The sequence below is a fragment of the Phoca vitulina genome, unplaced genomic scaffold, assembly GCF_004348235.1.
Source record: "Phoca vitulina isolate PV1807 unplaced genomic scaffold, GSC_HSeal_1.0 scaffold26, whole genome shotgun sequence".
Taxonomy (NCBI): domain Eukaryota; kingdom Metazoa; phylum Chordata; class Mammalia; order Carnivora; family Phocidae; genus Phoca; species Phoca vitulina.
In genome coordinates this window covers 13,110,365-13,182,453 of record NW_022589729.1, presented here as the reverse complement: position 1 = coordinate 13,182,453, position 72,089 = coordinate 13,110,365, and the positions used below count along the sequence as shown (strand labels likewise).

General features: G+C 35.1%; 1 pseudogene; it reads left to right on the top strand.

The window, feature by feature from the left end:
• Nucleotides 1–38,437: 38,437 nt before the first annotated feature.
• Nucleotides 38,438–40,685, top strand: LOC116643494 (annotated as a pseudogene).
• The last annotated feature ends 31,404 nt before the right edge of the window (nt 40,686–72,089 follow it).

Below are 72,089 nucleotides of genomic sequence, written 5' to 3'. Positions count from 1 at the left end.
TCTCAGATTGTTGTTGAAAATGGTTGTACCAGCTTACAGCAGTATAAATTCCTTTTGTTTTTTTTGTCTTCTTGTTATTATCAGATTTTAATTTTGCTTATATAACAGATGTTAATTGGCAATTTGTTGTTTTTTAAATTTACATTTCTCTGATTTCTGGTGAGGTAGACCGTTATGTTATTGTTTTATTTACATTACACTTTTTCTTCCCAGAAATACCTCTAAATCAGCTGTATGTTTTAGTCCATTTTTTTTCTAATTTTTAAGAGATCTTCCATATTCTGAGTAATACTTTTTTGTGGTAAACATTTCAAAGAGCTGCTCTGAAATTATGTCTTGCTTTGTAATTTTGTTTATGGTATTTTTGTTATGCAGAATAATTTTTATTACAAATATTTTAATATATATTATTTGTTTTTTGGATTCTGTATGATGTGCCTAAGAAATCCTTGCCTATTTTATAGTCAAAAGATATTCTCATACATTTTTTTCTAATTTAGTTTTCCTTTTTAGTTCTTCATCACACCTGCAATTTATAGTCAGGTTTGATGTGAAGTATGAAGCTAATTTATTTGTTTATTTGTATATGGACGACTAGTTGTTTCAGCACAACTTAATGATTTAATGACTAGTCCAAACTCACCTGCTGATTCGTAATGCTGCTTTGGAAAAGAATCAAGTGTCCATATGTGTTAAGTCTGTTTCAGGGTATTTACTTTATTTCCAATGATCGAATTATGGATTTCTGTGGTAGTATTACTAGACTTAAATGCTATAACTTTGTAGTATTCTTCGATGATCCACCATCTTTTCCTCTATCTCATAAGGTATCTGGGCTATTTTTTTCTTTTATTCTTTCATGTGGCTTTTAAAAGTTGTGTGAGGTCCCATTAAGTTTGAATTTGTATTAAACATTTAACTAAAATCCTTAAAAGACAAAGGATGACATTCCATAATATTGATCTCTTTTTATTAATTAAAAAATATATTTGTATAAAATGCTATAATTTTTTCACAAACTTTTTGTCCACTTTTAAATTTTAGCTTTATATTGAAATGGTAAAATTAAAAGTAAAGACTCTATTGATCTATGGATCTATTTTAGAAAGTTTCTGTCCAAATCCTAAATTCACCCCTTTATGTTTCATCTTGAAAAATTTAACATCGTTGAATAATAGGCTGCTCATTTATAAAATAGAAAGAGTAAATGTATCTACCAATAATGTTGTTGTAATGATTAAATGAATTGATAAATATAAATTGCTTAGAATATCACTTACCACATAGCAAGCACTCAATAATTAACACTTTTGGTCCATTCAGATGGTGGGAACCGGTATATGTGCTAGCTTTAAAAAAATTTGGACTACTTCTAGAGTGGTTGAACTCAAATATACCACCACCACTCCAACCTCGTAATGCCTGTTTTTCTCATGTGCAACAACCAAAATGATTGAGGACTCTACTCCTGTGATAAAATTGGTGTGAATTGTGATTAGTGCCCAATCAGAATATTAGGGATTTCGTGATTATTTCTTTTGGTATTGTGAATAATCTTTGCTGTTAAAAATGTGTAACACCATTAATTATTTTAGGTTGATCTTTAACCAAGTAACAATAAAATTTTATCTTATTAATTACTAAACTCTATGTATTCACTTAGATTTTTATGTTAAAAAACATATTTTCAAAAAGGACAGTTTTTACTCCATTGATTCATATATCACTTATTCAACTATGCACTCATTTTGCCTAAATGGATTAGCTACAGTCTCTTGGTATAACATTTAATCAGAACAATTCTAGGGAGCATTTTTGGTTTTCTTCCTGACTTCAGTGGGGATATTAATGTGTTTTAGGTAGACTTTGATAGATTCACTATACTGCTAAGTGGCATTTATTTTTATGATTGAAAATTCAATTTAATTAAATATTGTTATTGGCATATATTGAATCAGTCATATTATTCTCTTCTATTTTCTCTTCTATGATATAGCATATTAATATCAAGCCATCCTTGAATTACTTGATTCCCTTTCTGTATATGTACATACACACACTGCTAAATTCAACTTTCACATAGATTACTTGAGATTTTTGTATCTATTAAGTGAGCATTATTTTAACTTTTTTTCTGGTTTGTAAAAAAAAAAAAATCAGTCAGCTTTTCCAATTTTTCTGCCTCTTAACCTGCATAGTATTGAGATATTTTGATTGGTTTAGTAACACTTAACAATAAAACACTCTGGGTTTGGATTATTTGGAGCAGGGATAGTGAAAGTTGATTCTGACTTGAAATTCAATTTATTAAGTAATTATTGCTTTATACATGTTATTGTTCTTGAGTATTTTGACAAACATTGTATAGAAAGTTATATTATTTAAGCTTTTAAATTTATTGTTTAAAGTTTTTTTAGCATTATGATTTTTAAGATATCTGATTCATGAGTAGTGATAAGCCATTAATGTCTGTTTTACCATTATATTACATTCATTATCTATCTATCCATCTATCATGTTCTTTTAATGTATACATCCCATTATATCTATTTCTATGTCTATCATATATATGTATATTTATTTAAAGTGATATAATTATATTATATTATATATTATAATTATAATATTATAATTGTGTTATTAATTATAATAGTTGTGTCATTAATTTTATTTCATTACTTTTATTTTCATAGATAATATATTTTAGTCATGTTGCAAATAAAGCCTTTCTTCATTTTTAAAATTCTTTGTTTTAAATTTTGGTTTCCCCAACCAAAAAAAAGATATACCAGAAATTATACATTTATAAAGTTTTTAAATAAATAAAAATTTAGAATACAGTTAAAGTGTTTTTTTCTTAACCTTATTTTTGGAATTGAGAATTTATCAGCAAAACAACAAGGCTGCTGTGAACTTTCTGATGTTTATTAACATTGGTTTATGTGAATTGTTCCCAATTCAAGCTGTAAAAACTCAGGAAAATGTCCAAATAGACCTCACTAGCTATAAGAAATTCTGTAAAAGCTAGTAAAAATGTCTATATCACATAGTACATATATTTTGTATTAAAGATGTCATGGCTCCTTCTTAGTGTTACCTTGTGCTGGTTCAGGATTTATTTCCTTTAACAAAGTTAAGTATTTATTTCCTTTTGTGAATGTACGTTTTTACATCTAATATACCAAATTCTTATAAAATAATAGTTTATTCCTATATTCTGTTTTTATTTTTCTATTTTGAAAGGATGATTTGGCAATTTTTAAGCAAAATTTTAAAAACATTATGATCTGTGTACACACACACACAGAGTCTTAGGTATATATGATTTAATTTCTTTCATGTTTGCCCTCAAAATTTTGTAAGAGATTAGGGTGTAATCTTAGTAAAAAGACCAAAATTATTTCCTCTAGAATTTCTCCTCGCCTTGTTATGTATCTTTACCACAGGATATTCACTTTACAGATATATCAAGGAATTGCAAATTGCTAGTTTAGTCCTTAATGCTTTGTCATAAAATCCTCTTGACAGCTAAATATTCTGCACAATCTAACTTCCTGAATGTTATTTACTATTCCTGCATTCTTCATGTAGATGTTTTAAGAAAATATTCATTAATTCAACAAATACCTATTGAGTATTTACTTTGTGCTGGGCTCTTTTTTTAGGTGCTTGGGGTACATTTATAAGCATAATGAAGATCTCTGCCTCATGGAATTTACATACAAACTTGAATAAGGGGAGTTAGAAATAAAAATTAATAGAATAATTAATTGTATAGACTGTTAGAGGTTTAAATTAATGCTATGAAGGAAAAAGAGAAAAATGTAGAGGACATGGTTTTCCTGGGACAGTCAAGGAAAAATAATATATTTGGATCATTTTGGGCAGTGCTACTCAAAGTGTAATCCACAACCCAGAGCTAGTCCATGGATTATTTGTCTCTAATTGTATAAGTTATCTCTCACACCATTAATGCTAGTTATTCAAAAAGCAAATGGTTTAAGACAACAACTACAGTTCTGATGATCTAAGGCAGGTTTCATTAATCTTATCTGGGTTTGCTTATGCATCTGTGATAAACTAGAAGGTTGGCTAGAGTTTGGCTGCAATTGATGCAATTGTAAATGGGATCGACTCCTTAATTTCTCTTTCTTCTGTCTCATTATTAGTGTATAGAAATGCGACTGATTTCTGTGCATTGATTTTATATCCTGGTAGCTTGCTGAATTTCTGTGAGTTCTAACAATTTTGGGGTAGAGTCTTTTAGGTTTTCCACATAGAGTATCATATCATCCGCACAGAGTAAGAGTTTGACTTCTTTGCTGATTCGGATGCATTTTATTTCTTTTTGTTGTCTGGTTGCTGAGGCTAGGACTTATAGTACTATGTTGAGTAACAGTGGTGATAGTGGACATCCCTGCTATGCTCCTGACCTTAGAGGAAAAGCTCTCAGTTTTCCCCACTGAGAATGATATTCGCTGTGGGCTTTTCATATATGGCTTTTATGATATTGAGGTATGTTCCCTCTATCCCTACACTGTGAAGAGTTTTAATCAAGTTTGGCCTCAACTGGGGAAATTAGATCTGCTAATGTTTCTCTCTCATATTTCCCCAGTAGGCTAAACTGGGAATGTTCTCACAGCAAAGGAAGAGGAACAAGAGAAGAAATGAAAGTGTGAAGTGTTTTCTTTTCTTTTCTTTCTTTCTTTTTTTAAGTAAATAAATTATTTACTTGAGCCATATGATCAAAATAATTATAATGTAAAGGTACTAATGTTAACAGATGTAATACATGAATTCAATTTATGTCTATAAATATTTATTAGATGATAAACAACTATATAGTAGATATTGCTTGAATTAAAATATTTATTACAATAAGATGCCTTTCTTTTAAAGAGAACTAGTAAAGCATTTCTGCAAAAAATTATAATGTTGTGGGATGCCTGGGTGGTTCAGTTGCCTAAGCGTCTAATTCTTGATTTCTGCTCAGGTCATGATCTCAGGGTTGTTAGGCACACAGACCCGATGGCCCTTGATAGGAGAGGAAGAGTGGCCATACAGTGGTACCGGAGCCAGAAAGGGATGATCTGAGGTCCCCGGTGCCGAGATGGGAGGTGACATGGTAGATTGGTTGAGGATGACACCTCGGTATTGGACGGGACCAGGCTTTATACACATCCAGCAGTTGGACGCTAGGGGTGGATTTGAGTGGTTAAGCACTTGGTGGGAGGCGTTAATCATACCTAACAGTTGTGCTATAGATGCTTGCTGCGTGTGGATGGGGGACCCACAAGGTTGCGCCAGGGTGAGTTATTTTCTGTCTGACTCTGGGGGTTGACTGTAAGCCTTGGAGTGAACATGGACTTAATCATAAATTTGGCCATGGGTCGGTTCCCATAGGGTAATAATATTGGCCCAGCAGGAGAATGATTCCTGTAGCCCATGATGTGGCATTGGGTTCTAAGGCCGAGAGGGTGAGCAGTATACAGTGATTGTTAGAGCAAGAGGATGGGGTGGCATTGTGTGACAAGGAAATCCAGATGTTACTGTGCTGTTTGAGGTGCCACCACCTTGTGGACCACCGTTCCATTCCCGGCCAAGTCGCCACCCATGACTCACATCCCCAGGTTGTGAGCAGAACTGAGGGCAGGTGTTTGGCTATTGAGGCGTAGGTCCCCCACAGATGTAGGTATCTACCAGCCAATAACCTGAGTGAGGGCCATGGTAGGAACACCATCTATGAGGTTCCCAGGAGGTATCAAGAAGTTGGCATCCATCAGAATGGAGGTTAACCTTTGGTGTGTGCCCATCCCAGGTGGAAGAAGTCAGTGGGGACACTGGTGCGGGATTGAGGGGGATAAGCTGGAAAGTCCACTTGCCAGTAATGGTGATATGAGAGTTTGTCCCCCTTGCCTGGCCGGGCAAGCTAGAGGCAGTGAGGAGTAACAGCACACCAGGTAGCAGAAGACCGGGACTGACCGGGGCCAGGAAAACCATGGTGAAATGTGCTCAGGAGTAGACAGCAGAGGGTCAGTAAAAGTGGGATCTTTGACCTTAGGTAGAGGGAGCCATCGTGGCTAACCCGTCAGCAGATGAAACCCGTGGACAAGTAAGTGCAGTAATACACCCTAGGGACACCCAGTAAGCAATGACAATAGTAAGCCTCTGGGGGAAAGTCCAGTCAGGAGGGGCAACAGTGTAGAGTCCGACTCCCAAGATGAGGGAAATCACACCGATGAGAGCCAGGGACCACGGGTGAGCAGGTGTCCATCAGTCAGTGGGGTCTTGTCAAAGTTGAAGCCAGAGTGGTTTCATGAATTCTGTCTGGACTCTTCACTGGCCCAGCTCCTCATCTGAATGATGAGCTTTCTTCACTCTGGAGTGGCGGACCCATGGGGTGACACCTGAGACCTTGAGGGCAATAAGGGCAGTTAGAGCAACAGTGTGGGGCCCTGTCCACTGTGGTTTGAGGGGGTCTTTCTTCCAGTCTTCCAAACTAACTCCCCTGTCTGGAAGGAGTATACCTGAGACCCTAAGGAGATTGGGGCCCTCTCAATGGTGTACTTTTGTAATTTATTTAGGGTGGCCCCCAGGGCTTGAAGCTGCTCCTTTATCCCTTTATCTCCAACCTGTTGCAAGTTTCCTGGAAGTCTTCCCAAGCACATGGGAGGCTGTCCATATATTAATTCGAATGGGGAGAAACCTGATGTCCCGGGCGTGCAGCGGGCACGCAGGAGAGCTAGGGGTAGCAGATCCGGCCATGGGAGGTTAGTCTCCTGACAAAACTTTGCTAAGGTTCCCTCAAAAGTGCGATTCATTCGCTCTACTTTCCCTGAACTTTGGGGCTGGTAAGCGGTGTGGAGTCTCCAGGTGATGTTGAGAGATTTGGTCAAGACCTATACAATGTCTGCCACAAAAGCAAGTCCATTGTCACTATGGATTGTTAATGGCAGGCCAAACCAGGGCATGATCTCCTGCAGAGGACTTTAGCTACTTCCCGGCTTTGCTCTGTCCTAGTCGGGAAGGCTTCGCCTCCCCCAGAGTATGTGCATACTATTACTAGGATAGTAATATCCTGAATATCAGATATCTGAACCCCCTGATCATACTAGTACTAGGAGATATCTGAACCCCCTGATATCTCACCTGTTTTTGGCAGATTTGTGCCTTCTTCCATGAGGCTCATATCCCGAGTCTGACAGGAGCTTTGTGCCTTTTGTGCAGTCTTTTTGTGTGTCACTGGTAAGGAGGAGGTCATCCACATACTGGAAGAGGGTGCATCGTGTGGCCTCTCTTGGGAAGCTGGTGAGGTCCACGGCCAGCGCTTCCCCAAAGAGGGTTGATGAGTTTTTAAAGCCCTGCAGGAGGTGCATCCAAGTCAGTTGCATCTGACTTGGTTCCCGCATCTCTCATACTGGCATTTGGAGGGCACTTGAGCCCGGCCTGGGGTGCAGCCTGGCTGCTGGTCCTGGAGAAAGACGATCTTTTGGGCCTGGGGGCGCCGGTGGATCCTCTGGCCCTGGGAGCACCAGTGAAACCGATGTCGGCAGAGTGTCTGGACCTGAAGGGCCAGGGTGTAGACGGCTTTGGGGTACATACAGTGGGGGCAGGGTCGGTTCGTCCTCAGGATCTCTGGCTAGGATTTGTGGAGACTGGGGCTTTTGCTGATTTTCTTTAGGTCGCTTGGATGAGGTGATTAAGACCCTGGCCTGTCCCTGCCTATTGCAAGCCAATCGCACCCAGGGGGGAAGGGTCTGAGCAATTCCTAGCCAGGAGTCAATGTACGGAAAGGTGTGTCAGGGTGTCCTGGTTCTCCTGTTATGACTCCCCATACTCGACGAATCGTTGGGACATCCAATGTCCCTTCTGAAGGCCACCCGACATCAAAGGTGGGCCATTCCTATTCACATAGAGTTCTCAACTTGCCGGGGTTCATCCTGACTCCATAGTCTCCCAAAAACCCCTTCTTGAAATTTTGGATCATGGTCTCTAGAACTGTAGGTTTACTCTGCCCTGACCCCATGGTGATGTCTCTGTGTGTGGTGGTGCAGAGACAGAAAAGGGGGGGTGCCTCCTGAGATGAGACCAATCAGATGCCTGTCTGGCCATGTCCCAAAGGAGCTTAGTTGAGGCTTAGCTGTAGCGGTCTCAGCGTTGTGACTTACAATCGGGAACTATTCCGATGCCACCATAGACTATGCCATTCACTATGGAATCGCAGACGGGCCCACTCAGACTCCATAGGCTTCTGGGGACCTTAAGGGTGCCCGCCCATGGAGTCACAGAATCAGTTCCTTGAGAAAGCCAGGTCAGACTGCACATTCACTCACACATGCACACTCCAGAAGTTATTACATTCTGGGAATTCCTACCTGTGAGACCTCTAAGAGGTCTCTGGGAGGTGATCAGGCTCCCCTTCCACCCCAAAGGGAGTGGTCCTGTCTGGGTCCTGGGGCCCCAGGCCTTACCGGAATCTGATGTCGGGACCAGGTCCTCACCTGGCAAGTCTTCTTGAGTCCGGCAGAGTGGCGCCAGCCCCAGGCGACCAGGGCAGGAGACTGCCAAAAATTAGGCAGGGTGTGCCTTCTCCATTATAATCCCTCATTCCATCACTGCCCCACCATTGCCCCCAAACCGGTGGCAACAATGAGCCAGCGTGGTTGGGTTTCCCGATCAGGGAACCAAATGTTACGGAACCTGGACTGGATCACCTGACAGAAGAACCAAGCAGCACCCAGAGATCTTGGAGGATAGGAGGTTTATTTAATGCCAGCAGGCTCAGAGGAGAATGTTCTCCAAAGGTCTGAGTCCCGAGCACAAACAAAGGGGGCAGTTTATACATTTCTACTTCTGCATACTTGGCACTTTTGGCACGTGCGCAAAGCAGGGCAGGGAGAAGAACCTGGATTGGTGCACGTGGGAAGCAGAGCAGGGAGAAGAACCTGGAAGATCCTCGGGGCAAGGGCTGGGATTCTCTTGCTGGCTCGGTCAGCCATCTTAGGACACAGATTTTCCTTATCACTTTCATGAGTATTCTCTAGTTTTCTGAGTACAGATTCTTTGCCTCTCTGGTTAGGTTTATTCCTAAGTATCTTATGATTTTTGATGCAGTTGTAAATGGGATTGACTCCTTAATTTCTCTTTCTTCTGTCTCATTATTAGTGTATAGAAATGCGACTGATTTCTGTGCATTGATTTTATATCCTGGTACCTTGCTGAATTTCTGTGAGTTCTAATAATTTTGGGGTGGACTCTTTTGGGTTTTCCACATAGAGTATCATATCATCCGCACAGAGTAAGAGTTTGACTTCTTTGCTGATTCAGATGCATTTTATTTCTTTTCGTTGTCTGATTGCTGAGGCTAGGACTTCTAGTATTATGTTGAGTAACAGTGGTGAGAGTGGACATCCCTGCCATGTTCCTGACCTTAGAGGAAAAGCTCTTAGTTTTTCCCCATTGAGAATGATATTCGCTGTGGGCTTTTCATATATGGCTTTTATGAAACTGAGGTATTTTCCCTCTATCCCTACACTGTGAAGAGTTTTAATCAAGAATGGATGCTGTACTTTATCCAATGATTTTTCTGCATCTATTCAGAGGATCATATGGTTCTTGTCCTTTCTTTTATTTATGTAGTGTATCACATTGATTGATTTGTGGATGTTGAACCACCCTGCAGTCCAAGAATAAATCTCACCTGGTCATGGTGAATAATCTTTTCAATGTACTCTTGGATCCTATTGGCTAATATTTTGGTGAGAATTTTTGCATCCATGTTCATCAAGAATATTGGTCTGTAATTCTACTTTGTGGTGGAATGTATGCTTTTAGGATCAAGATAATGCTGGCCTCATAGAAAGAGTTTGGAAGTTTTCCTTCCATTTCTATTTTTTGAATCAATTTCAGAAGAATAGGTATTAATTCTTCTTTAAATGTTTGGTAGAATTCCTCTTGGAAGCCATCTGGCCCTGGGCTCTTCTTTGTTGGGAAATTTTTGATTACTGCTTCCTTGCTGGTTATGGCTCTGTTCACTGCAATGGACAGATCATCTAAGTAGATGATCAACAAAGAAACAAGGGCTTTGAAGGACACACTGGACCAGATGGACTTCACACATATATTAAGAGCATTCCATCCTAAAGCAACAGAATACACATTCTTTTCAAGTGCAAATGGAAAATTCTTCAGAATAGATCACATCCTGGGTCACAAATCGGGTCTGAACCAGTACATAGGATCATTCCCTGCATATTTTCGGACCACAGTGCTTTGAAACTGGAACTCAATCACAAGAGGAAATTTGGAAGGAACTCAAATATATGGAGGCTAAAGAACATCCAACTAAAGAATGAATGGGTCAACCAGGAAATCAAAGAAGAATTTAAAAAATTCAGGGAAACAAATGAAAATGAAAACACAACCGTTCAAAATCTTTGGGATTCAGCAAAGGTAGTCCTAAGAGGGAAGTATATAGCAATACAAGTCTTTCTCAAGAAACAAGAAAGTTCTCAAATACACAACCTAACTTTACACATAAAGGAGCTGGCGAAAGAAAAGCAGATAAAGCCTAAATCCAGCAGCAGAAGAGAAATAATAAAGATTAGAGCAGAAATCAATGAAATAGAAACCAAAATAACAGTAGAACAGATCAATGAAACTAGGAGCTGGTTCTTTGAAAGAATTAATAAGATTGATAAACCCCTGGCCAGACTTATCAAAAAGAAAAGAGAAAGGACCCAAATAAATAAAATCATGAATGAAAGAGGAGAGATCACAACCAACACTGAAGAAATACAAACAATTATAAGAACATATTACGAGCAACTATATGCCAACAAATTAGGGAATCTGAAAGAAATGGATGCATTCATAAAGACGTGGAAACTACCAAAACTGAAACAAGAAGAAACTCTCACATATTTCTAATTGGACTTAAGGAAAAGTAAGAAATTAGTAAATATGCCAGGAAGATAAATGACTTCATAGTGGTCTTTATGGGAAAATTTTAGAGAACTAGAAATCTAGTTACTGATGTTGTGCACTTTCAAAACATAAGTCATAAAATGAATCTATGACTTGCCCAATAATCAAAATAAGTCTAGGTCCTGACCGTGACCCACACTGTCTCAGGCATTCGAATCCTTACTTGAGTACTCTCATTTTCTATCATTCTTCCTATTCACTATTCACTGTATTCTAGCCATACTGATCTGCATTTCCTTACACACTTCTTTCCCCCTTGATTCAAGGCCTTTAGATATCTTATATTCTCTATTTAATATTCTTTTCCCAAATCTCCATATGGATCTCTGATTTCATTCATGTCTCTCCTTAAATTTCATCTTTACAGAAATAAGCTTCCTGGCATCTGTTCTTTATCATTTGATAGACTATTCTACATATACATTATCACCACTCTTATCTGTTGTATAATTCGTTTATATTGTCTGTCTTATCTCACTAGAATATGAGCTCCATGAGAGATTTTAACTCTTTCGTTTACTGTTGTATTTCTAATGACTAGAGTAATGCTTGGTACATGGTTGTCATTCATTAAGTGATTTTTGAACAAAGGGATGGGTTGTAATTCAGAGTTTGGCATCTGGGAAAGTTTCTCTTCTAAGACATATGGTTAAAACTTTATAACCATCAATACCTGTAATTTTTTTTATTATTTTGCACATTTAATTTAAACACAAGATTTGTCTTCCTACATAATCTAATCTACAATATGGTCAAAGTAAATTATTCTGAGGTAGCATCTGGACAAATTGTATTGATATTTTTAAAAATCATGAATATTCACATATTTTACCAAGGTTCTTAATTATCCTTAGCAGATGTTTTCAATACACAAAGCCTTCCCCATCACATATTTGGAACTTTATGGCTACCTACACACTACTGAACATTTGGAGAAAATTGAGTACTACAAGGCATGCATGGTTGTACCTCTTAGAGCTTTATTTGAGATCTAATTTTATTTAGAACTGCCAAAAAAAAATAAATTGCTGATGATTAAGTTTAAGCCAATATTTCAGAGACATATTACCTCTTAATTAGAGAAAGAAAAGTAATTCACTCATAAGAAATTATGTTCTATTTAGGCAATGGAATTTGCAACATTGCTATCAATAGAACACCTTAGAATATTATGAACATGGCAATTGATATAGATATATTTGATATAGATATCTTAGTTTTATGGAATAGAAGGTAACTTATGCTAATTAATACAAAAAATTAATTAAAGGGATATCAAGGAGCTGCAGATATTTGAGAGGAAGTGAACAAACAAGCCCAAGAATGGAATCCTGTATGTTGAAATAGTAATGTGTGAGAAAACCATAGTAAAACTGAGACACTGAGCCTCTAAATTCTGCTGAGTCTTCTTTTTAGTGGAAGAGTTCTCCCAATCCCCAGTGAAAGCAGCTTTCCCAATTACAGCAAAATTTGCCTCCCTATCTCAAGAAGTAGCCTTCTTACCCCTGGTAGTATTGTCCTCTCCAACATAATAGTGTCTTCTTTTCCATTTCTGAGGGGATTAATATTGTATTGCCTAAAAAAAACTGTAATGATTTTTACTGAGGCAGTTGCCATGCAAAACAATGCTGATTCTCCTAAGAACCCAGACCCACCATTCCTCCTTGCTTCTAGAACTATAATTAGAACCAAATCCCTGCTGGCCCCTAAATCAGGGGTACAGTACATGACCCATTAGTAGGTGTGCTACATTTCAAAAGAACCACTTGAGGTTTTTTTTCTTTTTTCTTTTTTTTTTTTTTTAATATATATAAAGACAAAAATCAGGGGAACATGTGAAGGAATGGATAATAATGCTGTGGGATAATGGTGTAAGGAATATAAAATTAGACAGGCCAAATTTGATAATACAGGCTCACTAAACAGAGATTCAGCATTTGTCTATTTTTGGTTGACTAAAACATGGATTAAAAGGTGGCCCACAGTGAATGAGTTAGAAATGTCATACCTATCTCGGTTTAATGTAGAGGAGGAGATCAAAAGGCTTAGGGAGATTGAAATGTTAGAGTATATTTGTCATTTCAGACATACTCATGTATACCATGAGGATTCAGAATTCATACTTTTCACCAATACTAGCAGAATTAAATTTATGAGAGGAGCCCTGGCATCATTGAATAGCTCTGTGATTATTCTTCTTTTTAGGCCAGAACACACAGTGGGAACTGTAGTCATTGAATTAGGAAACCTAAACGCAGTGGCAATAATTAGATGCCTGGGTGGTAGGGTCAGGTGCTGGCACTCAAATGCCAAAGCTAAAGTGGGTGTGGTTTTGGTGATAGCAGAGTCAAAACAGCAACAGAATAGTCTGACTTATGCAGACCTATGACATTGGCTAGTTGATTTTGGTGTGCCTAGAAGTTGTTCCATCTGGCTCATCTTACAACCAGAAATGAGGCACAATGCCTAGCAGGCCTCTTTGGTCTTTGGAGGTACATATTTCTCATCTAGGTATTACTCCAACCCATTTATCAAGTGAAAAGACAAGCTGCTAGTTTTGAGCAAGTTTCAGAATAAAAGAAGGCTCTGCAATAGGTCCACACTGCTGTGTAAGCTCCTCCACAACTTGGGCCGTATGATCCAGCAGACTCAATGGTGCCTGAAATGTAAATGGCAGATAGGGATGCTGTTTGGAGCCTTTGATAAGCCCCTATAGGTGAATAATGGTGCAGACCTGTAGGATTTGAGTTCAAAGATCTGCTAACCTCCACATATTACTACCATCTTTTTGAGAAATAGTTCTTGGCCTGCTATTGGGCCTCAGTAGAGATCAAATGCTTGGCCATGGGCCACCATGTGATCTGGGCTGCCCATCATGAACTGGGTGTCATCTGACCCACCAAACCACAAAGTTGACTGTGCATAGCAACATTCCACCATCAAATGGAAGTGGTATATATGTGATAGAGCCTAGACAGGCCCTGAAGGCACAAGTACATCACATGAAGTAGCCCGAGTGCCCATTGTTCTCCACTCCCACCATACTGTTTTCTCTCTCCCAACCAGCACCTATGGTCTCATGGAGAGTTCCTTAGGATCAGTTGATAGGGGAAGAGTTAGAAGGGCCTCAGGCCTGGCTTAGAGATGGTTCTACATGATATGCAGGCATTGCGTGAGAATGGACAGCTGTAGAACTACAGCCCTTTTCTGGGACATCCCTGAAGGACAGTGGTGAACGGATATTCTCCCAAAGGGTGGAACTTCAATAGTGCACTTGGTTTTTCACTTTATAACATGTGATTATAGACTGATATATATACGAGCTCCCGTAGCTCTTCTCCAGTGCTTCCCTGGTGCCTAATGAGTAAGTCTTCCGGATGGATGTGGTTAGGTCTCAGTGCTGAAGCATTTCATTAGCCTACCTCAAGTCAGCCCAGCAGTCTACATGCTTCCATTAGGGTGATACTCAGGGCTTACAGCCAGACCTTGTCCCAATGTGGCTGTCCTGCGAGGAACTCAGGATAAGGCTGGTAATGCCACCTCCCTTGGGATGGTCTTCCCTGTAGCATTGATGAAGAGGTGTACTTAACACAACAATAAAGCTTTCTGGTTGCTAAGATTCCCTAGCATAATCTCACACTAGGCCTTCGCCTTCATTTCAAATTATAAAATGCCATGCTGTGCCTTTTCAGCTTTACTTTTAAAAGAGAAAAATAAATGAAATAGCTCATTTAAAGATAATGTTGTATTTAATAGGAGCTGTGTCAAGCAAATCAATTATAGGAGCCAAAGGATATTTCTCCTCAAAAAACATTGGTAGTTTCATAGGACTCAGATACAAGTTCATTAAAAGTCATTTAGTGACAAATTAGAAACTCACCAATATTTTCAGTCAATTTTATTATCATTAAATTTAGGTCTTATTATTTTTTTACTTTGGAATATCTGCTTAATGTACCACAATTGATGTCCGTGAAATAATGAGTAAGTATTTAGAGAAAGATTTGTTAGGGGAAAGAAGGCTGGGGATTATCAAGATGTACAAAATGTAGCTGAAGAGTTTTAGCCCCATAACACAACTTACTGAAGCACGTGGGGAGTGATTACCTAAGGGAAACACCAATTCAGTAACCTATTCACTTCGTCTGATTTCACCATGGTCCAAAATCTTACTGGGAAAAGCAAACTTGAAGCTAGTATTTAATCCAAATAAAAAGTAGCTTTATTTCTTGTTGTTCAGAGGACTTTAAGATTCTCCGAGATTTAGATGACAAGATCTACAAGCAGAAGAGACTTCAGATAAAGCATATGCTTCTAAAAGCTGGAGCCATCAAGCAAAACATTTACATAAAGAGAATAATATTGAAAGCTTTATAAATGCAAATAAATCCCTTTAGTCCATACATATTTTCCTTTTATTTAAAGTCCTAAGAGTGATGTTGTCATGTAGGATTTTTAAAAATAAACGTGAGTCACATACATGTTAGAAACACATCCGGTAAGGTAAAATCCAGTAGCAAAAGACAGACATTATTTTCAATAACATTGAGTATACTTAATGCAATTATTTATTGAAATTTATGTTTTTTAATAAAATGATCATTTTAAATCATTTAACTTTTTAAAAATAATGTGCTGTGATCTTCATAATCTGTGTTTTTGCTTGCTCTTATCAGGATGCAACTAAATTAAACTACTAATCAAAGGAAAGATGTTTCAGCCATGACCTAATGTCTAGTTCTAACATTAGAAATCAGCTATATTGGCAATAACACAAAATTATTCAGTCAACTAAAATGTTTCCATTTGCCTGTAAACACAACCATTTTGTCTAAGAACTTATGCTTACACTTTTTAATTTTTTAAAAAGATTTTATTTATCTAACAAAGAGAGAGCACAAGCCGGGGGAGTGGCAGGCAGAGGGACAGGGAAGAAGCAGGCTCCTGGCTGAGCAGGGAGCTCCGCCCCACCCCAGGGGTTCTATCCCAGGACCCTGGGATCATGACCTGAGCCCAAGGCAGATGCTTAACCTACTGAACCACCAAGGTGCTCCTTATGTTTACATTTTATATGTCAAAACATTTGCTGTTCTTGTTGATATAGGCTGCAATATGAGATAAATTAACATTTTCAAATAACTAACATTTAGGAATTAGTAAAAATTGAATTGATAGATTCTTTTACTCATTCTCTACTATTCATTTTTTTAACTTTTATTTTTATTCTACTGTTTTATAAGAATAAAAACTTTTGTGTCCAAAAATACAATAAATACTTGCATTTCTGTATAAGCAGATATAAAATATATGTATATAATCCATAGGTACGTATGCTTGTATCACATAATACATCAAAGTGCTATCTGATTTACTGAAAATTTGTGCTTCATAGTTTGTGTGCTTTAATGACACAGTCTTATGTGGAAAAATGATGGCAATGCAGTGATGTTTACAATGATAGATCATCCTTTTTTTTTTAAATTTTTTTAAAAGATTTTATTTATTTATTTGACACAGAGAGAGAGTGAGCACAAGCAGGGAGAGTGGCAGGCAGAGGGAGAGGGAGAAGCAGACTCCCCACTGAGCAGGGAGTCCGATGTGGGGGTCGATTCCAGGACCTGAGATCATGACCTGAGCTGAAGGCAGACGCTTAACCGACTGAGCCACCCAGGTGCCCCAACAATGATAGATCATCTTGAATGTGTCAAAACCTATACATATTACAAAGATCTAATTTGATAGTCCTTATAATATTATTCTAAATAAAATTTAGATTTATTTTGTATGTTTAGAATTTTCCTTGGTGATTTTATTGTAGATTCTAAGAAATATTTTAAAGCATAGATATTTGCATAGTATTTCCTTCCTAATCATGAATGTGCTACATTTAAAGATTTAGATAGTCACATATATCTATTCAGATATTGTATGTTGAATTAATCTTAATTTTCTTATTAGGTCTTTTGGCTTTTCTAGTTCCTATAGTGATTATAATATTGTGATTTATTTTAATGAGCATTCCTCCTGGTTTCAGCTAGACATGCTTTTTCACAATAAAGCATAAACCTTTGATTTATTAACACCTTTTATTAAAAGATATTAGTGGACTAGACTTCTGTGACGTAAGTACTACGTATGTAAAATAGTTAAATTAACTATATTTAAGGTGGTCCACACAGTCGATAGTTACCTAAGTGTCAGGTATAGCCTTTCAAAAATATTTTTAGGAGAATTTGGAAGGCATAGTTTAAATTATACCACTGATCTAGCATAGGTATCTGTATGTTCAGAAATACTTGGTGTAGTGAGTGCCTAGGTGCTTTATTTTTAACATCCAGTTAGAAATAGCATCTTGAATATAATGAGTGGCACAGAGCAATGCAGACAACTTCTGAATAGTTTTACAGCAGTAATGTCCCCCAAGGCATTATTTTGTTGAGGGTTTAAAAGCACCAGGAAAACAGCTCCAACCTTGAGTGACCAGGTCGGCTTCCTCGCTTAAATCAATTGTGTTGGACTTCTGAATTCACAACTTCACTATCAACTACCCGCTCAAGTCATTAATAGGAGACCCCAGATCTTTAGTTTTGTTTACCCTCTTATGTGACTTTCATACTTAGAACCAAGTGACAGGCACAAAATCAATCTGCATTTGTCATCATTCTTCTTAAAATCCTCTTAGGAGATGGCACAAGCCCATTTTCAAGATACACCAAGCCCTCTTCTATTTCTCTACCATTATCTCTCACCTCTCTGTCACATTTTTACTTCAATGTTACCAAACTACAGAAGTTTTCAAAACACACATCCTTTTCCTTGCCTCAGTGTGTTTCCGTTCCTGTTTTTGGAGAGCTTTTAATCTCTTTACTGGGCTCTTTCATCTTTATCTCTCAACACTCAACTCAGCTCCAGTTCTAAGACCCTTCTGTGGCAACTCTGATCTTAGACCTCTCAGCCTACAATAAGTGTCTCTTCTACACTATCACAATGTACTGCCTTGTCTCCTTTATTATACATAACCTACATATGTCTGTGTTCTCTTTCTTTGCCTGTTCCATGTTATCCTATAAGCTGACTTGGGAATGCCAATGCTGTTTATACACAAAATTGCCTGAAGCAAAGTCAGATGTCAGTTTCACAGTTAGGTTGAAAGGAGCTTTTTCCCCTCATACCTGTTTGCTCCCCTCATCATTTCCTTTCCCTTCATTTTTACCACATGTTAACGTTCCTAGGTCTTTCTCACTCTATCATATCTGACCTGAAATATGTTTATTTATTTTGAAAGATGTATCAACATGCCCAACTAAATTGTGTGCAGAAAAACAAAGACCATATATATATTTTTGCTCTTTTAGAAGAAAATGCTAAAAATTAAACTTGCAATTCCATATCATGTATAAATTTTTGTCTAGGATAAAAGTAGATAATACAATAAAACATGAAAATTGTGTCTAAAATGACATTTAACTGATAGTCCTTAGAGTTAAAATCTATCAATTGCTAGTTATATTGAGAAATGATGTGGCACCGAACCAAGTTTCTGGTGTTAAGTACAATATTATTTCATCAAATGAAGAAAATTATCTCAGTTAAATTCAGATATAATAGTAAACTATATTCTTTTTTTTATTTTTTGTAACAATCAAACAGATGCTTTATTCTGTTAAATCATGAGTGACAAATCTTTGAAATATATTAAACATAGGTAAAAGGATGGGTAATACCAGTGACAACAAAGTTGGCTTCCTTTTTCTCGAGAACAATAATGTAAAAGTATACCTAGTAGGATTTTATATATATATGTTTTTTTCCTCTTTAAAAATTGCAATTACAGTCCTGGACTTTTGTCCCAGAGGTATTAAAAATTATGTTCACACAAAAACTTGTGTGCAGATGTTTAAAGCAGCTTTGTTTGTAATAGTCAAAAACTAGAAACACTGAGATGTTCTTCAATGGATGAATGATTTTGCGGACTGTGGTGGCCCATCCCTGCCATGTAGTACTACCCAGCAATAAAAAGGAACAGGCTGTTGACACATGCAGCAACCTAGAGGACTCTCCAGAGAATTATGCTCAGTGAAAAAGTCTATCCTCAAAAGTTACATATTGGATAATTCCATTTATATAACTTCCTTGAAATGACGAAATTACAGAAATGGAGAACAGATTAGTGGTTGTCAGAGGAAAATGGAATAATGGGAAAATAGGCATCGTTATAAAAGAGCAACATGAAGGATCCTTTGATGATGGAAATGTCCTATATCTTCAAGGTCAATATCTTTATTGTGATATTGATATTGTACTATAATTCTGAACAATATTAAAGGATACATGGGATTTCTCTGTATTATTTCTTACAATTGCAGGTGAACCTATAATTATATCAAGAGAAAGTTTAATTTCAGAAAGGTAGTTTTGTTGATAATTAAAGAGTGATAAGAAGAACTTCCATTCCTCTTTAATTGTATGTTTTTTAAGACGTATAGTAAAGAATTTGATTATAATACATGCTTTGAACCTAAAAGCACAGACAGATATGAATTAAATCTTCTTTCTCCCCCATAACAATGCAAGCATTTGTTACTTTACCCTATCTTGGAAGCAAAAAACACAGAAGGACATGAAATCAAGTAGGTTAGTGTTGTTAATATAAAATTCTAACTAAATGGGGTATAAACTCTTTATCAATGTTTCATAAAATGCAAAAAAAAAGATTTATTAAAAACTGACCATTTGTGAGACACTTTGCTTGTTGGAAACAACATAACAATAAATTATATGTTTTCTGTATTGAAGATTAATATCTGAGTAATAAGTTCCTAACCAACAAAGATAATAAAGTGTAAAGTGACCTGCTATGAAGTACATGCTATGGGAAATGGCAGGGAGCTGGGCGGGGCGGGGGGGAGGTGCAAAATCATCCAAACCAAATACCAAGGTGAAATTGTTTCCTTTAAATCTCTGATGTAGGGGCGCCCGGGTGGCTCAGTCATTAAGCATCTGCCTTTGGCTCAGGTCATGATCCCAGAGTCCTGGGATCGAGCCCTGCATCCAGCTCCCTGCTCGGTGGGAAGCCTGCTTCTCCCTCTCCCCCTGCTTGTATTCCCTCTCTCGCTGTCTCTCTCTCTGTCAAGTAAATAAATAAAATCTTAAATAAATAAATAAATAATAAATAAATAAATAACTTAGGTAGTATAACAATTAAATGAGTAGAGATATAGCTCCAATTCAATCATATTAGTTAACTTACCACATTGATTATTCATATTTGAAATCAGATTTAAAATTAGGTGTCTTAGTGACTTTCTGATCTGTTAACTGAAATATATTAAAATATTTGAGAAGGAATTGTTCATGTTAAAACAGTGTGATTACATCAGAAATTTCAAATTTCCTCCTCTATTTTATGTTGTTTTTATTTGAATGTATACTTGAGCTGTTTATACTTTCATTTATTCATTCTCATATATATTCATCCAATAATACCATATATGCAACAATAATCACTAATAAAAATATATAATATATAATACATAATGTAATGTAACTTACCAAATATTTGCCAAATGTTAAACACTGATGTAGAGAGCTAAATTATATAAATTATCTATTTTTCAACTTAGCAAAACTTATTTTTACTTTACAAATGAGAAACTGGTGATTTTGGTGTCAGAGTTGTGCCTGTAATATTATTCTAAATTATTTTCTTTTTCCACTCTAATATTATGTATATTTGAGAATATGAACTGTGTGATTTATATATATTAAATAAACTTTCTTGAGGACTTTTTTAGTCAGTAAGAGTTTGTAATATTTAATGGAGAAAATAAACAAAATCAAAAGGTATTAAGAAAATACATTATTGACAGGATTAATGTTATAGTTACTAAAGTCTTTTATTTAATGATTTCATCAACAGTGATAGTAGGAATAAAAACCAAGGAATCTTATTCCTGTGGTTTCCTAGTTGGCAGTTAAACATTGACTCTTAGGTTGATGGGACCATAAGCTGCATGATTAGGGAAGCACTAGTTCTTACCCTTGGATGCCAGTTTATCTACTACAGTCGCTGATTAAATAGGCCTTGCCCAGATATAACAGCTGGGTGAAGGCTCAAGCCTTGCCAATTGCAGCTTTGTGGTATGGATAACTACTGGTAGAATTATCCACTCTGGCATTCCTAGATGGATACATCAGCTTGATCTTTTGGTGTGATCAAATGTTGGAAAGGTGATGTGACTCAAGACTTAAAGTTGTTCAATCCTTGCATTAGAACAGGAGTAATCATTTTAATCATTGAACTATAGCTGATTTCCATTGAGTTTTAGAGAATGCCAGTTTCTTTTCTAGGATGATGCTTTTCTAGGCATTACTAGGTCTTAGGCAGTTCAACATTTACCTTTCATTGGGAAGGTTGTTTATGATTTTGGAAAACATTCTCTCAGCAGCTTTTGATGATTAAATATAAAAATACACATTAAAAGCTCAGAAAATATGTTCTAAAATATGGTAATTACTAGTATACATATAAATATGTTATTAGAATGTGTATAAAATAATATACATAGATAATCTTAAATTAACAAATGAGGAAACTGAGGTTCAAAAAGTATAAGTGAATTGTCCACACAGAAGTTAATGACCTGAGTATTAAATCTCCAATTTTCTAAATCTAAAATAGTTTTTATTTTAGCCTACATAAAAAATGTGTTTTGGGCTATATGTATGAAAAGTAACAATTTTTAATATAAAGTGAACATATATATTTTTTACTTAATTGATAACAATTAAATTTCTCTGACATAAGATGTTTTTATAATATACTTCAAAAATATTTTATAAAATACATAAAAGTTATCCTCACAATTGGATTACACTCAAATTTAGAGATTAATTCTTCCAAAATACAAGCTCAAGAAGAATCTAAGTAGAGCAATGATGCTGAAAATATCATGTTTAATGTGATTATAAACATAAAGAAAAAGAACATTACCTGCCTAAAGCAATGCTTATTATTGTTCAGTTTTATTTGATAATGAGCTAAATGTCATGGGACCATAAATCATTACTTCTTATTATGAGAAAAAGGATATTGTAGTAGATGACATTTCTTAATGTGGGAATTTTTTTAAAGTAGCAGTTATGATTTTTCCTCTGATTTAATGAGAGGAAATATGGAATATAACAAATTTCAGGGGTGGGAGGGAAAGCAGCAGTGTGTAACAATTAAATGCACAGATTCTGAAATTAGACTGCTCAGGTAGAAATCCAGTCTCCACTATGGACTCTGAGAAACAAACTGAGGGTTCTAGAGGGGAGGGGGTGGGGGGGATGGGTTAGCCTGGTGATGGGTATTAAAGAGGGCACGTACTGCATGGAGCACTGGGTATTATATGCAAACAAAGAATCATGGAACACTACATCAAAAACTAATGATGTAATGTATGGTGATTAACATAATAATAATAAAAAAACTATATAAAAAAAAAAAGAAATCCAGTCTCCAAAATTAGAGTCAGATTTAGTAAAATGTCTTTGTCATTATTCTACAAGCTTCATGTTTTTCATCTGTAATGAAATCCAATCCATTATCGGATTGATGGTTTAGTTGAATAAAGTGAGCAACATGAAAATTCTCAGAGAAAAAGTTTGATACTGAATATGTTCCTCCAGAAAATGTTGACTGGTATAAAAGCTTTGTTTGTTTGCTTTTAAATGAGAAAGGGAGAAAGACATCTAGATTATTTTTTGTCTTGTAAAATATGAAAATGAATTCCTTTTAATTTTACCACCAAAAAATTTGATAAAACATTGCATTATTTTCAATTCCTTCGTTTTGTGTACTAGAACTCACTTTTTCTCATTCTATTAATTATAGTCACTTATGTAAAATTAAATATATACACACATCTTATTATTTTTAAGTTGAATTCCTGATTCACAAACATTTAATGGCTATGGTGATATGGTTTAGAGTTTTTAGTATTTTAGAACTCTGCCTTGTAATTTCCTGATGCAGTGAATTATAGTAAAATACCATAAGTTTACTTTTCTCTTTAATACTGTTAGATAATTGATTATAAGAGCTTTAAAAAGATCCACTATCCATGTGCTTTGTAGATTAAAGTTATGAAAACTTCATGCTGGCCTCTAATTTCTATGCATTACACTTATTAATATAAATACTATAAATAGTGAAAATTAAAGTGAAATTTTTGAATAAAAAGAAAACAATATAATTTCCAAAATTTATGAAATTTCAAAACATCTTAATTATTAATCCAAATGCAAAATGGCCATCTAACAGTTTCTAATTCTTTCTTGAGTTTTTTATTCAATTATGATATATAACAAATATTTTAAAATGCACAAATTTAAATTTTATAGCTTAAAGAATTATCACTAACACATCATCTGAGGTCAAATTATAGATTATCAGCAACCTGTATGTCATGCTTGCTACTCCCAATCATTAAATCAAACATTTATCACCACAAATATGCTTTATTTGCTACTGAACTTTATATACATTGCGTATCCTTATTTTTGTCTCCTGTTACTCAGTAAAATGTTTGGAAGACCCATCACTTACATTTCAAGCAGCAGTAGGTCATTAATACTTATTTATGTACGTATGTATGTATTTATTTATTTTTTGCTGTGTGGTTTCCCATTGCATGAATATTCCAAAATATTGTTACCCATTCTGCTTGTGGACATTTGGGTTGTGCCAGTTTGAAGCTTTTATGAGTGATGCTGTTAGGAACTAATTTTTCAATATATATTTTGCACGTACATATGGATCTCTCTTAGGTATACACCATGGATTAGAATTGTTTGGGCTCTACGTTTTGCTTTGAAAGATACTGCTCATCAATTTTCCAAAAAGGTTGCAACAATTTACATTCCCAACAGTGTGTAGATCTTGTTATTCCACATGTTCTCCAACTCTTGATATCCTCAGCTTTTAAAACTTAGCGATTCTAGGGAGCTGTATGTATGTATGTGTATAAATACACATACAAAAAGATATAGCTGTATCTTTTTGTGGATTTATTTTATTTTATTTTAATTTAAAGTATGCTTTACACCCTAAGTGGGGTTGGGACTCACGACCCCAAGATCAAGACTTGCATGCTCTATGGACTGAGCCAGCCAGGCGCCCCTGTGGGTTTATTTTAGACCTCCCTATGAATAATGATGGTTAGTATCTCTCCATTGCTTTCTGGTTATTTGAAAATTTCTTGTGTTGCCTGCACTACTACTTTTTCTCCTCCTCCTCATTATTATTATTGACAATTATTTGATAAAGCCTAATAAATCAAAGACCACCAGGAAAAAGCCTGAAGCCTGTCAAAATCAGATTTACTGACCTGATACAGCTAGAAAGAGAACTTCAAGAGAACTATAAAATGCCACTATAAAGAGATTAGGGGAAAAAAAGAGAGAGAGAGAGATTAGGGAAGCATCTTGTCTAAAGTTTGGCCTCTCTCCCTATGATTCTTAGAGTCTAAGAGAAGCAGTCGTCAATCCTGGATTGGCCCATATTTCTGAGGTGGGTTTAAGAAGTAGGGATCAACTAGGGGTTGGGTGCTGTGAGGCAAGGCAGCTTAGTGATTAGGTATCACCAGTAACAGATAGGACTGGCAAAGTGGCTCTAGGGTATCATTGATAAGAAAGCAATAGCCATTAAAAGAAGAGGTCATTATGCTAGTTCACAGTTGCTTCATGACCTTGGAAAAACCACAGTTCTAGTTAATTTTGCCACTGACTTTATCTGTGTCTGTTCTCCCAGTGTGATTAATGGCAGGGATACTTTTTCTCTTTTTCAGGCCAAGTTGATTTTCACTCTTCTAGTCCCAGACAGGTTTTTACTCTTTCATTATGTATTCTCGATACAAATCTTTGTTGTTTTATGCAGTGAGACTATCATCTCCCATTCTTTGGTTTTCCCTTTTCTTCTCTTAATAATGCCTTCTGATGAACAGAGGTCCTTAATTTTAATGAAGTGAAATTCATTAATTTTTAGTTCAGGGTTAGTGTTGGTGTATCCCATTTAAGAAATGCTTGCCTGTACAAGTTCATGAAGGTATCTTCCGTATTATCTCTAGAAGATAATTTGTTAATTTCCCTTTCACGTCAAGTCTACAATTCATCTGGCATTGATTTTTGAATACAATGTAAGGTACTAATCTAGATAATGAGATTCAATATTTTTTCCCTCTTTGCATATAAATAGCCATATTGTCCAATAACTTTTATTGGAAAGATTATTCTTTTTCACTATGTTACAATGCTTTTTTTTTTCTCATAAACCTGGTGACAATATATATAGGTGCGTCTGTTTCTATACTAAAATATTTTCCATAGGTCTATTTAACTATCCTTCTACTAATATTATACCATTTTAATTACTGTAGAAATATAGTAAGTCTTGGGACTGGCTAATGTAACTCCCCTAACATTCTTATCATAAATTGTATCTTTAGTTTACTTTGTTTGCCAGTTCACAATATATACACACAGAAATCAAAAAAGACCTGATAGGATGATGATAGGGATTGCATTGAATCCAAATGAATCCATATATCAATATAAGGATATTTCCCAATTTTGAAATGTTCAGTCTTCCAAACATCGAACATGGTATAGCTCTTTTTATTTGTCTTTATTTTTAATTTCTCTTAATAGTATCTTGTAGGGGCTCCTGGGTGGCTCAGTTGGTTAAGCATCTGCCTTTGGCTCAGGTCATGATCCCAGGTCCTGGGATTGAGCCCTGCTTTGGGCTCCTTGCTCAGTGGAGGGCCTGCTTCTCCAGCCACCCCCCTCCCCCCTTGCTTATGCTCTGTCTATCTCAAATAAATAAATAAAATCTTTAAAAAAAATGGTATCTTGTAACTCTATATAGATCTTGCATGCATTTTATAACATTTATTGCTAGGTTTTAACATTTTTTCATAATTGAAAGATAAATAATAATCATTTTCTAATTGTTTGATACTGGTATATAATAATGCATTTACTTTTTGCACAATGATCTTTATCCAGATAATTTGCTAAAATGATTTATTAACTTGAATAGATTTTCAGTCTTTTAATACTTCTTACAACATAGTTACATCCATGAAAATGACAGTGTATGTTTTCTTCATGTCTCAGCTTTATACTCCCTTTTCTATATTTGGGACTTGAATAGACATGAGGTTAATGGTTCCCAATCTCAATGGGAACACTTTCAATATTTAATAAGTATAATGTTTTCTCTAAGTTTGTTGTACCCAATCTTTATTAATTTAGAACATTCTCTTCTATATCTAGTTTACTAAAATTTTTGTCTTAAAATTATTTTAAATGTTATCAAATATTTTTTAATGTTCTTATGTTTTTCTAGTTTTATCAATAAAATTTATCAACTTTTTTTCTAGTTTTTTTTTTTGTGGTAAAATACACACAACATAAAATCTACCATCTAAATTATTTTTAATTTTTTTAAAAGATATATTTATTTGAGAAAGAGAGGGGGCAGGGCAGAAGGAGACTGAGAGAGAAAAACTCAAGCAGACTCCGTGCTGAGCATAGAGCCTGTTGTGGGGCTTGTTCTCATGACCCTGAGATCAGACCTGAGCCAAACCAAGAGTCAGATGCTTAACCGACTATACCACCTAGGTGCTTCTAAACTATTTTTAAATGTACAGTTCAGTGGTATTAAATATATTCATAATGCTGTCCTACCACCACAACCATCCATTTCCAGATCTCTTTTCATTTTATAAAACTGCAACCCTGCACTCATTAAACAATAGCTTGCCATTCTCCCATTTCCCCAGCCCCTGGAACCACCATTAATGTTGTTATAAACATAGGTGTACAAATATTTCTTTGCGACACTACTTTCAAGTCTTCTGAGTACTTACCCGAATGTGGAATTATTGGATCATATGGTTATTATATATATATATATATATATATTTTTTTTTTTTTTTGCGAAACCACTGTTGTTTCCCATAGTGGTTGTATTATTTTACCTTCCCACCAACAGTACATGAGAGTTCCAATTTTTCCACAGCCGCACCAACACTTCTTTTTTTTTTTCTTTTACAATAGCCAACCAATTGGAAGTGAGATGAACAATGCTACTCAAGTTTCCTTGAGCATTCCTCACTTATTTCATTCTCGAGTCTTGTTAATTCAACATTCTCTTATAATTTGCAAGATGTATTATTCAAATATATTTATGTTTAATTTTGATAGGTAAGATAAGTTTTTGTTATTTTCAGCTAAAATAATGCCAACTGGAAATTTTAGGGACTGGCAATCTTAAAAAAGTCATATACAAATTTAGTGTGCCATGGTCTTATATTACTGTTTGCCTAGGCACTTTAAATTACCTTAAGGAATTCAGAGAGGTCAACTTCTCTTGATTATAACCAAGGAGAAACAAAAGCATGCAAGGAAATCAGCTGTTTTCTTCTCCCATTATTCTTGGAACCTACACTCCTGGATGTATATTGCTCATTATGTTTTCCAAAGTCATGGACTGCCATGTTTAATACCTGAGTCTTAAATGAGAATAGACAGGAAGATAATAAAGTTTTCAGTTATTTTCCTCACTGGATCCTCTTTCTTTCCTGCCCTAAACTTCAGCCCAATGAATTCTGAACTAGCGTTTTATTGCATCTTGGTCATGTGGCTGGCACTCCTGTTGGAGGTAATTGATGAATATTCCCCACCAGTAAATTTAATTACAATTCCTGAAATGATGATATGCATTCATAGTGCAATCCTTAGTTCTGAGTCAATTTTATCTTTACTGAGAATTGAAAGGTGAAAACAACCAATTTTTAAAAAATTTAATATGCAGTTACATCATAGATGAAGCCAAACATTTTCCCATGTGGCTTTATTATTTTTCTTCATTATAACAACAACTATTTACTGAGGTGTCTACTATTATTAGAAATTATCCTAGGTGACAAATGTAAAATCACATATACTATCTCTCATAATTAATAGTTCTGTGAAAATAAATGGAGGATAAGTATGAAAAAAAATATTCCAAACCATTGTACATTTAATTTACCAGATTTTTCAATTTTAACAAAAAATTACCAAAATTGAATTATAACTATTAAAATTTAGGAACCACATTGTAAATCAGGGATAATTTGGAATTGGTAAGACGTCTTGCAAAAAAAACTACCCCTCCTTTATGTTCCAGTGGCTGAACCATCTAATGATAACAAAATTATTATTCCTGGCAGAAAAAAATGAGTTAACATTAATGCTTTAAAACCCCTGACCTGGTTAATTCTACAAAACCAAGTAGGTTAATTCCCTGATTGGCTATTGTGTAAATAGAGTATGAATTATTAAAACTATTTGTAGGCCTTTACTCATGCATTATTTGATAATGAAGTCACAGAGAATATAAAAATTATTACGCTAATCAATTATCAGTTATGTTAATAAGATTCAAGTGTATATACATGAGTTACACAAGGTAAAATTAAGTTCATTCTGTATGTTGCATATATGTCTTCTAAAATATTAGCCTATGGATTTATTATTTGAAACAAATTGATCACAAAAATGGTCATACCTTTTTACTGTGAGATAAAAATAATAGAAACATATTGCTTAAAAGTTTTTAAAACTTGTTTTATAAATGTACTTTTAAAGTTCTTTTCTGTTTCTCTTAGAAGTGAAACATCAATAACATAGTCATTTTCACATTTAAGGTCCATGTAAGCTTTTTGCCTCTTGCTATACTGTAGAAAGTCAAAGGTGCTAGAAGGGCGACCCACACTTCGTGCTGTTGCTCTTGAGCCAATGGCAATTATTTTCGTTCTAGGTTAATAGGGCACCAACATCTCAGCCCTATATTTTGACAGCTGCAACTTTGCCATTTAAAGGTTAGAGTCTCTTTTTTTGAGAGAAAAACATAGAAGCTCTTCCATCTTAGAAGACATTTTCTAACTCTCCAAAATATGTTAGAATATCATTAAATTGTAAAACCTTCAATTTAAGGTATCACAATTTTTGTTTTATTTCATGATGAACCTAATAGTATATGTCCACTGTCAAAACTGAATATAAGAAAAATGATAAAAAAATAAGAACAGAAAACTTTGAGAAGGTATTCAAAACACAAACTACTATATGATGATTTACTGAAAATCTTCAGTATTCAGGGGAAAATGGAAACAAATTCAATACTGAAATATTTTATCCTTATTGGACTGACAAAAATTCAAATGCTGAATGGTACTAAGTACCTTAAGGATGTGGGTATAGAGAATCATTCATGTACCTCAAGTAAGAGGAAGCTTTTTAGAGCTCAGTAATAATGGATATATTAATTAGCTTAATTGTGATAATCATTACACAAGGTAAACTTATATCAAAACACTGCATTGTACATGTTAAATATATACAATTTTTAATTTGTCAATTATACCTCATTAAAGCCAAAAAAAGATAATGTACCTGGAACTGAATAGTGTGACTAACTTAACTCTTGCTAATTGAGATCTGGAAAAAAAAAATGCAAAAGGAGAAAAGGAAAAGTAGTTGACTAGGAAATACTAAATTATAGATAAGACATTAGATAGCATGAGAGAAAATTAAGAGAAACAAATATTATTTGTTAATAACAATTTCTTTCCAACATACAGTTTTAGGCATCTCTATACGTATCTATTTCATATCCCTATCTCTATCTCTCTCTATCATCTATCTAGCTATGCCTATAGATACGTATTTTATAGCCTTATCCAGATTACTCATATATACATGACTATCTAGATAGTGTTCTTCCCAGGGTGCCTGGGTTAGGTTAGGTGTCCAGCTCTTGATTTTGGCTCAGGTCATGATCTTGGGGTCCTGAGATCAAGTGAGGCTCCTTGCTCAGTGGGAAGTCAGCTTGAGATTCTCTCCCTCTGCCCCTCCCCCCACTCATACTTGCTCGCTCTCTGTCTCTCTCTCTCAAAGAAATAAATAAATCTTACAAAAAAAGATAGTGTTCTCACCCGTCTCAATAGACTTAATAAAATTATCTCCTTTTTAATCAACAGATTGTTTTAGTGATGTTTGGGAGAGTAGGCAACCCGCAATTTTAGTAGCCCCTGTGAAATCCGATAAGGAAACCCTTGCCACCATTCGGAAACAGTTTAAACTCCTGAGGACTCTTGACCTAAATATGAGCATCTCCTCAATTGCAGTGCTGAGGCAAGTTTCACAATAGATCTGAGCTCTGATTTCTACTCATCAGTCTTCCAAATGCCAGGTTTATTTTGTCTCCTACAAATTATAAACCTCCTTTAGGAATTAATTGATTAGATTTGAAAGACATATCTTCAATGAAAAGCTACTTTATTGCTAACATTACTAACTCCGTGACCATCCCACAGGGACAGGATGGACCCTCACCAAGAATTTGGTTCAGATATTAAAACTGAATGTGACACACACACACACACACACACACACACACACCAATATAGCATGAAAGGTTTATTGCTTACATAATAAGATTTTCTAGGGAGAACAAGACAGACAAGCTGGTCCAAAAATAGTTTGAGAAGGCAGGAAAAGGAGCCTGACTTGAAGTTTTGGTGTGATTAGGGGATGGGGCTGGTTTGGTCTGTGGGCAGGGGCTTGCATGGTTTAAATCCCCCACTAGTGTCGAAGATGGGAGGCCACAGAGGAGAAGAGAAAAGAGAGGGGTGAGGCTTAGAAGTTGTTGGTGATCAAACACCAAAAACTAGGGGTGCCTGGGTGGCTCAGTCGTTAAGCGTCTGCCTTCGGCTCAGGTCATGGTCTCAGGGTCCTGGGATTGAGCCCCACGTCGGGCTCCCTGCTCTGCGGGAAGCCTGCTTCTCCCTCTCCCACTCCCCCTGCTTGTGTTCCCTCTCTCGCTGTGTCTCTGTCAAATAAGTAAATAAAGTCTTTAAAAAAAATAAAAAACTAGTTAGACTCTTTACTACAAAAACTGTTCTTCCATCTGATCTTTTCAGTTTTTAACATCAGTCTCTCAGATGAAGTTCCTAAAGAAATGGACAGGTGTAGTGTTAGATAAGTCATCCTTCAAAGGATAAACATTACCTTGGGATACTTTTGAAACTGTCTGAGAGGAATCTTCCAATTCCATGACTGAGACATTGATACAGAGCCAACAGGAACCTCCATACAGGGACTCAGTTTCTAAAGACTCTTGAACCAAGGAACATATAAGCATATCTTTGCAAAAATCATTTTGGAACTAACTCCCAACTTATTTCAAATGGCTTTCTTTTCTACCCCACACAACCAAGTCAGGTTACATAGCTTCATCTATTTCTAGACTATGATCCAGATTTGTTTAAAAAAGTCTATTCTAGAAGGCCAATACTAAAAAATAAATCTTTGTACTGGCTTATATTGAACAGCTTCATAATAAAAATGAAGCCCATCTTATTTACAAGAAACCCGAGCTTTCCTCAAAGCTTGATGAAGTTCCCAGTGCTGGTGCTACATGATGAGGACAATTTTCCTAAAAAAGAAAATTCAATAAGAAAAAATATTGAGAGGGGCATCTGGGTGGCTCAGTCAGTTAAGCGTCTGCCTTTGGCTCAGGACATGATTCTGGGGTCCTGGGATCAAGCCCCTCATTGGGCTCCCTGCTTAGCAGGGAGCCTGCTTCTCCCTCTGCCGCTCCCCTTTCTTGTGCTCTCTCTCTCTCTCTCTGTCAAATAAATAAATAAAATCTTTTTAAAAAAGAAAAAATATTGAGAATTATAAACACTTTTGTAAAACATATAATCAATATTATGATGGTCTGGTGTTGGTCTGGAATGCATGGCTTATGGATGCTGGAAGAATGCTATCACCCAGTGAACTTTTCCCTGCTCTGCTTTTTCCTAAAGCTTTGTGGAACTCAAAAACATAGCACATGTTATATGTTTTGCCACTGTCTTTCTTTTTTACTTAGGACTATTTTTTATAAAGCGTATTTACATTTACTTAGTTTTCCACTTTGGGCTTTCCATTTATTTCAGCAAGTATTATTATTGCTCTGAACTTCTCACTAGACTGATAATATTGACCTAAGAAAGATCATAGCTTTTCTAACTCCTTCACTAATAAAACCTTCCTGTGTTTACTTATGCCCTCTGACTTGCCTGGGCATGAATTGCTCCGGGACTCTCAACCAAATTCTACCACTTGAGTATGAATTAAAGATAATAAAGTGGTTCAGGAGAATGCATGTAACTCAAGTGTGAACCTTCTGAGCTGACAAGTCGACTACAAAGTCCAGTTGCTTTTCCTTTATCTCTTCCTATGAATAAACTCATGGCAAGGGGAATTTGTTAATTTGTCCAGGAACTAAAGAATCTGTTAAAAAAGAAAAAAAACCTGCAAAAATCCAATGGTCCAAAGTTCAACTATCTAACATTTAGGTTTTGTTCATCCTGGCACTTATTAATATGCTACTCTGGCTTGATCTAAATATCTTACCCAGTGATTTTCAGATGACCTTTAAGGAGAGGATCTGTGTATGCTGAAAAATAATACCAGAATTTTTTTTTTTTACTTCTGTTCAAGCTTTGAATAAAATAAAAAAGAAAGAAAAATGCCTGACTTTGTAGAAGTGAAGTGTTTCATTGCAAGAAGCCTGCAGGTATGTGATCTACCCTGGTAAGAATTCTTGAACTGAGTCTGTGAATTGGATAGGCACACAGAAAAATAAGCTCAGGACTTACAAAGTCTCAAAAGACAGAAACCTAGGTTTCCCTTTATTCTTTTGGAAAGTAGATATGAAATTTGTTTGTAACAAGCAAAGGATACTTGTATTTTGCATGTAATATTTTGAAATAAAAACATAAATATTTATTCCATCCTTATAAAAAATTAAATATATACCAAAAACAAAAGCACATGGGAACTTTCTTCAGTCAGGTTTGTTCTGTTCAAGATAATCTATATCTAAAAGAGATTCTTTGGGACGCCTGGGTGGCTCAGTTGGTTAAGCGACTGCCTTCGGCTCAGGTCATGGTCCTGGAGTCCCGGGATCGAGTCCCGCATCGGGCTCCCTGCTCGGCGGGGAGTCTGCTTCTCCTTCTGACCCTCCTCCTTCTCATGCTCTCTCTCTCTCATTCTCTCTCTCTCAAATAAATAAATAAAATCTTTAAAAAAAATAAAAAAAAAATAAAAGAGATTCTTTAATCCTCCTTCTGCAATTGGAGAAACTGAACTGTTAGATTGTGCCTGGACACATGAGTTGTACAAGCAACACATCTCCTGAACTTTGTCAGATGCTAACGTCTAAGTCATTTGACCCAGACACCTGCTTCTTTCAAGTACTGACAGTATAACCCTATGTGTTATCTGTCTAAATTGCATACTTTTACCAAAGATAATTTAGAATTACAGTTGTAACTTCAAGGAATTTTGATATGTGTAACACTGTTCATTTGAATGAATTAGTGGTAAAAAAATATCACAAACATCCAGTGATGTTAATACACTTCATTTTTTGATTGGTATAATAAAGTTTCTAAAAGAAGTCCCTTCCTTAAAAGACTCTTATCCAAATCCCATAAAAATGTAAAAACTTTACATCTATTTCTCCTTTAAATGACTCCAGATCACGACTTGAAACTACTGCACTTTACCTCTCTCTTACTTGTTATCTGTCCTAAGCTATTCCACTGAATTCTGCTCCATTTTACCCAAGACAATACATAGAAGCCCTTAAATTAAAAAAAAAAAAATGCAAATATTCAGTATACTCAACTTCAAAAGATTTTTTGACGACAGATACCTGAAGACAGATGACAAAGTCAAAAGAGCAAAATACATTGGAAAAATATCTGTGCATGATAATGATAAGGTTTGGTCATAATGATATCATTTAAGGAGAGCTCCTGTTTCAATAAGGTAAAGTAAAATAGTTATCTATTGTTGTGTAGCAAATTACCCCAAAACTTAGTGGCTTAAAAAAAATGAGCTTCTCAGGACTTCTGTGGCTCAGAAATTCAGGAGCATTGAAGAATGTGGTTCTGGCTCAGGGTATCTCACTTGTTTACAGGCAGGATATTAATGGGATTGAATGATCTGCTTCCGACTGGCTCGCTCACATGGCTGTTGGGAAAAGGCTTCAGATCCTCACTGGCTGTTAGCAGGTGCCTCAGTTACCTGCTAATTGAACCTATCCATAGGCTACTTGACTATCCTCATGACATGACAGCAACTTCCCCAGAGTAAACAATCCCAGATAGAAGAAGCCCCAGACTTTTTTTTACCATAGTTTCTGAAGTCACACATCATGACTTCCACATTACTGCATTTGTCTGAAGTCAGTCATTAAGTTCAGTCATATTAAAAGGGAAATTAGACTTTGCCTTTTGATGCTAAGAACATCAAGAAAATTGTGGATTTGTTTTCAAACTACCACAACAATAGTTAATTCATAGTTCTGACAGGTAGCTATTGATATACCCCCGGCAATATAGAATAAAGAGAAGAACATATCCAGAACTCTCTGCCAATCCATTCCCATTGGTTTTGGTCCTCCTCCTCCTTGGTCTTTTACTCCATTGTCATTTCTCCAAGCTTTCTCAGTCCATAGAGGTTTCTAATGAGGTTCCTGCAGTTTTATATACATATAATTCCTTCTCTTTTTGGTGGCATCTCTAAGTCTGGGTTTAGGAATAGCTGCCAGAAATTCATGTTTATTAACTATCTTGTGTGCAATCACACTTATTTTTTTCTATTATAAATATACAAAGATAGTGATGCAGCACAAAATATTCTTCTTTGTAAACATTTATTTGTAAAATTTATCTTCTCTATTAACTCTCTAAATTTTGATTCTGTGCAATTTCCTTTAACAGAGTAGATATTAAATGAATATTTTTTTTTAAGCAAGGTCTATACCCAACATATGGCTTGAAGTCATGACACTGGGATCAAGAGTCACATGCTCTACTGACTAAACCAGCCAGGTGCCCTTCAGTGAATATTTCTTGACTAGTAATAATATTTCCTTAAAACAAATATAGTGTATGTTCCATCAACATTTTTTGAATGATAGTAATATTTATGCAACGACCAATTTATTTTTTTCCAGCCAAGGCTGAATACAATATTTTCAGTACATTGAATAATTAAAAGCACCTGGAACTTCTGAAACCCAAAGCCTAGAACTTTTGCTGAAATCTTAAAGCAGTAAAATATATAATGAGAAATACATAAGTTGAGAAGTATCCGGTGGTTGTGATGTGTTTGAAGAATATATTAATAGCTGTTCAAAATTGCGAGAGGTTTTTTTTTTTAATTTCTTTGTACTGTTAATATCTTAGTTGCAAGGAGTCAATGTTAGTAATAATACTTGAAATATCATATGTATCTTACTTTTCATTGTTTAAAGATGTCTCTCAATAATGGGTGTTTCCAGATCACTTGTTTTATATCTTAGCCTCTGCAGTGACTAATTTCAGCATATTCAAACTACAGCACAGCATTTCTCCAGCTTCTGTGGTTGGAAGAAAATTAAAATGGAATTTTATGGGTTCATTTCGTGTTTAAAACACATTTGATTTGAATACTCAGTAGGAAGCATATTTAGTATATCCTCTCTTATATCGCACATCCTCCAGGTTTTTGATATTACATCCAAATTGTGACACAACCATGTAATCCAATTGTCAGATTTTTTTGTAGTAAAGTTCATGAACTGAGTGTTAGTAAAGCATTTCCTTTCTAGTATACACTCAGGAAGTCTCCAAGAAGTATTCCAAAAGTCTGCTTGGTAGTAATATTTTATTGTCATTTTTAATGCCAAGTTCATGCACATTTTTTACTACATTGTGAAATTATATATTCCAGTTCAGTCAGAGGTTTAAACATTATATATTCCAGACTGTGATTCACACTGTGCTGCAAACAGCATTATGCCTACTGCAGCTGTCATAATGGAAGTATTATAAAGTGTTGTACAGATATAAAATGTAAACTTAAACTCTGCAAAATTCACAGAAATTAAGGACAAGCAAGGAGAAAGTTAATATTAAAAGTTTTGCTGTTAGTCTTTCTACATATATATTAGATACACTGATGTAAATTTATAGAGATTCTACCTACATTCATCAGTCTATTGCATGCTTCATTCACTCATTTACTGGATGGCAACCATAGACCAAATACTCTTAAATTCTGCACATACAACAGTGACTAGAACAGTCACATTCCTCCCCACATGCTGCTTATATGCTAGTGGAAGGAGCCAGACCTTAAATATGTAAACATGTAAATATATAACATGCCAAATAATGAAAAATTCTATGAAGGGTAGGTAATAAAACTGAGGAAGAGTGATAGGAATTTCTGGAGATGGGCTAGGGAGAGTCTTATTTTGTATAGGATCTTCAGGGAAGTTCTCTCATATGACGCTGTTCTTGAGCAGAGACCTGAAGAACTAAGGATATAAGCAGATATCTGTAGAAAAAATGTTCCAGGTAGAAGTCACATCAGGTTCTCCTTATGGTGGGAGCAGGTGTAGTGTCCTCGAAGACCAGTGTGGAAGCTATTGTTGTGGGGGCAGACTGTGAAAAGGGCAGGCAATGGAAGATGTTCACAGAAAGGTAGAATTGTGTATTATGAACGATTTTGTGGGCCATTTTGAGGTCATTGAATGTTTTTACAGATCTATATTATAGAAAAGTTTCAGATTTGCAGAATAATTGAAAAGATAATAGAGTTACCATATACGTAGCCCTCAGTTTCCACCCTTATAAATCTCTTACATTACTAGAGTATATTTATTATATTTATTGAACAGATATTGATACACTATCCAGTGTTTATTCAGATTTCCTTGGTTTTTTTTTTTTTGTTTGTTTTTTTTTACCTGATGTCCTTTTTGCTTATTTGTTTTAGGATTCCATCAGGATACCCCATTACATTCAGTTGCCATGTCTCCTTAGGCTCTTGTTATCTATGTCAATTTCTCAGACCTTTTTACAGTATTTTAAACTATAGTCACCGTGCAACACATTTGATCTCCTGAAATTGTTCATCTTATTACTGGAAGTTTGTACCCTTTGACCAATACGTCCTCGGACATCTCTCAGACATTTTCCATGATGGTAAAATTTTGATGCCTATTGGTCAGGTATTTTGTAGCATGAACCTCTATAGGTATTTGTCTGATATTTTTCTCATGAATAAACCACAGTTAACGTTTTGGGGGAAGAAGACCATAGAGGTAAAGTGTCCTTTTCATCACATCATTAAAGGGAGCATAATATTGACATGATTAATGACTGTTTATGTTGGCCTTGATTACCTGGCTAAGGTAGCGTTCCTGGTTTGTCCTCTGTAGAGTTACTTTTATCCCCTTCCTCTTTCCATACTGTAATCTGGAAGAAAATCATTATGTGCAACTTATGATCCCCCTCCTTGATGACCGAATCTACATAAATCACTTGGAATTCTTCTTTTTTTTTTTTTTTTTATTTTTTTTTTTATTTTTTTTATTTTTTTAAAGATTTTATTTATTTATTCATGAGAGACAGAGAGAGAGAGAGAGAGGCAGAGGGAGAAGCAGGCTCCCCGCGGAGCAGGGAGCCCGATGCGGGACTCGATCCCAGGACCCTGGGATCACGACCTGAGCCGAAGGCAGACGCTTAACCGACTGAGCCACCCAGGCGTCCCTGGAATTCTTCTGCATAGGAGATTTTTTCTTCTCTCTCATTTATGAATTTATTTATTTATAGAAAAAATCATTAGTATGGCTCATGATATGTATTTTATACTTTGAATCAAAGTCCAGTACTACCCTAATATATTTTCTTGCTCAAATTTTTTAGTATTGACCATTTGGTGTTCTTTCAGTTGGTTCTTAACACCCTTTTGATGTGCTTCCATCAGTGTTGGTATTTTTTGAAGTACTTTTGAGAACTTTGTTAATTTCTCACACTATAAGATGCTCCAGGTTCATCTTGTATTATTTGTAGGCCCGGTCCTAGAATCAGCCATTTATCCAAGGAGCTCTGGAAACAGGATCTGGATGCTAATTGTGCAAATTCTACTGAAGAGCCATTTCTTTTAGGTTCTTTCATCAAACACATCAAATATATGCGTATAAACTAACCTGTATATATTTATATAAAAATAAGTATATATGGAAAGAATGGGACTGGTTGGCTAAGCCCTGGAGGGTTCTGGTTCTGGCTTCAGAGAGTCCAGCTGGGGGTGGGGGTAGTGTGTTGAGGCTTAGAATCTGGAAGGAACCAGGAGTCCGGACGTGGGAGGGGTTGTTTCGCAGCCGCAGCCCCTCTTCCCAGAATATCTTGGCCATTTCCACTTGCCTTGCAGGCGCAGGGCGTTTCTCCGCGGAGCACGTGTTTCTGTTTATTTACACTAGTTTTAAGGAATTTGCTAGAATTTGGAATCGAGTGAGTTTTCTGATGTATTTGATCACACAACCCAGGAGTACTTGGAGAGAAAACTGGTTCCAGAGGAGCTGGACTGACCATAAGAATGAGTCCTGCGGATGCCCTTGATGATGAAAATACATTTAAAATCTTAGTTGCAACAGATATTCATCTGGGATTTATGGAGAAAGATGCAGTCAGAAGAAATGATACATTTGTAACATTGGATGAAATTTTAAGACTTGCCTAGGAAAACGAAGTGGATTTTATTTTGTTAGGTGGTGATCTTTTTCATGAAAATAAGCCCTCAAGAAAAACATTACATACCTGCCTTGAGTTATTAAGAAAATACTGCATGGGTGATCGTCCTGTACAGTTTGAAATTCTCAGCGATCAGTCAGTCAACTTTGGTTTTAGTAAGTTTTCGTGGGTGAACTACCAAGATGACAATCTCAACATTTCAATTCCAGTGTTTAGTGGTCATGGCAATCATGATGATCCCACAGGGGCAGATGCCCTCTGTGCCCTGGATATTTTAAGTTGTGCTGGATTTATAAATCACTTTGGATGTTCAGTGTCTGTGGAGAAGATAGACATTAGTCCAGTTTTGCTCCAAAAAGGAAGCACAAAAATTGCTCTATATGGCTTAGGTTCCATTCCAGATGAAAGTCTCTATTGAATGTTCATCAATAAAAAAGTAACAATGTTGAGACCAAAAGAAGATGAGAACTCTTGGTTTAACTTATTTGTGATTCATCAGAACAGGAGTAAACACGGAAGTACTAACTTCATTCCAGAACAATTTTTGGATGACTTCATTGATCTTGTTATCTGGGGCCATGAACATGAGTGTAAAATAGCTCCAACCAAAAATGAACAACAACTCTTTTATATATCACAACCTGGAAGTTCAGTGGTTACTTCTCTTTCCCCAGGAGAAGCGTAAAGAAACATGTTGGTTTGCTGCGTATAAATGGAAGGAAGATGAATATGCAGAAAATTCCTCTTCACACAGTGTGGCAGTTTTTCATGGAGGATATTGTTCTGGCTGATTATCCAGACATTTTTAACCCAGATAATCCTAAAGTAACCCAGGCCATACAGAGCTTCTGTTTGGAGAAGATTAAAGAAATGCTTGAAAATGCTGAATGAGAACGTCTGGGAAATTCTCGACAGCCAGAGAAGCCTCTTATACGACTGCAAGTGGACTATAATGGAGGTTTTGAGCCTTTCAGTGTTCTTCGCTTTAGCCGGAAATTTGTGGATCGGGTAGCTAATCCAAAAGATGTTACCCATTTTTTCAGACAGAAAGAACAAAAGAAAAACACGAGAGAAGAGATCAGCTTTGGGAAGCTCATCACAAAATCTTCAGAAGGAACAACCCTAAGAGTAGAAGACCTTGTAAAACAGTATTTTCAGACTGCAGAGAAGAATGTGCAGCTCTCACTTCTAACAGAAAGGGGAATGGGTTAAGCAGCACAAGAATTTGTGGACAAGGAAGAAAAAGACGCCATAGAGGAATTAGTGAAATACCAGTTGGAAAAAACACAGCGATTTCTTAAAGAGCGTCATATTGATGCCCTAGAAGATAAAATCGATGAAGAGGTACGTCGTTTCAGAGAAAGCAGACAAAAAAAACACTAATGAAGAAGATGATGAAGTTCGAGAGGCTATGACAAGGGCCAGAGCCCTCAGATCTCAGTCTGAGGACTCTGCTTCTGCCTTTAGTGCTGAGGACCTCATGAGTATAGATTTGGCAGAACAGATGGCTGAGGACTCTGATGAAGACATCACAGCAGCAGCCAGCAGAGGAGGAGGCCAAGGAAGAGGCTGCCGAGGAGGAAGAGGGCAGAACTCAGCCTGGAGAGGGGAGTCTCAGAGAGGAAGAGGCACTGGTCTAGAGACTTCTACTCGAAGCAGAAGTTCAAAGGCCACTATGTCAACACCTAGAAACATGTCTATTATAGATGCCTTTAAATCTGCAAGACAGCAGCCATCCCAAAATGTTGCTGCTAAGAATTATTCAGAGGTGATTGAGGTGGATGAGTCAGATGTGGAAGAAGACATTTTTCCTACCACTTCAAAAACAGAACAGAGGTGGTCGAGCACATCATCATCAAGCAAGAGCATGTCCCAGAGCCAAATAGCTAAAGGGGTAGATTTTGAATCAGATGAGGATGACGATGACGATCCTTTTATGAACATGAGTTCTTTAAGAAGAAACAGAAGATAATATATTTAATATAACTTTGAAGTTTTCAAGATTCAGGAAAAATCAAAACATTGCAAGCTAAGAGTTTGCAGTTGAAGATTTTTAAAGTATTGCTGTTAACTAAAGAATTTGAAAGAGACTTACTTAACAGGGAAATTTAATGTATAAGAATTTATGTTTTTGAGTATCATTTCCTGAACATGACTCCTTTGAGAAGCTTCCCAGCCCAAGAGTATACAGAATAACATTGGTTCTCCTTATTTTTTTAATCTAGTTGTTAACATTACCTGGGGCTGCTCTATAAAATCAATTCACTGTATATTTGTGGGTTCATTTCTGGGCTTACTATCCTGTTCTATTGGTCTATGTGTCTGTTTTTGTGCCAGTACCATACTATTTTGATTATCACAGCTCTGTAATATTACTTGGAGTGTGAAATTGCTTTGCTTTGCTTTTTCAAGATGTCTTTGGCTAATTGGGGTCTTTTGATTATAATTTTAGAATTGTTCTAATTCTGTGAAAAATGCTGTTGGTATTTTGATGGAGATTGCATTAAATGTGTAGATTGCTTTGGGGAGTATAGACCTTCTAATGATATTTATTCTTCAATCCATGAGCATAGAATATCTTCATTTTTTTGTGTGTTGTCTTCAATTTTTAGCACTGTTTTATAGTTTTCAGAGTATAGGTCTCTCACCTCTTTGGTTGGGTTTATTCCTAGATGTCTTATTGTTTTTGGTACAATTGTAAATGGGTTTGTTTTCTTAATTTCTCTTTCTGCTGCTTCATTATTGGTGTATAGAAATGCAACAGATTTCTGTATATCAATTTTGTATTCTGTGACTTTACCAAATTTATCAGTTCTAGAAGTATCTTGGTGGAGTATTTCGGTTTTCTATGGAGATTATCATGTCATCTGCAAATAGTGAAAGTTTGACTTCTTCCTTGCTGATTTGGATGCCTTCTATTTCTTTTTGTTTTCTGATTGCTGTGGTTAGTACTTCCAGTACTACATTGAATAGAGGTGGTGAGAGTAGACATCCTTGTCTTATTCCTGTCCTCAGTTTTTCCCCATTGAGGATGATGTTAGCTGTGTGTTTTTCATATATGTCCTTTATTAAGTTGAGGTATGGTCCCTCTAAACCTACTTTGTTGAGGGTTTTTATCATGAATGAATGTTGTATTTTGTCAAATGCTTTTTCCATGTCTATTGGAATGACCATATCCTTTCTCTTATTGATGTGATATCATGTTGATTGTTTTGCAGATTTTGAACCACACTTGCAACCCAGGAATAAATCCCACTTGATTGTGGTAAATGATTTTTTTAACATATTATTTGATTCAAGTTCCTTGTATTTTATTGAGGATTTTTTCATCTATGTTCATCAGGGATATTGGCCTGTAGTTGTCATTTTTAGTGTTCTTTAACTGGTTTTGGTACCAGAATGCTGGCCTCATTGGATGAATTTGGAAGTTTTTCTTCCTTTTCTATTTTTTGGAACAGTTTAAGAAGGAAAGGTATTAACTCTTCTTTAAATGTTTAGTAGAATTCACCTGTGAAGCCATCTGGTCCTGGACTTCTGTTTGTTGGGAGTTTCCTGATTACTGATTCAATTTTGCTGGTTATCAATCTTTTCAAATTTTCTATTTCTTCCTGTTTCTGTTTTGGTAGTTTATATGTCTCTAAGAATTTTTCCATTTCTTCTAGGTTTTCCAGTTTGTTGACATAGAGTTTTTCACAATATTCTCTTATAATTGTTTGTATTTCTGTGGTAGGGGTTGTTATTTCTCCTTCCTCATTTGTGATTTTATTTATTTGGGTCTTTTCTCTTTTTTTCCTAATTAGTCTGGCTAGAGTTTTATCAATTTTATTAATTGTTTCAAAGAACCATCTTCTGGTTTCACTGATCTCTTCTACTGTTTGTTTAGTTTCTAGATCATTTAGTTCTTCTCTAATCTTTATTATTTCCTTCCTTCTGCTGTTTTTAGGTTTTGTTTGTTGTTCTTTTTGTAAGTCCTATAGGTATAAGGTTAAGTTGTTTATTCAAGGTGGGTTTTTTTGTTTGTTTGTTTTGTTGTTGTTGTTGTTGTTTGCTTCTTGAGGTGGGTCTGTAGTGCTATATACTTCCCTCTTAGGACCCCTTTTGCTGCATTCCAGAAGTTTTGGGATGTTGTGTTTTCATTTTCATTTGTTTCCATGTACTTTTTTATTTCTTCCTTAATTTTCTGTTGACCCATTCACTTAACCTCCATGTATTTGTGGTCTTTTCAGATTTTTTCTTGTGGTTGACTTTTAGCTTCATAGCTTGTGGTCAGAAAAGTTGCATGGTATGACTTCAACCTTCTTGAATTTGTTGAGGCTGGTTTTATAGGCTAATATGTGATCTATTCTGGAGAATGTTCCATGAACACTTGAAAAGAATGTGTATTCTGCTGTTTTAAGATGGAACATTTGAATATATCTGTTCAATCCATCATTCCAGTGTGTCATTCAAAGCCATTGTTTTTTTGTTGAGTTTCTGTCTAGATGACCTGTCCATTAATATAAGTGGGGTGTTAAAGTCCCGTACTATTATATTATTATCGATTAGTTGCTTTATGTTTGTTTTTAACTGTTTTATGTATTTGGGTGCTCCCATGTTGGGTGCATAAATATTTAGAATTGTTATATCTTCTTAACTCTAACTTAGGTCTTACTGATGTCTCCAACTCTAATCCATTACCACCATAAGAACCATTGTAACCTCCTGCTCTTGCTTTTATGTGAATTCCTACTCCAACAGAGTAGGCTGCCTTTTACTATTTGTTATTTAGCTTCATTTTCCAACTCTAGTATATATATATAGAAATATCAGAATTGTTAACTATTACCTTCATGGGAATAATATAATTAGCTAGAGTACAGTAATTTTATAAAGTTCCTTTGCCTTTAAGATTACATATACCTCTCATTTCCAAAGTTATTTAATTCAGTTCCTTCTTCCACCCCACCCCCACCATCTCACTGAGTTTGTTACATACATTTGTAAATATAGTCACATCCTTTTGTCATAGTCTGAATTGCTTCTGGGGATCCCCCAACCTCCTAAATGATATATTTTCTTTAAATTGTATACATTAAGTTTCATTCTGTGCTGTGAGGTATAATTGGTTTTAACAAATATAATACCATGTTTCCAACATTATAATATCATACAGAATAGTTTCACTCCCCTACAAAAATCTGTTTTTCCCTCTTCACTCCTGTTCTTCTCCTTCCACATCCTAAGCCATCACTGATGTTTTTTACCCTTTGTATACTGTTGCCTTTTCCAGAGTATTAAATAATTGGAATCACCTATCAATATGCATTTTAGGTTTCTCCATGGTTTTTCCTTTTTTGTGTAGTTTATAGCTCATTTCCTTTTATTGCTGGATAATATTCCATTATATGGATATATCACTATTTGTTTATGCATTCGTCCATTGAAAGGTATTTTGATGTTTCCAGTTTTTGGCAGTTATGAGTAAAGCTGCTAAATATTTTCTTCTAGTTTCCTATGTGGAAATCTGAAGTTTTAAAACCAATTGGATAGGGGCACCTGTGTGGCTCAGTTGGTTAAGTGTATGACTCTAGATTTAGGCTCCAGTCATGATCTCATGGTAGTGGAATCAAGTTCCATGTTGGGTTCCATGCTTGGTGGTGAGTCTGCTTGAGATTCTCTCTCTCCTCTCCCTCTGCCCCTCCCCCCCACTCTCTGTCTCCCTCTCTCTTTCAAATAAACAAATAAATAAATCTTTAAAAATAAAAATCCAATTGCATAAATACCTAGTTGCAAGATTGGTGTGACTATGTTTATCTCTCTAACAAACTGCCAAAATGTCTCCCAAACTGGCTGAACAACTTTGCATTTTCATGAATGAAATGAATGAAAGCAATGAATAAAAGTTCCTGGTGCTACTCTATCTCACCAGCATTTGGTATTGCCAGTTTTTATGGATTTTAGTCATTCAAATATGTATCTTGGTATCTCATTGTCATTTTAATTTGTGATTCCTTAATGACAAATGATGGTTAATATCTCTTTATATAGTTATTTGTCATCTGTATATATATATATATATATATATATTTTTTTTTTTTTTTTAAGATTTTATTTATTTATTTGACAGAGAGAGAGAGAGAGAGGGAACACAAGCAGGGGGAGTGGGAAAGGGAGAAGCAGGCTTCCTGCCGAGCCGGGAGCCCGATGTGGGACTCGATCCCGGGACTCCAGGATCATGACCTGAGCCGAAGGCAGTCGCTTAACCAACTGAGCCACCCAGGCGCCCCAATATATATATATATTTTTGATGTGGCATTTGTTCAGATATTTTGCCCATTTTTTAATCAGGTTGTTTGTTTTCTAAATGTTGAGTTTTAAATACTCAGTATATTTTAGATACAATCCTTTATCAGATAGATGTTATCCAAATATATTCTCTGTGGCTTATCATTTGACTCACTTAACTGTCTTTCACAAAGCAATTTTTTACTGTGAATACAGTCCAATTTATCACTTTTTTTTCCTGAGTTATGCTTTTGGTGTTGTATTTAAAAACACATTGTGAAACACAAAGCCACATAGATTTTCTCCTCTGTTTTCTTCTAGTAATTTTATAATGCTATTTTTTTCTACTTAGGGGCATGATCCTTTGTGAGTTACCTTTTGTGAAAGGTCTTAAGTCTGTGCCTCAATTCATTTATTTTTTATATGAATTGCTAATTTTTCTGGAACTATTTTTGTAAAAACTATTGTTTCTCTCTTGAATTGTCTTTGTTCCCCTTTTGATGATGAGTTGCCTGTATTTTTGTGGTTTATTTCTACAGTGTTCTGCACTGCACTGTTGTAAATGGTATTTTTAAATGTCAAATTTCAAATATTTATTGCTAGTATAAAGTCATACAAATGAATTTTGTGTAGTGACCTGTTATCCCATGACCTTGATAAATGTATTTTTAGTTCTAGGGTTTTTTTTTTTTTTTTGGTAGATTTTTTTTTTTTAAAGATTTTATTTATTTATTTGACGAGAGAGACAGGAAAGAGGGAACACAAGCAGGGGGAGTGGGAGAGGGAGAAGCAGACTTCCTGCAGAGCAGGGAGCCCAATGAGGGGCTTGATCCCAGGACCCTGGGATCATGACCTGAGCCGAAGGCAGACGCTTAACGACTGAGCCACCCAGGTGCCCCTTTTTTGGTAGATTTTTAAAGGATTTTCTACACATACAGTCATGTTGTTTGTGAATGGACAATTTTATTTCCTTCTTTTAATTAGTATTGCTTTTATTTTACTTGTCTTATTGCACTAGCTAAGTCATCCAGTACAATGTTGAACAGAAGTAGTGAGAGAGGACATTTTCACCTTGTATTGATATTGGGAAGATGGCATTCAGTCTCTCACCATTAAGTATGATATCAGCAATATGTTTTTCACAGATGTTATTTATTAAGTTAAAGATGTTCCCTTATAGTCCTAGTTTCCTGAGAGATTTTTATCATGAATGTTTTTCTGTATCTATTAATATCATATGACTTTAAAAACTATTATTTTTATAAGGTGAACTACATTAATAAATTTTTGAATGTTGAATCAGCCTTGTGGTCATGATATATTTTCACTTTCATGTCACTAACTTCAATTTGCTCATATTTTGTTGAGGATTTTTGTGTCTTTGTTCATGTGACGTATGAGTCTGTGGTTTTCTTTTTTTGTTATACATGTGTCTGGTTTTGATTTGGGGGCAATACTAACTTTAGAAAATGAGTTGGAAAGGGTCTCCTTTTTTTTTTCTATTTTCTAGGAGAAATCATGTATAATTCATATAATTTCCTCCTTAAATATTTGGTAGAATACACAGGTGAAATCATCTAGACATTTGTTTCTTTTCCTTTTTTAAAAAAATGTTTTTTAACTACTAATTCAAGTTCTCTAATGGGCTATTCAAGTTACGTATATCTTCTTGAGTGAGTTGAGTAGTTTATGTTTTGAAGGAATTTGTCCATTTAATATAAGCTAGCAAGTTTATGGTTATCAAGATGCTTGTAGTATCCCCTTTTTAGCCTTGTGATGTTTCAGGATCAGTTACATCTCTTCTTACATTCCTAATATTGGTAATTTATGTCCTTTTTTCTTTGTTAACTCAACTAGAAGCTTATGAATTTATTTAGCCTTTCAAAGGACAAGATTTTAATTTCTTGGCTTGCTTAATGTTTTTTGTTTATTTGTTTGTTTCTGTTTTATGGTTTATTTATTTTTATTCTGATTATTTACAGTTTTGTTTTCTTCTGTTTAATTTATGTTTGGTTTGTTTATAAGGTTTTTTTTTCCTTTTTATTAATGGAAGCAAGGCTGAATCAACATTTGAACATCAATCAATTTGTATCACCATATTAAAAATAAAACTAAATGAGAAACACCAAGATAAAATTTTTAAAAGTACAATGACTCTAATGTTTCAGAGAATGCAAATAATAATATAGCTCTTATTCACTTTTACTTTTAATAGTCAACCAAAGATTCAAAGGTATCAAGAATATCAAAGTGTCCATTTTTTTTTAATAAAAAGAAACATCTATGTTTTATAGTTTAGAACAATTTTGGTTTCAAATGATTTGGTTTAGATTATTTATAAATATGAGACTTTTTATAAATTTATAAATACATGAGACTTCCAGTAGTATGAGAGACTAAGTATGATGATGGATCCTCTACTAATATAAATCTGATTAATTTATCATAAACTTATTAATTTCAAAAATGGAAATGTTAATCTATTACTAGAGTAACTAGAGAGAAAAGATAATTTCCAAAGATACAATATATTAATATTAATTTAAATTTCTACATCTGTGTAAAAGTTATTAATAATAAAAATTAAAATAGAAATAATATATACATATATAAGGATAAATTTAACAAAATATGTTTAAAACTTTAATGAATTAATAAAATTTTATTGAAAACTATTCAAAAATTCTGAAATAAATGGACAAATATGCCATTGTTATTAAATGGGAGCTTCATTGAATAAATATACAAATTATCTCCAAATGTTCAATAGCTTCATTATGTTTCTTTAAAAATCCCCAAGTTCCATGGAGATTTACAATGTGATTTCAAATTATCTCTGAAATAGCGATGCCATGAATAGCCAAAGGCTGAGATGGAAGGTCATGTGGCAGGATTTGGCCTATCAGATATCAAGAATTATTATAAGCCTATTGTAATTAAGACAGATCTGTAAAATAAATAAGCATAAATTTATGAAATTAGAAATCTTAATTTAGAAAGATGGCATTGCATATAAGATGAAAAGGATGTTGCCAGGGACAATTGTTTATCCACATGGAAACAAAAATTAAATGGGATTTCTAACTCCTTTCTATACATTAAAAATATATTGTCCAGGGTGCCTGGGTGGCTCAGTTGGCTAAGCAACTGCCTTCAGCTCAGGTCATGATCCTGGAGTCCCGGGATGGAGTCCCGCATCAGGGTCCCTGTTCTCCCTCTAACCCTTCCCCCTCTCATGTTCTCTCTCTCTCTCTCATTCTGTCTCTCAAATACATAAAATCTTTAAAATATATATATATATATATATATATTGTCCAGATGGATTAAAGATAACTATGGAAAACAAAATTTTAAAACTTTAAAGTTTGCATAGAATATCTTATAATAGCAGAGCAGAAAATGCCTTCTTAAATAAAACATTAAAAATGTAACTACAAAAGATAATTTTGAAAGATTCAATTACATTAAAATCAAGAACTTTTACTTTAAAAATAACTATTTATAAAAAGTGTATCTCCTTCAAATGAGGAGACATTTGAAACATATGTCATAGAAAGACATTAAGATTATCTATTTATCTATCATCATCATCATCATATATCTACCTCTTTATAAAGAATTCCTACAAATTTTTATGGGAAAATGCTTGAACCTCTCAAAAAAATGAATATAATATATGTATGGTAATTTATAGTTGAGGAAGCATGAGTGGATCATAGTGTTGATCTTCTATGGTAGAAACTGCCAACCATGGCTCCATTTCACCCCAGTGTCAATTCTCCCATTTGTACTTTTAGTGATGGAAACCACCAAAGTCTCTGTCAGAAGAATCATGATTATTCATGTGGAAGACCCAGCCATTCTTGTATCTATGTATATTTGTGAGACTGAGGGATCTTGACAAGAAGATGTTAATGGAAGTGACATGTGTAAGTTATGGGTCAACTCCTTGAAAGAGCAAATCCTTGTCTTTCTTTCCATCCCCCTTCTCTTCTTCTCTTCTCTTCTCTTCTCTTCTCTTCTCTTCTCTTCTCTTCTCTTCTCTTCTCTTCTTCTCCTCTCTTCTCTCCCCTCCCTTCCCCTCCCCTCCCTTCCCTTCCCTTCTCTCTTCTTTTTTCCTTTCCTTGAAACTGGAATTCAGATGTCATGCTGAAAATTGGCCTTCAACTATGGCTGAGAGAAAGTCCTATGAGATGTTAGAGTCACGAGGTAAAAAGAGCCAGGATCTATGGATAACCTCATGGAACAGAGCAACTTCCCTTCCCTGGGATAGCCATCTATTTTGTGAAAGTTTCGGCAGAAAAAATCAATGCCTAGCTTGTTTGGACCACTAAATATCTTTGTTACAGCACCATACTTTAATTAATGATCAGAATTGGTATTGGAAGTAAATGAAAATATTTTGACACATATTATTCTGCTATGGCAAATCACTTTCACTAAAATTATGTGGGAGATAGATATCTACAAAGCTGGCAAAAGAAGTTCAAATATTGGTATTTCTTTTTAATTCCTTCCTGCTTTAGCAAGATCGTACAAACCAGATTAACAAACCAGAGCACAGAGGGAGGGCAAACCACTCTACTAAAGAGGTTTTGTCTGACTGCAGCTGCAATCTAAATTGACTGAGAATCCACTAAAGTTGAATCTTGCAGGGTTATAAAAGCCAACTGCTTCTGTCCACTGAACAGCAGTTGGTAAGATTATGGAGCCTACACATCAATGTGCTTGGACATAAAATGGTAACCAACCCAGCTGCAAAGATCAGATTATATTGTCTGTTCACTCAGCCTATTTTTTTTCAGATGGCCTTGAGGTAGCTGCCATTAAAATGAGTATAGATGTCAGTAAATAAAAGAGAGTCATCCAGGCTTAAGAAATAGTCCAGGTACAGGTTTGATTGTATTGGAATTTCTTTCACATGGAACTAAATGGAATAAAATAAATCCGGAGCCTCCTGAGTTTTTGAGGAAATTGTTTTGCCCAAAAAAACTTTAACTTCAAAGCCTGCTATTTTTCAATTCCTGGGACAAAAACTAAGTCTGAATACCTGACCAACAGGGGCTTTGCTGTTAAAACTCTGCCACTCTAAGTAAGGCATACTCTTCATTGTTTATTTTAGATGTGGGCATAATGAACATGAGAGATCTGTCATAGAGTAGATTCAAGTATCTTTAAAGAAGTTACTCCAACATTGAGAAAGGCAGGCTTCATAATATCTATCTGGTAGATTTTGTAAGTGACCAAGAACTTTACTATGCCCCTTTCCCCCTTTTCACAATTGAGTTGTTATTGCAGTTACCCTATAGTTGAAGGGTGGAAGGTGGTAGTTATGGGTGAATATCTTTGATTTTGTTGGTCATAAAATCATGATGATTTATATGTAAACCTTTGGGTAAAACTGTACCTCACAGAGATCAATATGATCAAAGTAGAGTAAATAAGGTAGAGAATAATAGGAAATAAGATGATAATAAAGTGTAAAGGATGTGTGGTGCCAGTTGCATAAGGCTCCATTTTCAACTAGCTGAATCTGTGCATGCTCAGCATATCAATTCCAAAAGACTGGGATAAATTAATCAATACTTAAAGAGTTGAATGCTCCAAAAGTCTGCTACAGTTGCTCAGGTATTTAGAATCAATACTAATCTTACTATGCCAATTATTGTTATTTTGAATATAGAAAATTTCCACTTTCATAGCTGTCTTAATGCGGTAGGTACTTTAAGTTCTAAGTACACTGTTATGTAGTGAGATATATATAAGATACAGAGTTGGAGGACCAGGGTGCAAGTCACAATTTTGTAACTTACTAATGCACAAATGAACTTGAGCAAATTAATCTTCTAAACTAAATTACTTCATCAAAACGATTGGATGATAATACTACCTATCTCCTCAGATTTGTTGTAAGGATTAATTCATCTAAAAATGTTCCCAAATCTTTGCTATGAAAACATTAGTTGCTAGAGATTCCCTTTGGAAAAGGTTGAAGGGTTGCGTATTCATGTCCCACTTGGCAATTCATAGTGCGTATTTTTCCCAAAAATAGGCTTTAAAAATTCCTACAGAATATAAGCATGTTTAAATTTATTACAAACTTTTTTTTGAAAAATTGAAATATATGAGCTTTTAATGAACATTTTTTGAATATATGAATGAATAAATGCTTTATTTTCATAGCTCTCAATACCTCTGTTGACTGCTGATTCACACACACCTCCCCACCTCCACACAAATGTCAATGAATCTTAGTATGGTAATCAAACTGTAATGTTTCATCTTTCCAGTTACTCCCATCCTGCATATAAATACACTTTGTATTTTGAAATAGTTGAAAAATTCAGTGACCTACCTCTTGACTTTCTATTATTGTAACTTCACAGCTCTTCATTCTAGGGAATATATTCATGGAAAAAAACCCAAAAAAACAGAAAAATCTTGATTCTAATTGTGCAACAATAACACACTCAATCCATTTTTTCCTTTTTTTAACCTATTATAATTTTTGACTATTCTCTAAAGTAACAAAATACAGCATGAATATAAAATTTGAAGATTATATTTTGCAGCAACTCAGAGATTAATTTTGGTACTTTAGCTATCAATTTCTCCAAAGCCTGGTTATTTTATATTCTTGAAAGGAGTATAAGTACAGTATTTCTTCTACTGCCTGAAGAAATAATAATAATTTTGAATTTTGTAACATCATAAAATTTGTCACATATTAAATCTTTTATTCCTAGAAGCAGAGAGTTCAGCTACTTTACTGGAACACTTTAGGCTCTGGTGACTTTTCCACCTGCACCTAGTTTCCCAAGGATAAGATTCTAAGTCCCCTCATCAATCATCCCCAACATGTTTTCTTCATCCTCACATGTCCAATTTACTTTAGGAGTTTATTGTTAAAAGGCCTTTTATCTCATCTGTTTCACACAAAGCTTCTAGAAGAGCTATCAAAATTTTTAATGCATTTATTACTTTCCATTAAGTTAGTCTATATCCACATGAATGATGTTGAAATGGCTGACAGCTTTTCTTACTGTTGAAAACTGAAATGCCAAGGTCAAGGTAAGCTCTACTTAGGTCAAGGTGTATTGGGACTTGTTGTCACTCTCCAGCATGTTTCTCTCCAGGAGGTTGGCTGGGTATTACTGGAGAATTTTCTTCATATAGCTTCACAGAAACAAAACTTTATCATTAGCTAGGACACAGTAAATTTGTAGAACAAAATCGATCCCTAGGCTTAAGGTATCTCAATGATTGTGATTGCTACATGTTTTGTATTTTTGAACTTACATCAAGATTTGAGTGTTTACTTTGCCTTTTTAGAAAAATTCTTATTTCATATTTTTCTCAAGCAAAATTGTGGTAAAAAAATTGCAACTCTTTCATTGGAGGTACATGAATATTCCAGTATTGGCAAAATATTGCATTACACTATTTAAAGATAAATTATCTAAGCCATCTGTAATACTTAAGCAGAATTTTGGTCCCATCTCCTGTGTGCTTTAAAAGTTATAACTGATGTTACAAAAAATAACATCATAGCATGAAATTGCCATGTTATTACTTGAAGAGTTAATAATTCATTGATCATTGGCTAGTCAATGGTAATATTCATTAAATAGAAAGAAAATAGCAAAAAACACAAACCACTAAACATTATTTGACATTTTAATATTCTTAAATTATTTGAAAAATATCTTAAATTTATTTTCTTATCCTGGAAATTCAAGGCACACAAGTTTCAGACTACTTTAGTAAACATTTGAGATTTAAGAAATCCTATGATATTGCAAAACATAGTAACACATAAATTAATAGTTTTAACATTTGGATATGTTATACCAGAGAATTAGAAAATAGAAAAAAAGAATAGAAATTAAGTCTAAAATATAAAATAAGATTTATTATTTTAAGATTCCTTAAGTGAAATATAAGACATGACATTCCTTAAATGAAAAATAAACTGAATCTGTAATTAAAATGGCACAACTTGTTTTAAAGTGCAAAATCATCACTGAAGGATAGAGTTTGAAATAGTTATTTCTCAGATTGCTAAAACCAAAGCAAAATAAAATATTTCACAGGCATTAAGAAGAAAAAACCGTAGAGATAAGAGAAAAAAATCGAAACATACAAATGTGCAAATAGGCTGGCCACCAAGTTAACAATGAAAAATTTAGAAAAGAATTGAAGTTCTGAGGCAAAAGAGTATGAGTATGACCCTGGAATTTTCTTTGAAGGTAGATCATCTTTGAGTAGAAATACAAAGTAAGGATTTTGTGAAAACTATCAAAGATCTGGGAAGTATTTTATCTATGAACTTCTCCCCTCCCCTGCCAGATTGAACACACACACACACACACACACACACACACACAAATCCCAGCATAGAAGAAATAGTTCGAAATAAAGAACTAAGAAACTGGGAAGATCTTGTAGGATAGGATTTCGGCTAACTTATACATTATAAAATGGAAATATGGCTTATGCCTTGTACGTAGTTTAAAAAGGATAGCATTTCAAATCACTTTACCATAATATCTTCTATTAGATTATCTTTAATTCTTGAATAATTAATTTTTCTTTAAGTTCCTAAAATAAATGGCTCAGCTCCCATCCCACAAACTATGATACATCTATGCCAGTACTGTTCACAAAAATCCCAAAGTTAGCTGCTGGAGGGGAAGATAATATGATGAATGATTTTATAAAGGAATTCTCTGAGTCACATTTTTCCAGATACTGTGATAAGAGGCTCTTATCACAGAAAAAAAAAAAAAAAATTAACTAACACTTTTTTTCTGGGATGTGGAAAAGGGACAAAATTTCATGTTTGGCTAACAAAAAAACGATCATCTTTCAAACGAGTTAAATAGAAGACCAAAAGAAGCCAAAACATATACACACAAAAACCCTTGAGTTCTTAGGTGGCTTAATTTTATTTGCTGGAAAGGAGTCCAGATAGAGATTTGGAAGCAATTCTACTTATATAAATTTTTCCATTAATTGCCTCCTCATTTACCTTCTTCCGCAATTTAGTAAGAGAATGCGTGGTCGTAGGTATATAATTCAAATTCTGGCCATATGCTCAGGACAACCAAAAATAAGTCCTCAACAAATTGCTTTGAAATTAATTAATATTATAAATGGATCTTTTTTGTATGTCATAGCAGATAAGAAAAGGTATTTTAGAAACTTTTGTTTTTGTTTTTTTTAAATCTGAATCATCCTATCCCAACATACATTTCAGCTACTAAGAACATTATCCATTTTATATAAAAGCAATTAAAAATTTAATCCCATTGAAATATGATACAGTCCTTGAGAAAAGATAAATAAAACTTGGTATTCAAAACATATTAAGCTTAACTGTATGATGAGATTTTATTAGTCAGGATTCTCAAGAGAAACAGAACCAATAAGATATATCTGTATATCCATATTATGGATATATAATCCCTTATATATTATAATCTCTTTATTGATGATATACAATTTCTTATATATTATATATTTATTATATATATCTCAGATGTATAATCTCTTCATATGTATGAAGAGATTTATTGTAGGAATTGGTTCACACAGTTGTGGAGGGCACAAATCTCACAAGCTGTCATCAGCAAATTGGAAAACCAGAAATGTCAGTGGTATTATTCAGTCCAAGTCTGAAGCGTCAACAACCAAGGGAGCTGATGGTGTAATTCCCAGGCAGAGGCCAGAGGCCTGAGAGCCAGCGGTGTGTGTGCTTGTGTGTATGAGGGGATTCTGCTGGTGTAATCTCAGAGTCTAAAAGTCCAAGAACCAGGAGCTCCAATGTCCTAGGACAGAAAAAATAGACATTCTAGCTCAAGGAGAGAGAGAGATTGAGAGAGAGAGAAAGAGAGTGTAAGGATTGGCCCTTCAGTTCTATTTGGACCCACAAGGGACTGGATGATGCCCACCCACATTGGTGATGGTGATCTTCTTTACTCAGTCTACCAAATTAAATGCTGATCTCCTCCAGAAACACCTTCACAAACATACCCAGAAATAATGTCCTACCAGCTATCTGGGCATCCTTTAGTCCAGTCAAGTTGACACAGCTTTTGCTTTCTTTAGGTTACAGAAGGTCAGATCTTTTCATGCTCAAGGTAATTATATCTAGGTAAATTTAAACTGAAAACTATGTTTTAATATTTGTATCTTCAATTATATGAAAAGCTTGTTAAAGTAGTTTGTAGTCAAATTGTAACTCTTAGCACTAACTCATTTTGATTCATAGAGCTTTTTTGTTTCTTTTGTTAAGAATGTTCTTAAAATTTTGTTACCCATTTAAGGTCATATTTCTCTTTGATAAGTATTTGAACAAAGGCAATGGGTCTACTGAAAGTAGATTGCATTTTTCCTTACAAATATATCCAGTTAAAATACATTACCTATATTTCAAATTCATATTCAAAGTACCCACAAGATATTTGTGTTGAACTATAGCAAAATGTTCAATAGTTTTCATTTGTTTCTTTTAAGCCATACAATGGCAGGTCTATTTGATTTATTCTCAGAGTATTCACTCTTTTGGGTTCATTCAACCAGAGATTTAGGAATAAATTTCTTTCTATGAAATTATATTTGTTTAATTTCCTCATTGAATATATGGGGAAACGAGGTAAAATGACTTGTCTAAATCTAAATCTTGGCTAATGCCTGATGCCAGGTTTCTTACCTGATTCCAAATCATGCTCTGTGATTTCCGCACATTCCTTGTGTTGGATTCCAATGTCAAAGGAATATAATCCTATGAGAGTTTTAAGATAACTTAAACATCTCAAACACACATGTCCCAAACAGGAAAGAGGCATATGGAATAAAAGTCTTTCTCCTCCATTGTTCCTTTTTTTTTTTTTTTTTTTTTTTTTTTAATGAAAAGCATTTATTACCCCTGGAAGCACACAAGCATTTCTGACCTTATATCCCATTGGCTAGAATGTGCTTAACTAGGTATCTCTAGTTTCAAGAGAGGGTGGGAAACTTAACAATATGACAAATATGTGACAGTGTCCTGATTGGCTTAAAAATCCTGATTCATGTGTGGAGTATGCACTGAGCAAAGTCAGAGTTCTGACAGCAAAGGGGGAAGGAGAAATAACTGGTAGAAACAGCAGAGAATGTCTGCTATATACACTTATTTTTCTTTTTTTTTTAATTTTTTTATTGTTATGTTAATCCCCATACATTACATCATTAGTTTTAGATATAGTGTTCCATGATTCATTGTTTGTGCATAACACCCAGTGCTCCATGCAGAACATGCCCTCCTCAATACCCATCACCAGGCTAACCCATCCTCCCACCCCCCTCCCCTCCAGAACCCTCAGTTTGTTTTTCAGAGTCCATCGTCTCTCATGGTTCTTCTCCCCCTCCGATTCCCCCCCTTCATTCTTCCCCTCCTGCTACATTCTTCTCCTTCTTTTTTTCTTTCTTAACATATATTGTATTATTTGTTTCAGAGGTACAGATCTAAGATTCAACAGTCTTGCACAATTCACAGCGCTTACCAGTACACATACCCTCCCCAGTGTCCATCACCCAGTCACCCCATCCCTCCCACCCCACCCCCCACTCCAGCAACCCTCAGTTTGTTTCCTGAGATTAAGAATTCCTCATATCAGTGAGGTCATATGATACATGTCTTTCTCTGTTTGACTTATTTCGCTCAGCATAATACCCTCCAGTTCCATCCACGTCGTTGCAAATGGCAAGATCTCATTCCTTTTGATGTATACACTTATTTTTCTTAAAACCCATTACTAAGTTCTAAATCCATTTGTACAGGCCTTGTTCACCTAGTGACTTTACTTGAGAAAAATTTATTAGTATATCTAGACCTTTCTCTGTAAATCATATATTCAAATTATGTCCACAATATTTTATATATTACCTGAATACTGTTTAAAATGTTGCTAGTATTATGTTGCTAAATATAATTCACATGAGGTTATGGTGACTGTGGCTAGTAGAAAAATATGCTGAATCAAGGCAGTTTCTGCTGATGCAAATAGACCCATGACTTCTGGGATTGGTGTTTTCAAGCCCTCACCTTTTTACAGAATGATGTATATATTGCATAGCAAATTTGATAAATGAATATTTTAGTTATGTGCAATTAAATTGCAAACACATACATGGGTAATGTTGATATGGCAGTTTAATTCAATGCTAATTAGATTTATCTATATAAGTAAGATACACATACATATACTTTCCTGCCTTTCTCTAGGAAAAAAATAAGTTTTGTGTCAAAATGCCAACATTTATTAAATGGAAAAAAAAATAACTGAAAATGGTTGTATGCTTTTAAAGAAATTATTCTTCCTTTAAGTGCTTCAGGTACTCATGATGAATATTAAAAAGAGATAATTATTGGCATCATAAATTTATATGATATATTTCTAAGTAAGCATTTAATTTCATCAGTTCAAGGACAATTTTAGGTTCCATATAATCTGTGGATTATAGAGGTAATAAATAGATTGCTCCCATAGATGAGGTGACATTTTAGCCAATAAAGACTTGGGTGCTGAACAGGATGACATTTCTGCCTTCTGTTAAGATCAAAGTGACAACTATGTCCTTTCATCTGAATTCACAGACTGTAGGTAGGTGATGATCCTTAACATCTATGCATTATTTACACTGAAAAGAAAAATGCCCATAAATAGCTGATGGGATGACTCTGCCTGTTGGTAAATGCTTCTGTACCTGAATTTGCTTTGAATTTCCTTAAAGAAGTTTACATCTGATTGCTTCAAATTAAATTATAATCATAGATAAGAAAGTATCATCCAAGTAATAAAGCACCTTTCACAGTTTCGTAATGTACTGATTCTTCACCACAGGGTCTATATAGTTATTAAATAGATTGATAAGACCCTCCTAATCAGAATCAGAGAAACTGGATTTGCATTCTTGCATTTGATAGTTCGGTGAGCTTAGGAAGTTTATTTAACCTCCCAGAAATTCACTTAAAAATGATTAATGCACATAACATAACATTTACTATCTTAACCTTTTTTAACTGTACAGTTTATTGTTATTAAGTACCTTCTTTTCACTGTACAACTGTCACCGCTATTCCACTCTAGACTTTTGTCTTCTATGTAACTGAATTTTTATACTTGTTGAACAGCAGCTCCCTATTTCTTCATCACCCCAATCCCTGGCAATCACCATTCTACTCTATTTCTATTAGTTTGACTATTTTTACATACTTCATATAAGTGAAATCATTCAGTATATTTGTCCTTCTATGACTGGATTACTGCACTTAACATAATACCCTGAAGTTTCATCCAGAGTGTCCCATATGGCAGGGTTTCCTTCTTTTTTAATGGTGCACAGTATTTCATTCTATGTATATACCTATATACCACATTTTCATTATCCATTCATCCATCAGTGGACATTTAGGTTGTTTCCACATCCTTGGCAATTGTGACTAATGCTGCAGTAAACATGGGAGTGCAGATATTTCTTCAAGATCTTTATTTTAATTATTTTGGGTATAAACTCTGGAGTGGGATTGTTGGATTGGAAGGTAGTTCTGTTTTTATCTTTATTTTTTGGTGGTTCTATTTTTTAATTTTCTGAGGAAGCTTCATACTATTTTCCATAGATTCTGCACCATTTTACATTCCAACCAACAGTGTACATGAGTTCCAATTTCTCTACATTCTCACTTGTTATTTTTGTCTTTTTGATAATAACCATTCTAACAAGTATGAGGTGCTATGTCATGGTGGTTTTGATTTTCATTTCTCTGATGATTAGTGATGTTGAGCATCTTTTCAAATATCTGCTGGCTATTTGTATGTCTTCTTTGGAGAAATATCTATCCAAATTATTGGCCCATTTTTAAGCTGGGTTATTTGTGGTTTTGCTATTGAATTATAGGATTTTCTTATATATTTTGGATATGAATTCCTTGTCAGATATAGTTTGCAAATATTTTTCTTATTCCTCGGTTGCATTTTCCCACTATGTTGATGTTTCCTTTGCTTTGCAGAAGTTTGCTAGTTTGATAAAGTCCCACTTGTGTATTTTTGCTTCTGTTGCTTGTGCTTTTGATGCCATATCTGAACAATCATTGTGAAGACATTGTCAAGGAGTTTTCCCCTGAGGCTTTCTTCCAGAAGTTTTACACTATTGGGTCTTAGGTTTAAATTGTTAATCCATTTTGAGTTGATTTTTGTGTGTGTTGTAAAATAAGAGTCCAGTCTTATTCTTTTGCACATGAATATCTACTTTTCTGAACTATTTATTCAAGAGATGTTCCTTTCCCCATCATGTATTGTTGGTATTCTTGAAGACCCAGTTTAATGTGTATGTATGGGTTTATTTCTGGGCTTTCTATGCTGTTCCATTGGTTTACATGTTTGTTTTTGTATCAGTACCATACTGTTTTAGTTGCTGTAGCTTTATAATATATTTTGAAATCAGGAAATATAATGTCTCTAGTTAAAGATTGCTTTAACTATTCAGGATGTTTTGTTCCATATGAATTTTAGGATTTTTTTTTCCATTTCTGTAAACAATGCCATTGGAATTTTTTTTAAAAGATTTTATTTATTTGAGAAAGAGAGAGCATGAGAGAGAGAGAGAGAGCACAAGCAGGGGGGAAGGGTAGAGGGAGAAGCAACTCTTTGCTGAGCAGGGAGCCCAATGCGGGGCTCAATCCCAGGACCCTGAGATCATGACCTGACCTGAAGGCAGATGCTTAACCCACTGAGCCACCCAGGTGCCCCAGTGTCATTGGAATTTTAATAGGGATTGCATTGAATCTATAGATCGCTTTGAATTTATAGATTATAATATAGACATTATGTGAAAGCCCATAGGTAACATCCTAACTCAGTAGTGAAAGGCAGCTTTTCCTCTAAGATCAACAGTAAGACAAGAATGCCCCCCCTCACCACTTCTTTGTAACATAGTACTAGGAGTCCTAGTCAAAGCAATTAGACAAGAAAGAAAAATTTAAAAATACCCAAATCAGAAAGGAAGAAGTAAAATTATCTTTGTTTGCGTGGCATAATCTTATATGTAGTAAACCTAAAGACTCCACTAAAAAATAAAACTAAATAAACTACAACAATGACCAAAAAAACCCATTAGAATAAATAAATTTCCCCTTTATAATTGCATCAGTAAGAATAAAATATCTAGGAATAAACTTAACCAAGGGGGATTTGTATGCTGAAAACTACAAAGCATTGACGAAAGAAATTTAAAGAGATAAATAAATGGAAAGACATCCCATGTTCATTGATGGAAAGACAATATTGTGAAAATGTCCATATTATCCAAAGGGAAACTCACTTTTAAAGTGCAAGTAATAATATCTATATGACAGTAAGATATTGATATAATGGTTTGTTAATACGTGATATATTGCATTTTGTAAAATCATTTTAATGCTTTTGTGATACTCCCCTAAATGAACTAATGAAAGCAGATCCTTCAGCATAATTCTATGAACTCTGTGTTGTATCCACTCAGGTTCCTTCAAACAATGGAGTTTTGTTAAAAGAAATAAAGATGTCCAAAGCTTCCTGCATAGCCTGGAATCATCACTCAATTGTTTTGTCAACTGCAACAGTTCACGTATAGGAAAAATTCACCATACCTATAGAGACTAAGCCTCAGTCACTAAAGTGTTTTGTTGTGTCTTTAGCAATAGGATATTTTTGATCCACTTAAATTATGATGTGTCGGATCCCACCTCCACCCCTGCCCTTTCTGTTTATCTTTCTCTGTTTCCATTTCTTTTGCAGTCACCAACCACTTCCATTCCAGGTAGTCTTTTTGTTTCATGGCTTCAGTTAGCTTAATGTTTAATTATTCTTAGCTATCTCTTGTATGTATAGCCTCTCCGGCTACTGCCATCTTATGGAATATTTTCAAGCATCTTTTCAGCTCAAAATGTCCCTATCAACTGACAGATAAATACTTTCATTTCTAAATCCAAATTAGCCAGAGAAAAACTGTGATATTTAGTACCATCCTTGTTTGTGTGGAAATCTCACTGCTTAATTTACACACTGGGTGCTGACCAGGATTAGGATGCCTTTGTACAGAGTGTGGCCATTTAGGACAGTTTCTCTTAACTAGGAAATATATATGTGGTATTAACCTTGATTTATCTATAACATAGGTTTGTGCTTCTGGATTTTCTTGAGCTCATTCTAGAATGGATGAATACATGGTTACCGGGAACAGTTCTTCCCCTTCCTATTGTTGTATTATTGGTATTACTATATGTATTGGTTTTCTAGGGCTGTCATAACAAAGTACCACAGACCAGATGAGGTAAACCACAGAAATTTATTTTCTCACAGTTAAAAAGGCTAGCAGCCCAACATCAGGGTCATAGCAGGGTTTCATTCTGAGTTCTCCTCTTAGCTTGTGGATGGCTGTCTTCTCTCTCACATGGCCTTTCCTCTGTGCACACTCATATGTGTATCCACATTTCCTCTTCTTATAAGGATACCAGTCATATTGGATTAGGGTCTACCCTAATGACTTCATTTAACATTAATTACCTTTTTAAAAGCCCTGTCTCTTAATTTCAGTCACATTCTGAGGGACTGGGGGACAGGACTTCAACACATGAAATTGGGAAGGACACAATTCAACATTACATGATCCATATCAAGTTTTAAAGCACATACAAGATAATTTTATCTGTAGTATAGTTGTGAATAAATCTAAAGCATGACTTACAAAAAGACGAATGATATGAGGGCAATTTAGAACATTGCCCTAACTCTTATTTAGAAAAGAAAAAAATGTCTTGTAAAGAAAAAATGATTTTAAAAATTTAGCCACGTTGCTCCTAAATGTGTTTTGGTCTCTGAAAAATGCTAATAGGTTTGTGTATACTAATAAAGTGTAATTAACACTGAATTTTGAGACAATGATAATGAGATTTCAGCAATAGAAAAGACAGAGGAGACTTGGAGAAATAGTGTTCTCTGATTCACTAACAACTGAATTAAATACTTCCTCAGGATTTGGCTTCTCCATTGTGCACCTTATGCATAAAAATAAAATTTTGGAACATGGCCTGCAGCACATTGGGATTTAGGCAGTTTTAAGAGATCTTACATAATTAATGGAAAACAAACACAGGCATAAGGAAGCATCATAAATATAGTCTTATGCAAATATACTATGTCACCTAATTCATAAAGATTAGGGATATGCATGACTCCAAAGGCCTCAAGTGTAGCTACTTTTCCTCAATATAAAATAAAAATGTCCTGTGCGTTTTTAATTTTGTAAGACAATCTAAAACAGATGTGATCTAAAAAAAATCTGTCAATAAAATAGTATTGAATTATTCCTTATTTGTATTAATGATAAAACATAACTGGAATCCACAGATAGTTCCAAATCAAGTGCTGTTCCATTCCTTATTTCAATCTGGGCCAGCTCCATGATCTACTTTAACCAAAAGAGTGTGACAGAAAATGTAGCTGTACCAGTACCAGGCCAAAACTTTTAAGACATTGTGACAATTTGTCAAGAAGCTATTAGCCATGTAAACCAACAGGTCTAAGACCATCATGCTGTACGGGAGATTCAGATGACTGAAATAGCCATATAAAGAGAGCACATGAAAGATAACTGAAGCTCCCATGGGCTGGAGCAAACCCTAGTCCCTGACTGAGGTCCTGGATAAAACTTCAACCAACACCTGATACCAGATTGCCAGCCACATGATTCTGCCATCTTGAAAATGGATCCTGGACAGCTCCCAGACATTCAAACCATTCTAGCTGATACACCAGATATGTGAATTAAGCAACCATCTTGGACTGACATTATGTGGTGAAGAAAGGATTTATCTTTACAAGGCCTTATCCAAATGCCCAATGAAAGAACCATGAACAAATAACATAGCTGTTGTTCGAAGCTACTAAATGTTGAGTAGTTTCTTATACAGATATATTAGTGTCCTAAGGCTGCCATTAACAGAATACCATAGATTAAGAGTTGAAATTTATATCTCACAGTTCTGGAGGCTTGAAAGTCCAGTTTCAGGGCATAGGCAGGCTTGGTTTTTCTCCAGAGATGGCTCTCCTTGGTTTGCAGATAGCTACCGTTTCACTGTGTCTTTGCATCCCTGATGTCTCTTCCTCTTCTTATAATGACATTAGTCACATTAGATTAGGGCCCCACCCTTATGGCTTCATTTAACCCTAGTTATCTCTTTAAAGGCCCTCTTTGCAAATACAGTCACACTGGGAGTTAAGGCTTCATCATATGCATTTGGGGGGACCCAATTCAGACTGTAACAACTTCTATGTGTCCTCTCAAAATTCATAACCCCAAAGATGATGGTATTAGGAGGTGGGGCCTTTGGGAGGTGATTAGGATAAGATTAGTGTCCTTATAACAAAAGGTTCAGAGATCCCTCACCCTCTTCCATCAGGTGAGGACACGATGGGAAATGGACAGTCTGCAACCCAGAAAAGGGATTTCACCAGAACCTGAGCATGCTGGAATTCTGAACTCAGACTGCCAGCCCCCAGAACTGTAAGAAATAAGTTTCTGTTGTTTACAAATCACCCAGTGTATGTCATTTTGTCATAACAGTTTAAAAGCTCTAAGACAACAGATATAAATTAGTTAAAAATTAATAACTAGAATTTGGGTGTTGACATAACAAAAATCTAAAACGAGTAGTATTGATTTGCATCAGTGGTGGCAGGCTGAAAAAACTTGAGGAGAGTCTTAGAGGTGTATAAAAGGGCAGTGAAGAAATTGCTATTGGAAACTGGAGAAAATGAAACTTATGCTTTTATTGGCAGAACAGTTGGCAGGAGTATCACTGTGGTGACTTAGAAGATAAGAAATATATTTTTAAAAAATATTTATTTATATATTTCAGAGACACAGAGAAAGAGCAAGAGAATGTGAGTAGGGGGAGGGGCAATGGGAGTGATTCTTATCAAGCCAACTCCCCACTGAGTGCAGAGTGCGACAGGGGGCTCAATTCCGGGATCCATGAGATCATAACCTGAGCCAAAACCAAGAGTCGGATACTTAACCTACTGAGCCACTGAGGCACCCCAAAGATAAAAAATATTTTTAATTAACTTGTGAACTTATATATTTGGCTAAGGTCATTTCATCGCAGATATTAAAAGTGCCAACTACTTTTTAGTTTTTGGTTGTATGTGCTTTATTTTATCTATATATAATAAGGTAAAGATGAAAAGAAGTGAACTAATGAAAAACTGATCACTTTCAAGCAGAATCTAAGGAAAATATTTCTAAACCAAGACTTTGATACTGGAAAATAAAACTATTCTTCAGTTCCAGTTTCTTGAGCCAGCTTAAGGTTCTCAAAATAAGAAACGGTCTTAGTGAAAAGATTAAAAGTCAGGAAACTACCATCTTCACAACCAAATTCCTATAAGACCTTTTGTTAAGATCCTCTCAACCAGAGAATAAAACCCATAATGATTTTAAGAACCGTGGTATACAGCACAGGGGAGAGGGGAGACTACCTGTTTGAGAGATGTGTTTGTGTGCCTGTTTTCACATGTGTAAATGTGTTTGTGCTATGTCACTGGAGAAGATTATAACTTAATACATAGGAAATGCCCATATTTATAAAGAAAAATATATTAGTTTGGAAAAAAGGGCTAACTAAACTGCAAAATGGATATAGGTTTCTGTGCCTCCAATCTTCCTACAGGCAGAGAACAGGCTGAGAAAGCTACTCAGCTACAAGCATGTCTTTTTTTTTTTTTTTTTAAGTAAAGTATGACTCAGAAAGAAGATTCAAGAATCTCAGAAGACATATAGAACATACAGATGGTATAGACATATGCTACAGGAATCACACAGAACCATTCCCAGGAGTAAAATTGGGATCTAATTAAGAACTGGTTACACGTACTTGGCTATATTTAAGAAAGATTATAAACAAATGGATGCTATGTGTATCTCATTAACCACGCCTCGTTATGAATGAAAATATTTATTGAAATTATGAAATTCTTACTTTAAATATGGAGGAGAAAGCAGCTCGTCTATTTAGTCCATAGATATTCAGATTGAGAGGAACTACACTTGAGAGTTCTTATTCCTACCTGAACATGAGTTACATAACATGAGCTGGGACTTCAAACTTGAGTTTGATGCTGTAACAAGATGAGATTTGGAGTGCGTTGATGGGTGTTGGAATGTATTTTGCATATGTTAGGTCATAAATTAGCAGAGGACAGAGAGTAACCTATTGTAAAAGGTTATATTGGCGGCCCTAATGAATAATGCCTCCTGATATTCACATGTTTTTAGTACTTCCACTGCCCGCCCCCCCCCCCCCCCCCCGATGTCCATATGATCTGCTCTAGCTAAGTGATGTTGTGCCATTTCTGGGCCTAAGCCATAAGGAACGCTAGCAGCTTCTGCTTCTGTACTTCTGGAAGTAAGCAACCACCTAAAAAGTACAAATATGCTGATTCCATCATGCTATGAGAAAACCTAAGACCATCATGTGCAGGAGAATGGAGGACCCCAAGTGACAACAAGGAACATACTTCTTTTTCAACTGAAGTCTCTGCTGAGCTTCTAGCTAACTGCCAAAACCATCTTGATGGCCATGAGTGATTCACCTTGGAAATGGATCACACAGTCCCAGCTGAGACATTCTAGCTAGTCCTCAACCACTGAAGCCATCTTGGCTGAGGTACTACACATGTGAAACAAGAAATAATCTTGGGCATTTCAGCCCCAGCTGACAACTCATGGGGCAAAGATAAGCTGTCCCTGAGATGTCCTGTCAACGTTCCTGATTCATAGACTAGAAAACAAATGAAATAGCTCTTGTATTAATCCACTAAATTTTGGGATATTCCTGTTGTACAGGAATAGACAACCAAAACATTCTGACTAGATCCTGATAATAGTAACTCATCTAATTCTTTCGATTAAAAAAATCAAATTAAGTGAGGAAACTGATGTGTAAAATTTCTCACAAAAGTCAAGAACTTTGCAAAACCACTCTAATTAAGAGGGACCAGTTGCTTTCTATTATTTTTCCTTAATTCTTCAGTTTTACTCCCATCTGAAAGGACTCAGAATGTAGTTTTTTTCTGCTTAAAAAAAGAGATACAGATATTGTGGTAGATGCATTGCATGAATAACTCCATTTTTTCATGCCTGCCAATATCTATATCATTTGACAATATCCTCCCACACTAACTCTGGGCTTCGTGGGTGAATTTCTTTGACCAGGCAGAAGATTGGGAAAGCACATTTGTGTTTTCTCTTCTCTTTTGCACTCTTCTTATCACCATAGAGCATGCTGAGAGTAGATGGTTGGAGGAATGGGAGCACAGGTAGAGTCATCCTCCATCGGTCAGCCTGTGCTAAATAACTAACTTACTGCAAATGTTTGAGTGAGCCAAGCCAAATTCAGCTGAGCCCAGACTATGTCATTATAATCTCATAGTGCACTATAGACTCATGCATAAAGATAACTTTTGCTGTGGGGAAATTAACTTGTGAACTTATATATTTGGCTAAGGTCATTTCATTGCAGATATTAAAAGTGCCAACTACTTTTTGGTTTTTGGTTGTATGTGCTTTATTTTATCTATATATAATAAGGTAAAGATGAAAAGAAGTGAACTAATGAAAAACTGATCACTTTCAAGCAGAATCTAAGGAAAATATTTCTAAACCAAGACTTGATACTGGAAAATAAAACTATTCTTCAGTTCCAGTTTCTTGAGCCAGCTTAAGGTTCTCAAAATAAGAAATGGTCTTAGTGAAAAGATTAAAAGTCAGGAAACTACCATCTTCACAACCAAATTCCTATAAGACCTTTTGTTAAGATCCTCTCAACCAGAGAATAAAACCCATAATGATTTTAAGAACCGTGGTATACAGCACAAGGTAGAGGGGAGACTACCTGTTTGAGAGATGCACTAGGTTTTAAGGTGGTTTTAATGTGGCATTATTATAGCAATAGATAACTGAGCCCAGAATTAAGAGCAGAAGTTCACCAGAAAATGAGTTGAAAGGAGTCTGCGAAGAAAAAAGAATAACATTGTGTGACGACTCTAAGGGGAAAAGCTTGGTGTGCATGAGAAAAGCCCAAGGTGGGTCACTTTATGTATCTTTTGGGATTTGGGACAGAACCATGGCTTTTATGCATAGTTTTAATTAACATTTTGATAAAGCCATTTTTGTTCCCAGGAAATAATAGCCTGTTAAATGCTTGAATTACTAGTCACCCTGATTCCAATTTGCTACCAAAATTTCAAACATGACAGAAACCAAAAATCTAAATCTTTATTAAACTACTATTCGCTTATTCTTATATGGTTAAGCATTATGGTAGACCCTGAAAATATAGTAATAAATATAATCAAAGAATAATGAATAATAATTATGGTGAACAGGTTAATTCTATATATATTATCTCAATTGACACTTAGAAAAACCAGAATGTAGCTGCAGTCATTAAAACTGCAAATATAATTTTTGGATTTTGGGAGCAAAGACAATGTGATTCTTTTCAGACAAAAATATGCATGATCTATTTCAAAATCTAACCTGGACACAATAATAATTCTGGGTTGAGGAACTTTTCAATGTATTTTTAAAAATTCATTTAGTATTTATAATGAAAGTGTAAAAATGTAATCCTTATGAATAGAGTGGAATATAACTCTTTTTCTGTATCTATGCATTCTTCCATCATTTATCCATTCCAATGCAAATACATACACATATATACACACACACAAATGGAACAATTTCAGATAAAAATGTATCATTCAGAAAAGAATGCAACCACTTTCTGTCTTAATGGATGTTTTATTATGTTTTGGGGTGGTTTGTTACATAGAAATATACACCTAATACACATGATGTATAATTTTTTCTGTCCTTGGGTTTTTAAACTGATACATTGTCTATATCAGTTTACAGACTAATTACATAAACCTCATTCATTTTCACTCTTGTGTAGCATACCTGTTTATAGATATACTATTTTATTGAACCACTCTTCTAGTGATATGGGTTTTTAAAAAATATGTTTATTAAAATAATGCTCAAGAGAATATTATTTTTTGAGAATATTATTGTATATAAGTATTTTCACATGTGTGCATAGATCTATAGAAAATACTTTGGAAGTGAAGTTTCTGGCTAAAAAGCATATGCATTTGTATTTTTGATAGACTTGGCCAAATTGTCTTATATTGAGGTTATATCAATTTATACTCCTACCATCAATGTATGAGAGTGCTTATTTCCCCATACTCTAGCCAACACGGATGATATAAATTTTTATTTTTTTAAATAAATTTTAAAATATTTGTTAACTGTATAGGTGAAAAAGATATCATGATCAGATTTAATTTGTATTTATTTTATTATGAGCAAAGTTGGTTATCTTTGCATATTTTAAGAGCCATTTAAAATCCTTATAAAAAGAATTCACATAAAGTGAACCTTTGCCAATTTTTCTTTTAATCTTTTTCTTATTGTTTTATAGGAGCTCTTTATATTTTAGAAAGAACAGCCTTTTATTTTGACATAAGCTGCAAATAATTTATTCCCGCTTTGTTGTTTGTTGGGGAGTGTCATTGAAAAGCCATGACCACCAGCTGACCTATGAGCTGGACTCTGGCACTAGGAGGCTCCTCACCCCCTCCCCTGTCCTTGGAATGTGGGTTCTGCTTGCCTTCTCCACTTCCAGAGGTGGCTCCCAGGACATAGTCTTGAGAAAATGATGTGATGTTGAGAGCACCTGCACAATATATATGACTGAACCCAGTTAAGGCCTCTTTATAAGCTTAAGCTTTAGTGGGCTAATTTGTGAATCCATTCATTTTGCTGCTGCCCGAAACAAGCCTGATCTGTAAGTTCCCTTTGCTTATTGAAACTGCCACTTACCAACCTGGAGTGGCTGCCTCTTCCATCTCTCTATGCCTTCTGAGTATAGGGGCCAGTTTCAGATTACACCAGGGAAACTGCCAGGAGGGTTACAAGCCAATATTGTTTCAATTTTTTTAAATTGATATATAACTGACATATAATATTGTATTATTTTTAGATATAGAGCATGGTTTGATATACATAAATATTGTAAAATGATTACCACCACAGTTTAGTTAACATTCATCACCACACATAGTTACAATTATTTTCTTGTAATAAGAACTTTTAAGATCTACTCTCTTAGCAACAAAGTATAGCCACTTTTAATTCACCTAAAGAATAATCAAATGATCTATGTTGTGATAGAGACACACGTTATCTTGTTATAATTTTAAGGACTTGTTATATCAAGTTTGATTTGGGTGGTATTTATTTGAAAATGATAGAAGCCGCACAGTTCAATAAATATGTTCTGTGTAAGAAAAAAAGCAGAGAATTAGAGGGAAAACTGCATTAGAGCCAAAAATAGACTAATAACCACAAATTAATGGAAACTCTGGCAACAGTGCTAACACCAATAGTCTCTGTTAGTGGAAAGAATAAAATCTACCTAATGCTATATGTTCATATTACACCTCATTGTGTATCAGAATAATTTTTTTAAAAAAGTGTGCATAAATTATATTATAAGGAGGTCCAAATAACCTTTTGTGTTAATGTGGCCTATTTGAAACAATGCAGTTTAGAAGAAGCCAGAATAAAGACTTATCATTTATTCTCCATTGCTACGATGTTACCTTATCCATTAGTCCTTTTTCTTAACAATATTCTTGAGATGATAATGATCAAAAACATCTTTGGTTTGGTATAATGCTGCTTGAACAGAACTATAAAATATGGCATATGCTATCAGTAGATTTTTTTCATCTTCTTGAGAATAATCAATTCTTTTTTAAAAATAAAAAATATTTTAAAGATGTTGAACAATTTTAGATATATAGCAAAATTGTGAATATAGTAAAAGTTGTCATACATACTATATCCAGTCTCCTGTATTATTAACATCTTACATTAGTATGGTATATTTGATACACTCAGTGAAACATCATTGATACCTTAGTTTTAACTAAAGTCCATACATTATTCAGATTCCTTTAGTTTTCTCTCCTTAGTTTTAACTTAATGTCCTTTTCCCATTCCAGGATCCCAGCCAAGTTGCCATTATTAAATTTAGTCATCATGTCTCCTTAGGTTCCTCTTGGTTGTGACAGTTTCTCAGATTTTCCTCATTTTTGATGAGTTTGACAGTTTTGAAGAGTATGGGACAGGTATTTTGTAGACATATAGGTGATTTCTTATTGTTACTGTTGTTGATGCTGACTTTGATCACCTAATGGAGGTTGGTCAGGTTTCTGTACTGTAGGGTTACTTTTTTGTCCCCTTCCCATACTGTACTTTTTGCAAGGAGGACACTATGCACAGCCCACACGTAAGAATTGGGGAATTATGCCCAGCTCATGGAGGGTGGAATTTCTACACAAAATTATTTAGAATTCCTCTGCAAAGGATATTTATATTTCTTTCCCTATACACTTATTTACTCAATCATTTATATCAGTATGGATCATAGATTTTTATTTCATACTTTGGTTTGCAACTTAGTACTACTTTAATGTTTTTGTTGCTCAGATTGGTCCAGCATTGGCCATTGAGTACTCTTTCAGTTGATTCCTGTCTCCCTCTGACATACTCTCATCAATACGGGAATTTAAAAATTCACTTTCTTACATTCTGGCACTATAGAGTGCTCTGATCTCATCTTGTTCATATCTAGCTGCAGTCCTAGAATCAGCCATTTTCTATGGAGTCCTGGTTCCTTTTATTGGAAAATAGACTTAGAAATCAAGAACCAGGTACTAGCGTGTTTAATGCTACTGAAGTATCCTTATATCTAAACCTTCTTAGGTGTCCAAGCTAGGAACTATTTGTGTGTTTAATAACCCATGTATAAATACATATCCATAAATATTTCTCTATGAAACCATTTGAATCTATAGTAAATTTAACATGAGCTTATTCTGTTGTCTCCAGCTTTAATCTATTATTACTAATAGATTACTAATAATCTGGATTATGTTAGTTCTTTCCCTTGTTTATCTATAAATTCTCACTCACCAATAAAAATCTGGCTGCCACCCTTTGCCATTTATTTACTTCATTGTTCAATTCCAGTGTAAATGTCAAGCAGCATCAGAATTGTTAGCCCATACTCCCATGGAAAACAACTCTGTTAAGCAGACTATAATGCTTACGCATAGTTTGTTTTGCCTTCAATTCTGCAGACTACACTCATTTCCAAAATTACTTAAGTCAGCACTTTCACATATTTGTAATACACTGACTATCTTGTCACACTCTAAATTCCCTCCTGGGATCTCCAACTTCCTAAGTGACTTTTCAAATTTTGCATACTGTATTTTGCATAAAATCTTTGTGCTGGAATGTGCTATGGGTTTTGACAAATGCATAGTGTCTTGTATCCATTATTACAGTATCATAAATAATAATTTCAGAATGTCAAAAAATTCCCTGTGCTTACCTATTCACCCCTCTCTTCCCCCCAGGCCCCTGGCAACCACTGATGATTTTACCATTACTATAATTTTGCCTATTCCTGAATATCATACAATTGAAATTATACAATCTGTAACCTTTTTAGACTGACTTCTTTACTTAACAATGTGCATTTAAGATTCATCCATGTCTTTTTTGGCTTGAGGCTCATTGCTTTTTATTGCAGAATAACATTTCATTTTATGGGATGTACCACAGTTTGTTTATCCATTAACCTATTGAAGGCTATTTTGATTACTTATAGTTTTTGGTAATTATCATTAAAGCTGCTATAAACACTCACATGTAGGTTTTGCATGGGATGATTTTTCAAATTAGTTGTGTAGATACCTAGGAACATAAATACTGGATCCTATGGCAAGAAGATATTGAGTTTTGTAATAAATTGCCAAACAGTTGTCCAAAGTGGCTACACAAACTTGAAGTTCCGCAAGCAATGAATATGAATTTCTGCAGCTCGGCAGCCTTGCTATCAGTGTGTCTTTTTATTTTATTGTAGCTATTCTAATAGGTGTGTACAGGAATTTCATTATTGTTTTCATTTACAATCCCCTAGTGACAAATGATGCT